At 44.9% G+C, this 72,089-nt stretch overlaps 2 protein-coding genes across 3 annotated transcripts; both read left to right on the plus strand.

The window, feature by feature from the left end:
• Nucleotides 1-830: 830 nt before the first annotated feature.
• On the plus strand, nt 831-57,782 carry LOC134943879 (olfactory receptor 1-like). Of its 2 annotated transcripts, none has more exons than XM_063932455.1 (3): nt 831-869; nt 53,806-53,913; nt 56,363-57,782. In XM_063932455.1, exon 3 carries the CDS (start codon nt 56,759-56,761, stop codon nt 57,692-57,694), a length of 936 nt encoding a protein of 311 aa, XP_063788525.1. In that variant the 5' UTR covers nt 831-869; nt 53,806-53,913; nt 56,363-56,758; the 3' UTR covers nt 57,695-57,782. The 2 variants fall into 2 exon arrangements, with proteins under 2 accessions (XP_063788525.1, XP_063788526.1); XM_063932456.1 differs by lacking the exon at nt 831-869 and adding an exon at nt 1,293-1,381.
• LOC134943878 (E3 ubiquitin-protein ligase Midline-1-like) lies at nt 15,090-17,193 on the plus strand. Its single transcript, XM_063932454.1, has one exon. The coding sequence runs from the start codon at nt 15,090-15,092 to the stop codon at nt 16,716-16,718; it is 1,629 nt and encodes a 542-aa protein (XP_063788524.1). The 3' UTR covers nt 16,719-17,193.
• Nucleotides 57,783-72,089: the final 14,307 nt, after the last annotated feature.

Consider the following 72,089-nt stretch of genomic DNA (forward strand, 5'->3'; position numbering starts at 1 on the left):
ACTTCAATGCAGCCGCGTGACGGGGGGAGTGAAGAAACTTCACTCCCTCCGTCACTGCCCCCCCGCCGCCGGGTCGCTCGTCGGCCGTATCCGCCGTCGGGCAGCTCGGCGGCGGGTCGGCCAGTGAGTAGGGCCCTTTAGCCACATAAAAGGGGTGTGGTCTCCCAAGGAAGGGGAGTGGCCACACAATAGTACCTCCAATTCAAATTACGCCACACAGTAGTTCAATCTTATTCATATTATATTGCACATAGTGCCCCTGATTCATATTACACCATAAAGTAGTGCCCGTTATTCACGTTATGACACACAATTGTGCCCCTTAGATATAATGCACACATTATATCTGAGTTAAAATCATATGAGAGAAAGAGACTACAAGAGAGCAACAAACACACAACCCGACCCCTGCACAGCGCTGGCTCAGTGGTCTCCTATGTGTGTGATCGGGAGGTAGGAGAATCCTCATTATAGTGATACCGGCACTAGCAGCACTCAGCTGCGCACTGCGTGATCTCTCTACACAATGGGGGTAATTCCAAGTTGATCGCAGCAGGATTTTTGCAACTGGGCAAAACCATGTGCACTGCAGGGGAGGCAGATATAACATGTGCAGAGAGAGTTAGATTTGGGTGGGGTGTGTTCAATCTGCAATCTAATTTGCAGTGTAAAAATAAAGCAGCCAGTATTTACCCTGCACAGAAACAAAATAACCCACCCAAATCTAACTCTCTCTGCACATGTTATATCTGCCTCCCTGCAGTGCACATGGTTTTGCCCAGTTGCTATCAAAAATCCTGCTGCGATCAACTTGGAATTACCCCCATTGTACTCAAACATCGGGAGCCTCCGGCAACTTCTGGGAGAGGGTCAGTATGGTGCACACTAGATGATATTCTGAATGATTTTCACGATTCTGAAGAACCAAAATGACAAATTGTACAAATCAGCCAGTGTGTACGTCCTATTTGTGCACCCACACAGTCGTCAGCGATGTCTTCTGGTTGGTAATTTATCACTCTCCAAGGCTTGATAAATCTGGGCTCTACAGGTGTCTCCCCAGCTGCATACACGCCAGAACAGAGCAACAACTGAATTCCTCTGTTGGGCGCCATCTAATGGCGGCCGGGGAGACTAACAATTGAATCTGCCCCCATGAGCCTGTTTATTTAGGATTACCATGCTATCCTTTTACACCGGGACACTCATGAATTACACAGGTTCTATTACTGCTTAACACCAGGTGAAATGCAGACTTGAATTAAGCCAGCCACAGCACCTGTGTAATGTGAGTGTCCCGGTGTAAAGGGAAAGTCTGGTCAGCCTATGGTTATTGCACTATTACCCCTGTATGTAGCAGTACGGGCGCAGCACAGAGCAGGTAAGTGCCCACCTTATTAGGGCTTATCACAGAAACATTTTTGGGGAGACATATCAGACCTTCAGAGAGATAAGGTGGAGAGAGATAAAGTATCAATCAGCTCCTAACCAGTGGCAGATGTATCCTTATTTGTCTTAACAACAGATACATGACCAGACAGATTGGACAGACGGTCTGCCAGTATACTGTATGTACGCCCAGCTCCAGATGCTGAAAGCTGATTGGTTGCTGATTGGTTATTGTTGTTTTGCACATAATTTGCACCCAAGTACATTTAGTAAATGAGCCCTGCTAAGCTGAAGAGAATGATTGAGCCCTTATACACGGATCATTACCCGTATTTATAGGGAGATACTGTATCTGAGAGCTCTGACTGGTAGAACATTGCAGAGTAAAGAATACCGTGGGATTAAACAAAAATATATATTTTCACTTATTGTAGCGGATAATAAACTATATAGCCTCATCTGTTCTTCTATGTCAGTCCAGCTCTGGTTGATCAAAGAGTTAATCGGGCATTGCTCACTGCATGCTGCCGAGTGCTGGCAGATTTCTGTAAAATTCCACCCAGCACCCTTAGTCACTTACTTCAATCAATAAGTCACAGTGTTTGCTCCAACATATATTTTTACCTCATTGCCCTCATTACTTTGGGATTTTGGTGCACACGCAGTAGTGAAGAATCACTATCTCCATGAACATTGGAGCTGAGTGCGGTTCTGAGTCACGTCTACAAGTGTTTTAAAATAGATGCACTGATTTATATGATTTAGTTCAGCTGCAAATATGTCACAATGTAACCAGTATACTCCCTGCTAAAGGATCTGATAAACAAGCATTGCGTTACTGATCTTACTCAGTTGTTTCATTGGTTCCCCGGATAGGCCATTGGCTGAGCTCCAGATGATATGGTGAATATGGCACAGTGTAAAGACGATGAGGATCTAGAGATAAGGCCAGAGCCGGCTGAGTTAGATGTCAGAAGAAGATGATCACAGAGAATAAAGATGGTGGATAACGTACCTTCATGGTAGTATAGCTGCTGTCTCCTGACGGGCAGAGAAAAAAAAAAAAAAAAAATATATATATATATATATATATATATATATATATATATATATATATATATATATATATATATAGAAATAGCAGAAATGGCGGCACTCCACAGACTTCAAGTAGATTAAAACAGCTTTTACTTTATTGCAATAAAGTAAAAGCTGTTTTAATCTACTTGAAGTCTGTGGAGTGCCGCCATTTCTGCTATTTCTACATTGGGTCTGCTCAAGGCTTATGGAAGGCACCGCAGCCCGCAATTGGAATTCCCCACAGTGAGTGCCGGGTTCTTTGGTATGCGTATATATATATATATATATATATATATATATATATATATATATATATATCCCCAGAGCATTAGGGAAAGAAACGTGATGGATGAGACATTTGGGGAAATCCAGGGTTGGGGCTTTTTACCCGAAGTGTTTGTCCATTGTAACCAAAAACTGCAAGTGTCAGGAAGAACCAGCAAATGTTACCGCTGATACTTGGTGACCAGGACAATAGGAATAATGATAAATATTACACCTGTGTTACTGTATTATTATGGGTATGTTACTACAGCGTCGGCCGCAGCTTACATGGCAGTTGGAATATGCTAACCCCGTGGAAGAAACTAGTGCCCTTACTTATCAATGAGTGATAAATTTCACTGTGAGTGACAGCTCCTAACTGTCATGTTACATACCGTGTTTGAAAAATGACAGGAGCGGATTGGCTAGTGAAATTTATCACTCATTGATAAAGAAGGGCATAGGGGTCTATTTACTAAGCTTTGGAGAGTGGTTGGGTACCGGATGACGGTGTAAGAATACCACTATATCCAGTTTCCTGCACTTTCCTATATGTAGTACTCAGCTATTATCATACTCATATATGCGGTTGTGTATCTCATACTAATTACTGCCACATGTTTATAGATGACGTTATTGGTTCTCAGGGATTAGTATTATTGATTAGCTAGGAAATGTTCCATTGCATATCCAGTGCACTATTATAGGATATCCAGTGCACTATTATAGGGGAAATACTCCCTCTAGTGGTGGGTAAATAGCCTCACACGCATTTAGAGGTTTGTAGTACACTGTATGTGCAGTGGGGGCTGCAGACGCTTCATTACCGGGGATTCTGCATGTCAGTCTTTTCCCTGCGATGGCTGAATGAGTGTCACTGGGTGGCAATGAAGCGTAGGATGTAGGAGAAAGTTCGGTGGGCATGTCGGGGGAGTGCGGCCACAGTTACTACTTATTCTGAGTCGCGCAAATGCATCGTGCATGCCATATTCAGTCGCATCTCCTGACAGTGCAGACACGCGGCTGTACACCAGGGACGGCTTGTAGCGGTATTTGCATAAAGTCTCAGAGATGGGTGGCACTGCTCCCGTCTCAGAATAAGCCCCATATAATGTGTGACTCTGCAGATGTAATGCTGACATAGTGAGTAAGATCATTGTAATTATAATGTGTGGCTCTGCAGATGTAATGCTGACATATTGAGTAAGATCACTGTAATTATAATATGTGGCTCTGTAGATGTAATGCTGACATATTGAGTAAGATCACTGTAATTATAATGTGTGGCTCTGCAGATGTAATGCTGACATAGTGAGTAAGATCATTGTAATTATAATATGTGGGCTCTGCAGATGTAATGCTGACATAGTGAGTAAGATCACTGTAATTATAATATGTGGCTCTGTAGATGTAATGCTGACATAGTGAGTAAGATCACTGTAATTATAATATGTGGCTCTGTAGATGTAATGCTGACATAGTGAGTAAGATCTCTGTAATTATAATATGTGGGCTCTGCAGATGTAATGCTGACATAGTGAGTAAGATCACTGTAATTATAATATGTGGCTCTGCCAGAGCCGGCCATAGGCATAGGCAAACTAGGCAATTGCCTAGGGCATTTGATATGCCTAGGGGCATCAGCAGCTTCTGCTGATTAAAATGATATGTGGCATGCCTATATTCTATGTGTAGCTTTTCATTTGGAGATACAGCCACAGTCTCACACAGTATATAGGCATGCTGCATATCAGTTTAATCAACAGAAGCTGCTTGTGCATCCTAGCCACATAGCAATGCAAATAAGATGCATTTTCATAAAAAAAGGTGCCCAACGTTAGCATTGAGACAAGATTTATGAGGACAAATCTGTATCCAAGCAGAGGCAGAGGTCACAGTGTTAGTGGAAGTGTGAGTGCTGTGTGCATGTGAGTGGGTTGGTTGTGCAGTAGTGTTCAGAATATGTGTAAGGAGCATTATGTGTGTCATGTAAAAATGCATTAATAATGTGCAACATATGTGTAAGGGGCCCTATGTGTGTCATTATGTGTATAAGGGCATTAATAATGTGTGGCATATGTGTAACAGGGTACTACTGTATGTGTGTCATTATGTGTATAGGGGCACTAATAATGTGCTGCAAATGTGTAGGGAGCACTATGTGTGTCATTATGTGTATAAGGGCATTAATAATGTGCGGCATATGTGTAAGGGACATTATGTATAAAAGGGCATTAATAAAGGTTATCCTAATGTGTAAGGTGCATTATGTTTATAAGGACATTAATAATGTGTCTCGTATGTGTAAAAGGCATTACTGGGTGGAATTATGTGTATAAATGCATTACTAATTTGTGGCATTATGTGTATAAGGTTCTCTACTATTTGGCGTTGCGTATAGAAAGGGCACAACTGTGTCTTCTAATGTGAGTAAAGAGCAATAGGGTGTGGTGTAATGTGATTAAGGAGCAATTCAGTCTGATATAATGTGAATAAGGGGCTCTACTGTGAGGAGTAATGTTTAAGGTAAAGTGATACTACTGTGGGATGTAATATGAATTATGGACACTATCGCATGATCAAATGTGAATAATGTTGCAGTACTGTGTGGTGTAATTGGAATTGGGGTTACAATTGTGTGGCCATACCCCTTGCCAGCAAAAACACCCCCCCTTTTGCACTGTGCCCAAATGTGCGATCTGATCCTATTTAAAATATAGGGGGTACAAACACCAAAATAAGGACTGCTATGGGTGAGGGGTGATGGCGCTGGGAAAGCAGTGCAAGGGGAGAGGCGGAACCAGCGGTGGTGCTACGGGGCACCAGCCAAAATCTTGCCTAGGGAATCATATTGGCTAGGGCCGGCTCTGGGCTCTGCAGATGTAATGCTGACATAATGAGTAAGATCACTGTAATTATAATGTGTTGCTCTGCAGATGTAATGCTGACATAGTGAGTAAGAGCTCTGTAATTATAATATGTGGGCTCTGCAGATGTAATGCTGACATAGTGAGTAAGATCACTGTAATTATAATATGTGGCTCTGTAGATGTAATGCTGACATAGTGAGTAAGATCACTGTAATTATAATGTGTGGCTCTGTAGATATAATGCTGACATAGTGAGTAAGATCTCTGTAATTATAATATGTTAGCTCAGCAGGTAACATGGCGCAGCCTGAAACATGACAGTTAGGAGCTGATTGGTTATAGCTGTGGGCCTAATTCAAACCTGATCGCGCTCTGCGTTTTTGCAGAGGTCTGCGATCACATGGCCACCCCCCCATAGATAGTGATAACCCGCCCCGTGCAAGTGTGTGAATGCGTGTGCACACCGTGCAAAAACTTCACCATACAGCGAACATCTGCCAATCCGTTCGCAATTCACTCACCATGGAATGAAGTCTGTGTATAGCCCAGGACTTACTCCTACAGTGCGATACAGACAGGCTGATCGGGGCTGGAAATGATGACACACACCCGCCCTAATAACGCTTGGGAACGCCTGTATTTCTTCTGACACTCTCAGAAAATGGACAATTACCATCACCAAACGTCCTCTTCCTGTCACTCAGTCTGCGTTCACCTAGCAATTAAAAAAAAAACCGCAGGATTTTTTCAGTTTGTCCTCGCACCTGCGCATTACGATCTGTACACATGCGCAGTCATTCAATAATCAGCCAATCAGGTCTGAATTAGGCCCTTTGTCTCTCTCTAAGCTTTCATACATCTCACTGATAGATTTATTTGTACTTTTAGCAATGTTTTAATTACAGAATATAACAAGATAAATAACTGTTATTTCAAGTGTAAATCCCTGTAAATGTACAGAAGTAATTTTCATCTTAATAAATGATCTTTATTGTTTTCTATATAAGTACATTTCTTGCATGATGTCCCTTTATGTATTATCTGTGTCCCTTAGTGTAACTGAGCCTGTAGCTATAATGTGATTGACAGCTCAGCCTCGCCCTGTGTGCAGAATGTGACCCCACTGTAGTGGTGCAAGTAGAAAAGATATCTAACTGCGCGCGCCTAAGGCGAGAGCGCCAAAAAATGGGTGTGGCCAAATGCTGCATGGGGCGTGACCAATGAAAATGGGGGCGTGGTACACATATGGGGGGGAGGGGCAGATACACATGACCCCAATAGTGCCAGATGTCACGAACCTCGGGCAGCGGCGACCGCGCTTGTCCCTGCGGGTGGCCTGGTCTGCCCGGCGCCTCTCTTCCCCTGTCAGTCTCCGGCTTCAGCGGCGGGTCGGCGCTGCTCTCCGGCGGCTTCCCGGAAGCAAGGGCGCCGCCATCACAAGCAAGGGCAAGGAGGCGGAGCAGGTCTGACGTCACCTGCCTGCTCCGCCAATCAGGCTAGGGCGGGGAATTTAAAATCAGATACCAGGCAGAGATCCGATGCCTGAGTATCTTCGTTTCTCCTGTGGAAGCTATGATCCAGAGCTCCCTCGTCCCTGCAAGCATCCTGTGCTTCCAAGCATCCTGTCCCTGCAAGCATCCTGTGCTTCCAAGCATCCTGTCCCTGCAAGCATCCTGTGCCTACAAGCAACCTGTGCTTCCAAGCATCCTGTGCCTACAAGCACCTCCGTGCCTCCAGTTACCTCCGTGTCTCCAAGCACCTCGTGCCTCCAAGCACCTCCGTGCCTCCAAGCACCTCCGTGCCTCCAAGCACCTCGTGCCTCCAAGCACCTCGTGCCTCCAAGCACCTCCGCGCCTCAAGCACCTCCGTGCCTCCAGTTACCTCCGTGCCTCCAGTTACCTCCGTGCCTCCAGTTACCTCCGTGCCTCCAAGCACCTCCGTGCCTCCAAGCACCTCGTGCCTCCAAGCACCTCGTGCCTCCAAGCACCTCCGCGCCTCAAGCACCTCCGTGCCTCCAGTTACCTCCGTGCCTCCAGTTACCTCCGTGCCTCCAGTTACCTCCGTGCCTCCAAGCACCTCCGTGCCTCCAAGCACCTCGTGCCTCCAAGCACCCCGTGCCTCCAAGCACCTCCGCGCCTCAAAGCACCTCCGTGCCTCCAGTTACCTCCGTGTCTCCAAGCACCTCGTGCCTCCAAGCACCTCGTCCCTCCAAACACCTCGGTGTCTCCAAACACCTCCGTGCCTCCAAGCACCTCCGTGCCTCCAAACACCTCCGTGCCTCCAAGGGTCTCCCAGCACTCCCTGTACTCCCAGTACCTCAGTGCCTTCAATACCACAGTGTCTCCAATATCTCAGTACCCCAGCCTTCATTATTTCTACAAGTCTTGTCTTACAGGAGACCTACAAGAATTCCTCTGGGCCTCCCGCCTGCCGTCTTAGTTCTGCATGAGGAAGACCTACATCCGGCCATCTCTACTACGACCCAGTGGCGGTTCCTCTTCCCGGTCATCGGAAGAAGCCCCGAGTCCACAACACTCCCAAACCAGGTCAGTGATAGTATACTCAGGCCACATGGACTCGGGGGATCGGAACACGGACTCTAGTGCCATCCAGAACCTGGCTTCTCGAGTGCAAAGTCAGGAAGCAGCACAAGGTCAGGTGATGCAGTACCTCCAGCAGTTGTCCGGGCGTCTGGATCAGATTCAGGCGTCTCTGGCCTCAGTAATTCCGGCTCCTGTTCCAGCAGTCGCACCAGTTGCCGTTGCCAGCAATGTTCAACCATCGGCCGGTGTCACTCCACGCCTTCAGTTGCCTACTCCGTCCCGCTATAATGGGAATCCCAAAAATTGTCGTGGTTTCTTGAACCAGTGCGAGGTACATTTCGAGCTACTTGCACACAACTTTCCTACAGACCGGTCCAAGGTAGCATATATTATTTCTCTGTTGGAAGGTTCTGCTTTGGATTGGGTGTCTCCATTATGGGAACGATCTGATCCCATGGTTTCCAACTACACCAACTTCATCTCGTCCTTTCGAAGGATTTTCGACGAGCCCGGCAGAATGACCACTGCTTCTTCCGATTTGCTCCGTGTTCGGCAGGGCGCCCGTTCCGTGGGCCAGTACGTGGTTCATTTCCAGACCATTGCTTCCGAACTACGCTGGAATAATGATGCCCTGAGAGCTGCCTTCTGGAACGGTCTTTCCGACCGGCTGAAAGACGAGCTGGTTACTAGAGATCTGCCGGATCCATTAGAAGATTTGATTTCCCTTTGCGTCAAGGTGGATCTTCGGATGCAGGAGCGTGGAAGAGAACGTAACCGTTCGGATCGTCCCAGGTTCCGGAATCCTACTCCTAGGCCGGTGGCCTCACCTAGCTCAGATGAGCCCATGCAAATTAACCGCTCCCGACTGTCTCCGGAAGAACGACAGCGTCGTCGTGAGGGTAAACTCTGCCTTTACTGTGGAGCCGCAGATCATTTTCTTAAATCTTGTAAAGTCCGTCCGGGAAACGGGCAGACCTAGCTTGTTCCGGAGGAGTCAAGCTGGGAGTTACGACAAAAGCTTCTCCAACTTCGGACTGCTTGCTTCCAGTAACTCTAGTCTCCAATTCAGTCTCCAGGTCTTGTGAAGCCCTATTGGATTCCGGAGCTGCAGGGAACTTCGTTTCTTCCTTCTGTGCCCAAAGTTTGGGTTTAAAGTTACGGCCTATCGAGCGGCCAATTTCACTGACGGCTATCAACGGGACTAGAATTTCCAAAGGTCTCATAATGTGGCGCACGGGGCCAGTTAAGCTGCGGGTCGGGGCTCTACATCAGGAAGATTTGGAACTCTTGGTAATCCCAGAAATGCCCCATGATCTGGTTCTTGGAATGCCTTGGCTGAAAAGTCATAACCCCCACATCGATTGGAAGTCGTCACAAATTCTGTCCTGGAGTTCCTTTTGTCACACTAATTGTCTTACTCCTGTTTGTCCGCTCCGTGTTACCTCCAAAACGGATGAAGAGCACATTCCGGAGGCATATCAAGGGTACAAGGACGTATTTTCGGAACAAGCTGCTGACCTGTTACCACCTCACAGGCCTTGGGACTGCCCTATTGACCTTGTCCCAGGGAAGACGCCACCTCGTGGTCGCACATATCCTCTGTCTCTTCCCGAGACTCAAGCCATGTCGGAGTATATTAAGTCCAATATGCTCAAGGGATTCATTCGCCCCTCTTCCTCCCCTGCTGGTGCAGGCTTCTTTTTCGTGAAGAAAAAGGACGGGGGGTTGAGACCATGCATCGACTACCGCGGCCTAAACGACATTACTATTAAGAATAAATACCCCTTGCCACTAATCACAGAGTTATTTGATAGGGTTCGTGGTGCCCGCATTTTTTCAAAACTCGACTTGAGAGGAGCTTATAATCTTATACGCATCCGAGAGGGGGATGAATGGAAGACTGCCTTTAATACCCGAGATGGGCATTACGAATACTTGGTGATGCCGTTTGGTCTTAGTAATGCTCCCGCGGTTTTCCAGGGATTCGTCAACGAAATCTTTCGTGATATGCTGTATCAGAGCGTTGTGGTATATCTGGACGACATACTGATTTTTTCCAAGAATCTTGTCGAACACAGGACTCAAGTCAAAGAGGTGCTACACCGTTTACAAGAGAATCATCTCTACGCCAAGCTTTCCAAATGTACCTTTGAAGTAACATCTATTCCGTTCCTCGGTTATGTCATCTCGGGGACGGAGCTTCGCATGGATCCGGAAAAGTTGTCGGCCATTCGTGATTGGACTCAGCCTCTTTCCCTGAAAGCAATACAAAGGTTCCTGGGCTTTGCGAACTACTACAGGAAATTCATTAAAGGTTTCTCCACCATTGTTGCACCCATTACTGCCCTGACGAGAAAGGGTTCTAATCCTAGTTTGTGGCCTCCGGAAGCCATTGTAGCTTTTTCTCGCTTAAAGTTAGCTTTCACGACGGCTCCAGTTCTCCAACAACCAAATTTCGAGGAACCCTTCTTCTTAGAAGTTGATGCATCTTCAGTCGGGGTGGGGGCTGTCCTCTCCCAGCATTCCTCTGATAAGAAATTACATCCGTGTGGCTTCCACTCTCGTAAATTCTCTCCAGCCGAACGAAATTACTCTATTGGAGACCAGGAACTCTTGGCAATCAAATCTGCCTTGGAAGAATGGAGATATCTTCTAGAAGGGGCTAAACATGTGTTTACCATCTACACGGATCACAAGAATTTACTGTACATCAAATCCGCACAATGTTTGAATCCTCGCCAGGCGAGATGGGCACTTTTCTTTTCCCGATTCTCGTTCATTATCAAGTACCGTGCCGGGACTCTCAATATTAAAGCAGATGCGCTTTCCCGTTCACAGGTTCCCACAGACGAGGATGAACCTCCGGAGCGGGGTTTAATTCTGAATCCAGTTTCTGTCTCTGCTGCTTTAACTACTCCAGCTCCTCCTCCTGGAAGAATGTCCGTACCAGCTAGATTCCGCCCAGGAATACTACGGTGGGTCCATAACTCCAAGTTTTCCGGTCATCCCGGCGCTCAGAAGATGTACAAGTTTCTGCAAAGGTCTTACTGGTGGAACACCATGAGGAAGGATGTACAAGATTGCGTTAATTCATGTCCCCAATGTACACAACATAAATCTCCTCGTCTGCCTCCTGCAGGGTTACTTCGTCCTCTGCCTATCCCTGTGAGACCCTGGACTCACATTTCCATGGACTTCATCACTGACTTGCCCTGTTCCAAGGGTTGCAACACCGTTTGGGTTATCGTTGACCGTTTTTCGAAGATGGCACACTTTGTGCCCTTGACTGGTCTTCCGACAGCACCGAAACTGGCTCTATTGTTTATCCGAGAACATTTTCGTTTGCATGGGTTGCCACAAGAGATTGTTTCTGACCGTGGAGTACAGTTCACCGCCAGGTTTTGGAAAGCCCTTTGTTCAACTCTACACATTAAACTTAAGTTTTCGTCGGCTTATCATCCCCAAACAAATGGACAAACGGAACGAGTCAATCAAGATCTAGAGACTTTTCTTCGGTTGTATCTCTCTCCTTCACAGGACAACTGGGTGGAGTTGTTGCCTTGGGCGGAGTTTGCCCATAACCATTTGTTTCATTCTTCCACTGGGGAATCACCATTTTTCGTCAACTACGGGTTCCATCCCCGTGTTCCGGAATTTCCAAGCCTTCCGATAATAGAGGTTCCTGCTGTAGCGTCCACTCTACGACACTTTGGACAAATTTGGAGAAAGGTTCATGCTAATCTTAAGCAGGTTTCTGTTCGGTACAAGTTCTTTGCAGATAAGAAACGGCAAGCCGCACCTCAATATAAAGTTGGGGACAGGGTATGGCTGTCCACACGGAATCTCCGGTTGAAGGTGCCCACCATGAAATTCGCTCCAAGGTTCATCGGTCCTTACCCTGTGCTACAAGTCTTAAATCCTGTGGTCTGTAAACTGGGTTTGCCTGCCCATCTTCGCATACCTAACGCCTTCCATGTTTCTCTACTCCGTCCCCTCATACTGAATCGATTCCACTCAGCACTCCCAAGGCCAACGTCCGTAGTGGCAGAAGCTGGAGCGGAGTTTGAAATCAAAGCTATTCTGGACTCTCGTTATCTTCATAAAAAATTACAGTACTTGGTGGACTGGAAGGGTTATGGACCTGAGGAGAGAAGTTGGATTGGGGCTACTGAAGTAACGGCTCCTCGTCTGATTCGGATCTTCCACTCCAGACATCCGACTAAGCCCGGGAAGTGTCCAGGGGCCACTCCTGGAGGAGGGGGTACTGTCACGAACCTCGGGCAGCGGCGACCGCGCTTGTCCCTGCGGGTGGCCTGGTCTGCCCGGCGCCTCTCTTCCCCTGTCAGTCTCCGGCTTCAGCGGCGGGTCGGCGCTGCTCTCCGGCGGCTTCCCGGAAGCAAGGGCGCCGCCATCACAAGCAAGGGCAAGGAGGCGGAGCAGGTCTGACGTCACCTGCCTGCTCCGCCAATCAGGCTAGGGCGGGGAATTTAAAATCAGATACCAGGCAGAGATCCGATGCCTGAGTATCTTCGTTTCTCCTGTGGAAGCTATGATCCAGAGCTCCCTCGTCCCTGCAAGCATCCTGTGCTTCCAAGCATCCTGTCCCTGCAAGCATCCTGTGCTTCCAAGCATCCTGTCCCTGCAAGCATCCTGTGCCTACAAGCAACCTGTGCTTCCAAGCATCCTGTGCCTACAAGCACCTCCGTGCCTCCAGTTACCTCCGTGTCTCCAAGCACCTCGTGCCTCCAAGCACCTCCGTGCCTCCAAGCACCTCCGTGCCTCCAAGCACCTCGTGCCTCCAAGCACCTCGTGCCTCCAAGCACCTCCGCGCCTCAAGCACCTCCGTGCCTCCAGTTACCTCCGTGCCTCCAGTTACCTCCGTGCCTCCAGTTACCTCCGTGCCTCCAAGCACCTCCGTGCCTCCAAGCACCTCGTGCCTCCAAGCACCTCGTGCCTCCAAGCACCTCCGCGCCTCAAGCACCTCCGTGCCTCCAGTTACCTCCGTGCCTCCAGTTACCTCCGTGCCTCCAGTTACCTCCGTGCCTCCAAGCACCTCCGTGCCTCCAAGCACCTCGTGCCTCCAAGCACCCCGTGCCTCCAAGCACCTCCGCGCCTCAAAGCACCTCCGTGCCTCCAGTTACCTCCGTGTCTCCAAGCACCTCGTGCCTCCAAGCACCTCGTCCCTCCAAACACCTCGGTGTCTCCAAACACCTCCGTGCCTCCAAGCACCTCCGTGCCTCCAAACACCTCCGTGCCTCCAAGGGTCTCCCAGCACTCCCTGTACTCCCAGTACCTCAGTGCCTTCAATACCACAGTGTCTCCAATATCTCAGTACCCCAGCCTTCATTATTTCTACAAGTCTTGTCTTACAGGAGACCTACAAGAATTCCTCTGGGCCTCCCGCCTGCCGTCTTAGTTCTGCATGAGGAAGACCTACATCCGGCCATCTCTACTACGACCCAGTGGCGGTTCCTCTTCCCGGTCATCGGAAGAAGCCCCGAGTCCACAACACTCCCAAACCAGGTCAGTGATACCAGATACACATTGCCCCAGAGTGCCAGATACACATTGCCCCCACTGTGTCAGATACACATTGCCCCCACTGTGTCAGATACACATTGCCCCCACTGTGTCAGATACACATTGCCCCCACTGTGTCAGATACACATTGCCCCCACTGTGTCAGATACACATTGCCCCCACTGTGTCAGATACACATTGCCCCCACTGTGTCAGATACACATTGCCCCCACTGTGTCAGATACACATTGCCCCCACTGTGTCAGATACACATGTCCCCCCAGTGCCAGATATGCCCCCAGTGCTAGATATACATGCCCCCCAGTGCCAGATACACATATTCCCGCAGTGCCACATATGCCCCCAGTGCCAGATACACATATTCCCGCAGTGCCACAAATGCCCCCAGTGCCAGATACACATGTCCCCGTAGTGCCACATGTCCCCAGTGACAGATACACATGTCCCCCCTTTGCCAGATATGCCCCCATTGCCAGATATGCCCCCAGTGCCAGGTATACATGCCCCCATTGCCAGATATGCCCCCAGTGCCAGATACACATGTCCCCCCTTTGCCAGATATGCCCTCAGTGCCAGGTAAACATGCCCCAATTGCCAGATATGCCCCCATTGCCAGATACACATGTCCCCCCAGTTCCAGATATGCCCTCAGTTCCAGATATGCCCCCATTGCCAGGTATACATGCCCCCATTGCCAGGTATACATGCCCCCATTGCCAGATATGCCCCCAGTGCCAGGTATACATGCCCCCAGTGCCAGATATGCCCCCAGTGCCAGATACACATGTCCCCCCTTTGCCAGATATGTCCCCAGTGCCGGGTATACATGCCCCTATTGCCAGGTATACATGCCCGCATTGCCAGATATGCCCCCAGTGCCAGGTATATATGCCCCCATTGCCAGATATACATGCCCCCATTGCCAGGTATGAGCTCCCCTGCTCACCGCTGCTGTCTTGTGTGTGAGGGGAGGAGAGCGCAGCCTGCGCCTCTCCTTCCCCTCAGTGTCCGGAGGGTGCGGGTGTGTCTGTTCAAATCAGCGCCGATCCGTGAGCTAATCAAAGCTTGCGGTCCGGCAGCCTTGGCTGCCAGTCCGCAAGCTCTGATTGGCTCACGGGCGGAGCGGAATTAAACGAAGACACTGAGGGGCAGGAGAGGCACAGGCTGCTCTCTCCTCCCCTCACATCAGCGGCGCTGCGGCTGTGAACGGCGGTGAGCAGCAGAGGGATGGAGGGACGGGGAGCGGCAAGGTGCGGCGGCCCATCGGTGTGGGTATGGCGTACCCACGGCTAAATTCTTAAGGGTACGCCGTACCCACCCGTACCCGCACACTTGCACCGCTGCCCCACTGATATCTGAGTGTCAGAGACTTTCACTTTCATTTCTCTCTCCTGCTGCAGCAATGGCGTCTGCTGATCTGAGACAGGAGCTGGACTGTTCCATCTGCCTGAGCATTTATAAAGATCCTGTAAACCTGAGATGTGGCCACAACTTCTGCCGAGTCTGTATTGATCGTGTGCTGGATACACAGGAGGGGTGTGGAGTTTATACCTGTCCTGACTGCAGAGCAGAGTGTCAGAAGCGTCCTGCACTGCAGAGGAACATAACGCTGTGTAACATAGTGGGGAGTTTCCTGTCTACTCGCCCAGATCAGGAGGAGACTGGGATCTTCTGCACTTACTGTGTGGACTCTCCTGTACCTGCAGCTAAATCCTGTCTGATGTGTGAGGCTTCTCTGTGTGATAAACACCTGAGAGTACACAGCAAGTCAGCAGAGCACGTCTTATGTGATCCCACCACTGCCCTGGGGAACAGGAAATGCTCTGTACATAAGGAGATATACAAGTATTACTGCGCTGAGGATGCTGCCTGTATCTGTGTGTCCTGCTGTCTGATCGGGGAACACAGAGGACATAAGATGGAGTCGCTGGATGAGGCCTCTGAGAAGAAGAAAGAGAAGCTGAGGAATGTTCTGCAGAAACTGACCACAAAGAGAGCGGAGGCTGAGAAAAGAGCCCAGAGTCTGCAGGAGCGCAGGAGAGAAGACCAGGGAAAAGCAGCTGGTGTAATAGAGACAGTCACTGCCCTGTTTAGAGACATCAGGAGACAGCTGGAAGACCTGGAGAAGAGAGTCCTGAGTGAGATCTCCTGGCAGGAACAGCGCGTTTCACTCTCAGTCTCTGATCTGATCCAGCAGCTGGAAATAAAGAAGGACGAGCTGTCCGGGAAGATGCGTCACATTGAGGAGCTGTGTAACATGTCTGATCCAGTGACTGTCTTACAGGAACCAGACACAGGGGACTTGTGTGACACTGAGGACACAGAGAGACATGATAACCAGGTCCGTGGTGCAGGAGATCTGGATGTGGGTCCCATCTCAGAGACATTACACACATTATCTGATATAATAACAGGGATAAATACAGGGATCTATGTGCAGGAGGCTACAGACCTATTACTGGATGTAACCACAGCTGCTAATAATATACAGATATCAGATGATGGGAAAACTGCATCCAGCTCACATATAAACCAGAATCACCCAGTAACACCAGAGAGATTTCAGTGTGATCAGGTAATAAGCACCAGGGCATTCTCCTCAGGGCGACATTACTGGGAGGTGGATGTCAGTAAGTCAGTGAGGTGGAGGGTGGGGATGTGTTACCCCAGTACAGACAGGAGAGGATATGAGTCATACATTGGATATAATAACAAGTCCTGGTGTGTGTGGAGGTATAATAATCAGTACTTAGTGATACATGACATTAAATGGATCCGGTTACCTGATAATATCCCCTGTGACAGAGTGAGGGTATACCTGGATTATGAGGCAGGACAGATGTCCTTTTATTCTCTGTGTGACCCCATCAGTCACTTACACACCTACACTGCCGCCCTCACTGAGCCCCTCCATGCTGCATTATGGGTAGTGGATGGGTGTATAACTATATGTGGGGGAGTCAGGAGCTGGGAGAAATTACCATTAAGAATCTGCCCAGAGACTGGTGACATCACAGGGAGGGGTGTATGATTGGGGGAACATTCAGCCAATAGAATGATGTATTGGGTGGAGCTACGGCTGAGCCTCTCCCCTGTGTAACCATGTTACCAGTGTGTGGATGTGTTCCCATGTTGGTGTGTTATGTTGGGTACATACTGACATATCACCCACCCAGCTGTGATGTCAACACCGACATATGTAACGGCCAATTGGTCAGTCAGTATATTGTAGCTTACCTTATTGGCTGCTCTGTCGGTGTGATAGTGTGTCGGCAGACATGTCGCTGAGGTGTGTACCCAGCCTTAGAGACTGTAATTATAAATATATACATATACATCTCTGTGGGATTTCTCCACCTCTGACTCAAGGGCCCTACACATTCAGCGATTTGCTGCTGAGCTGTCCAACGGCCGATACGGCCTACAGGCGACCCGGCGGCGGGGGTGAGGGTGTGACGGGGGAGTGAAGTTTCTTCACTCCCCCCCCCCTTCCCCCCCGTCTCCCGGCCCCATAGCCCTGCATGCAAATATGGACGAGATTGTCCATATTGGCCTGCAGGTATGAATGAACAACAATGAACGAGCGCGGGTCCGCACATTGTTCATCGTTGGTGCCTAAACAGTGAATGATATGAATGAGTTCTCATTAACGTTCATATAGTTCAGTGAAATCTTTACGTGTGTAGGGCCCATCACTGACAGCTGTGATTGGCTGCAATATCTGTCTGTCAGCCAGTCAGTGCTACGCCTGCTCCTATTGCCTGTATTGGGATGATGTCTCCTCCTACTGGTAATTGTAGTCCAAAGTTATGGGCCTGATCCATGTTTGTGTATGTAGCCCTAGGAAAGGGTTAATCCTAAAATGTATAAATATATGTGTAACTTCTGAGGTGAAGCCTAATTGTATTATAAATACATATGCATATATATAAATGGGACATGTAATATGCTTAGGGGGTCATTCCGAGTTTTTCGCTCTCTAGCGGTTTTTGCATTGCTGCGATCAGGGGCGAAATGCGCATGCATATACACCGCAATGCGTAATCGTGTCACACGGGTACAAAGCAGATCGGTGCGCAACGATGGTTTGTACGAAGAATCTTTTTGCACGGGCGATGGCAAGGAGACAGGAAGAGGCCGTTTATGGGTGTCAACTGACCGTTTTCTGGGAGTGGTTGGAAAAATGTAGGCGTGTCTAGGTGTTTGCAGGGAGTGTGTCTGAAATCAATGCCGGTCCCGGACAGGCTGAAATGATCGCTGCAGCTGAGTAAGTCCTGGGTTACTCAGAAACTGCACACATTTTTTTTTTTTAACCGCTCGGCTGCACATGCGTTTGCACACTTGCACAGCTAAAATACACTCCCCTGTGGGCGGTGACTATGCGCCCGCAGGACTGCTAAAAAACCTCTAGCGAGTGATCAACTCGGAATGACCCCCTAAGTTCTGTGCACAGACTAGTATATGAGTAGTAATAATAATTAGAGGTAATTGTATAGGATCTATACTTGTCCATAGTCAGAATTGGTAGTAACTGTGTCATAGTTATTGTAAGTAGAGATGAGCGCCTGAAATTTTTCGGGTTTTGGGTTCGGTTCCGCGGCCGTGTTTTGGGTTCGAACGCGTTTTGGCAAAACCTCACCGAATTATTTTTGTCGGATTCGGGTGTGTTTTGGATTCGGGTGTTTTTTTCCAAAAACACTAAAAAACAGCTTAAATCATAGAATTTGGGGGTCATTTTGATCCCAAAGTATTATTAACCTCAAAAACCATAATTTACACTCATTTTCAGTCTATATCTAAATACCTCACACCTCACAATATTATTTTTAGTCCTAAAATTTGCACCGAGGTCGCTGTGTGAGTAAGATAAGCGACCCTAGTGGCCGACACAAACACCGGGCCCATCTAGGAGTGGCACTGCAGTGTCACGCAGGATGTCCCTTCCAAAAAACCCTCCCCAAACAGCACATGACGCAAAGAAAAAAAGAGGCGCAATGAGGTAGCTGTGTGAGTAAGATTAGCGACCCTAGTGGCCGACACAAACACCGGGCCCATCTAGGAGTGGCACTGCAGTGTCACGCAGGATGGCCCTTCCAAAAAACCCTCCCCAAACAGCACATGACGCAAAGAAAAAAAGAGGCGCAATGAGGTAGCTGACTGTGTGAGTAAGATTAGCGACCCTAGTGGCCGACACAAACACCGGGCCCATCTAGGAGTGGCAATTATGGACGGACTGCCACGGTTAGGTGGTATAAAAAAACCACGGTTAGGTGGTATATAATACAATTATGGATGGACGGACTGCCTGCCGAGTGCCGACACAGAGGTAGCCACAGCCGTGAACTACCGCACTGTACACTGGTTGATAAAGAGATAGTAGTATACTCGTAACAACTAGTATGACGACGGTATAAAGAATGAAAAAAAAACCACGGTTAGGTGGTATATATTATAATACAATTATGGTTGGACGGACTGCCTGCCGAGTGCCGACACAGAGGTAGCCACAGCCGTGAACTACCGCACTGTACACTGGTTGATAAAGAGATAGTAGTATACTCGTAACAACTAGTATGACGACGGTATAAAGAATGAAAAAAAAACCACGGTTAGGTGGTATATATTATAATACAATTATGGTTGGACGGACTGCCTGCCGAGTGCCGACACAGAGGTAGCCACAGCCGTGAACTACCGCACTGTACACTGGTTGATAAAGAGATAGTAGTATACTCGTAACAACTAGTATGACGACGGTATAAAGAATGAAAAAAAAACCACGGTTAGGTGGTATATATTATAATACAATTATGGATGGACGGACTGCCTGCCGAGTGCCGACACAGAGGTAGCCACAGCCGTGAACTACCGCACTGTACACTGGTTGATAAAGAGATAGTAGTATACTCGTAACAACTAGTATGACGACGGTATAAAGAATGAAAAAAAAACCACGGTTAGGTGGTATATATTATAATACAATTATGGTTGGACGGACTGCCTGCCGAGTGCCGACACAGAGGTAGCCACAGCCGTGAACTACCGCACTGTACACTGGTTGATAAAGAGATAGTAGTATACTCGTAACAACTAGTATGACGACGGTATAAAGAATGAAAAAAAAACCACGGTTAGGTGGTATATATTATAATACAATTATGGATGGACGGACTGCCTGCCGAGTGCCGACACAGAGGTAGCCACAGCCGTGAACTACCGCACTGTACACTGGTTGATAAAGAGATAGTAGTATACTCGTAACAACTAGTATGACGACGGTATAAAGAATGAAAAAAAAACCACGGTTAGGTGGTATATATTATAATACAATTATGGTTGGACGGACTGCCTGCCGAGTGCCGACACAGAGGTAGCCACAGCCGTGAACTACCGCACTGTACACTGGTTGATAAAGAGATAGTAGTATACTCGTAACAACTAGTATGACGACGGTATAAAGAATGAAAAAAAAACCACGGTTAGGTGGTATATAATACAATTATGGTTGGACGGACTGCCTGCCGAGTGCCGACACAGAGGTAGCCACAGCCGTGAACTACCGCACTGTACACTGGTTGATAAAGAGATAGTAGTATACTCGTAACAACTAGTATGACGACGGTATAAAGAATGAAAAAAAAACCACGGTTAGGTGGTATATATTATAATACAATTATGGTTGGACGGACTGCCTGCCGAGTGCCGACACAGAGGTAGCCACAGCCGTGAACTACCGCACTGTACACTGGTTGATAAAGAGATAGTAGTATACTCGTAACAACTAGTATGACGACGGTATAAAGAATGAAAAAAAAACCACGGTTAGGTGGTATATATTATAATACAATTATGGATGGACGGACTGCCTGCCGAGTGCCGACACAGAGGTAGCCACAGCCGTGAACTACCGCACTGTACTGTGTCTGCTGCTAATATAGACTGGTTGATAAAGAGATAGTATACAATACTACTAATATACTGGTGGTCAGGCACTGGTCACCACTAGTCACACTGGCAGTGGCACTCCTGCAGCAAAAGTGTGCACTGTTTAATTTTAATATAATATTATTTATCATGTACTCCTGGCTCCTGCTATAACAACCTGCAGTGCTCCCCAGTCTCCACCACAATTATAAGCTTTATATACAATACATTGATGTGCAGCACACTGGGCTGAGCAGTGCACACAGACTGAGTCACTGTGTGACTGTGTATCGTTTTTTTCAGGCAGAGAACGGATATATTAAATAAAACAAACAACTGCACTGTCTCTGGTGGTCACTGGTCACTGTGGTCGTCAGTCACTAAACTCTGTCTGCACTCTCTTCTAATCTACAGTATCACAGCAATCTCTCTCTCTCTCTCTCTCTCTTCTAAATCTAATCTAAATGGAGAGGACGCCAGCCACGTCCTCTCCCTATCAATCTCAATGCACGTGTGAAAATGGCGGCGACGCGCGGCTCCTTATATAGAATCCGAGTCTCGCGATAGAATCCGAGCCTCACGAGAATCCGACAGCGTCATGATGACGTTCGGGCGCGCTCGGGTTAACCGAGCAAGGCGGGAAGATCCGAGTCGCTCGGACCCGTGAAAAAAAAAGTGAAGCTCGTGCGGGTTCGGATTCAAAGAAACCGAACCCGCTCATCTCTAATTGTAAGGTGATATTTGCCTATGTGAATGTGAAGACCCCAGGGGGCAATTAAAGGCTGGCTATCACTGATGCCCTAGACTAGAGGGGCAATGTGTATTATGAAGTAGTTCTAGTATGTTCTTTATAATGCATACTGTGACCTTTACATATTTTACCACCAAACTAATGTATTATTACATGAATGTTATTGTTACACTGTAACCACTGATGTTAGTGTGGAATATCCTTATGGAAGATAAATAAACTCACTTGTTGCTGAGCCGCATCCAGTGGGGTAAGTGGTGTCTACCTGGTGTAAGCGTTGTCTTTATATACATCAGTATGGTAAATCGGGTCACTGTCTATAGCGGAGGGGTTTTACCAAGTAGTGAAAATGTGGGTGTGTTACACTGCGCTTACCATATAGCTTTACAAGTGGCAAATTTTAGTGAAAAACTGTATTCCAATATATACAAAATCAAGAGGAAGCATGTAAATATAAAAAATGTTTATTAATAATAAGATAAAAGATTACAATAACCTAATACCGGTACTCTATACCGGTATTGTCCCTGGTATGTAGAAAAGTCCTGCGTCACTGGTGCTGAAAAGGGAAGAAATCCAAGAGTCTGCCTGAACCCAGGCTTCATCATCCTGATGGCGAATCCGGTCGATCTCCGCACAAGTGATTCAGTCTGCCGGCAGACTCTTGGATTTCTTCCCTTTTCAGCACCAGTGACGGAGAACTTTTCTACATAACAGGGACAATCTTTGCTCACTATGGACACCTGTCATTACTGTGAGTAAAACTGCTCTCGTATACAACATTGACTTTGATTTCTGGACATAAGAAACGGATTTACATCCCAGCAAAGGGTGTTTTATAGAAACATTCAGGCACTTATACTCGTGCCTTATTCTCCAGTTAATCCATTTGGACTTATATTATGGGGGACGAGTAAAACGCAATTCTGTGTATCTACCCCACAAAATACCATCCTTTCTTATGTTTTGTGTTTGTCTATATGTTTTGTCCTACCTGTATAGTATACCGGTATTAGGTTATTATAATCTTTTATCTTATTATTAATAAACATTTTTTTAATATTTACATGCTTCTTCTTGATTTTGAATATATTGGAATACAGTTTTTCACTAAAATTTGCCCCTTGTAAAGCTAAATGGTAAGCGCAGTGTAACCATACTTACCTACTTTCTGGCTGCTCTCTGCGGGAGAGAGCAGCCAGGTCGTCTCAGGGGGCGGGCGGGGAGGCTGTGACGTCGTGGAGGGGGTGGGGCGGGGGCGGAGAAAGGACGGGATGGGGGCGGAGCTAGGGCGTGACCACAATGAGGCCTATTCTAAGCCACGCCCCCCGTTCTTTAATGCCGCGATTGCGGCATTACACTGCAGGGGGCGTGGCTATGATGACGCGATTCATCAAGAATCGCGTCATCAACTGCCCGGACCGCCCACTTTAAACACTAAGTGGGCGGACGGGCAGGGGGGGGACCCCACGAATCGGGAGACTTGCCTGCTCTTCCGGGGGGCCGGGAGGGTCACCCGATTTTCGGGAGCCTCCCGGCCATTCCGGGAGAGTAGGCAAGTATGAGTGTAACACACCCACATTTTCATTGTCTATATCGGAAGGGAGTGTGGATCCCCTCCATTTGCTTGCACAGCTGCTGCCTAAATATAGCTGGTGATTAAGCGCAGGCCTCACCTCTACCCATTCCAAGTTTTCCCAAGTAGGCCCAAAATAATTTATATATTTGGGTGGATGCACTTATGTTAAAATAGTAGCCCACAACCCTAGGGTGGTACAGGGTGGGTGACATAAGTAAAGTAAAAAAGCAAGCAACTGGGCAAAACCATGCTGCACTGCAGGTGGGGCAGGTGTAACATGTGCAGAGAGATTGAGATTTGGTTGTGTGTTATTTTTTATCTGTGAAAGGTAAATACTGGCTGTTTTTGCATGTAGCCCACAGATGTTAGACAGCTGTATTTTTACACTGCAATTTAGATTTCAGTTTGAACACACCCCACCCAAATCTAACTCACTCTGCACATGTTACATCTGCTCCCCTTGCATTGCAACATGGTATTGTCCACGCTTTTCTTGCAAACATGAATCTCTTTGCAGAGAGGCAGATTATAGGAGCACATTATTCATTTATGGAATCATATTTATGAATGATATTAATATTCAATATGATTATTAATATATGGATATATTTTAATTAATATGAGTTTATCATATATATCTGCAAATATATTATGTCAGGCTTACAAACTAAGTGGCTGATAAGTATATGCAGTCCTTATACATATGACTTATGAAATTATGAAGTTATGATTCCTTCAAGAGAGTTCAAACTTGAGATTAACGCTCTAATCATATGATTATTCATTTACAGGCAAAGTCAAATCATACAGAATAGGATATTCACAGTGGTGACATATATACTAATAATATTTATGCTTCCTTAACTATTGTACATACATAACAAAACACAGTTTCACAAACTGACAATTACTAAAGGTCCATACACACTTAACGATAAAATGAGCGACGTCGCTCATTTTATCGTCAAGTGTGTATGCCGCCAGCGACGACCGATGCGGGGCCCCGCGGGTCGGCAACGATCGTCGCTGTCGGTAGGGCATGCATGAAGGATTTGGACTGTCGTCCACGACCTTCATGCAGGACCGGCGGAGGCGTGACGTCACTGAGCGATATGAACGGTCATATCGCTCAGTGTGTACAGTCGGCCGCCGACCTGCCGGCCCAGGAGGGGGAAGCATTAGACGATGTCGCTCACACCTTTACACAGTTTATACTTGCAAGTTACCAATCTTTTCTCTTACGTCCTAGAGGATGCTGGGGTCCATATTAGTACCATGGGGTATAGACGGGTCCTCCAGGAGCCATTGGCACTTTAAGAGTTTAACAGTGTGCTCCTACCAGACTCAGTTTAGAAAATGTGCCCGGAGGAGGCGATCACAGCTAGGGGAGCTCCATAGAAGTTCTTTTAGTTTTGTTACTTTTATTAGAGTTAGCACAGGGAGGCTGCTGGCAACAGCCTTCCTGCTTCATGGGACTAAGGGGGGAGTAGTGTCCGCCCTGCGGGGTCTGAGCCACTATCTCCGCTGACAGGACACTGAGCTCCTGAGGGGATCGAATGTACGCCTCCACAGGGGAACGCTCACCCCAGCAGCATGCCGCAGCCCCCTTACAGAGCCAGAAGATAGGTGGCGAGTTAGTCACCGCCCCCCTGGCAAGCGGGGAGCCGGTGCGAAGATGGCGGCAACAGGGTAGGGAGTGCGGTATTAACCATGCTCCGGAGCTCAGAGGCACACTGTGCAGCGCTGTAAGGGGCGCCCTGAGCCAGTGCCTACACCCTGAACTGGTCAGCAAGCCTGTCGGGGTCCTCAGATATCTGTCAGCATATACCTCAGGCCAGTATAATCCATGTGAAGAGCGGGAAGACGCGCCATCTTCAGGGGGCGGAGCTTCTCCTCAGAGTGGATCAAACAGCGTTCAGAGCCATTTTCTCTATCTGCAGTCTTCAGCGCTGTCCCTCCACACCAACTCCAGCTATCTGTATGGTACCAGGGGGTTGTAGAAGGGGGGGTGGCTGTGTATACTGTGTCTACCTATTAAGGTGCACAGTCAGCATGGGGTGGGGATTCCCTATACCTCATAAGTGCTGTGTGGGTTGGCTCCAATCTCTGTGTCTCTCTGCCATTCTTGTGGGAAAACTCTGCCCTGTACCCTGTGTTTATGTGGGGTGTGTGGGGATTGCAAGCAACCATGTCTATAGACTCTGTATCATATGCTGCAGAGAATATATCTTCTCAGGAAGATCCCATTCCATGTAATCAGGATTGCACTGTTGTAGCGCAGATCCCGGCTAGGGAACCAGAGTGGTTTGCCTCTATTAAAGAGGTTATTTCTCAGATTTCGGAGAGGGTTGCACAGACTGAGAATGCTACTCAGGTATTGCAGTCCTCTATGGCAGTATGGTCCAGTTCTGTTACCTCGGGCCCCCCTGCGGTACACTCTCAAAAACGTGCTCTTGCCCAAATTACGCAGGATGACACGGATACCGATTCTGTCACAGCATCACTTGCTAAGGGGGTGCAGTTGATGATTGAGGCCATGAGAAATGTGTTAAATATTGCTGACGCAACTCCTGAGCAGATTGAGGAGGCTTACTTCACTGATAATAAGAAAGCCTCGCTAACCTTCCCTGCATCTAAAGAATTAAATGCTATTTTTGAAAAATCCTGGGAGAAAAAATTCCAGATCACAAAAAGGGTTCTGGTTGCTTTTCCCTTCCCTGAGGAAGATAGGATAAAATGGGAGACCCCGCCTATAGTTGACGCATCTGTCTCCAGGCTGTCAAAAAAGGTGGTCTTACCTGTCCCAGGATCTACCGCTTTGAAAGAACCGGCAGATCGCAAGGTTGACACTACGCTCAAGTCCATATACACGGCTTCAGGGGCGATACTGCGGCCTACTATTGCCTGTGCATGAACTTCTAAAGCTATAGCAAAGTTTTCAGGCACACTACTGGAAGACTTGGCTACGATGGATAAAGGTGATGTTGAATTGTTTTTACATAACATACAGGATTCTGCCGGATTTATGGTACAAGCCATGAAGGACCTGGGTTTCATGGCTGCGGGGATCTCCTCCATGTCCATCTCAGCTCGCAGGGGTCTCTGGCTGTGCCAATGGTCTGCGGACGTGGAATCCAGGAGAAGTGTGAAGAACCTACCCTACACAGGTCAGGCTCTTTTTGGGAAAGTGCTGGATGCGTGGATTTCTATGGCAACCGTGGGTAAGTTTGCTTTTCTTCCCTCAGCTGCACCGGCTTCAAAGTAACCTTTTTCTCCCAAGTCATAAGTCCTTTCGGCCCGCTAGGACTAGAAAGAACAAGCCCTCTAACACCTTCTTTAGAACGAGGTTGTGCTAAATCCAAAAAACCTGCACCTGCAGGTTCCCAGAATCAGAAGTCTGAATCTGGTGCCTCAAAATCCTCAGCATGTCGGTGGACCACGCAGCCTGGAGGTCGGTCAGGTGGAAGCAAGACTCCGGCATTTCATCCACGTCTGGGTGTCATCCGGCCTGGATCCCTGAGTGCAGGATATTGTGTCCCAGGGGTACAGGCTGGAGTTTCAAACTCTTCCACCTCACCGATTCTTCAAATCAGGCTTGCCAGCTTTGCTGGCAGAGCTATCCTATAGGAAGCTATCCGAATATTGGAAATGCCAGAAGTCATTGTTCCATTTCCACCTCATCAGCAAAACAAGGATTACTATTCGAACCTTTTCGCGGAACTGAAGCCGGATGGTCCAGTCAGGCCAATTTTTTACTTGAAATCGTTAAACCCTTATCTATGGGAGTTTAAATTTAGAATGGAGTCTCTGAGCTTGGTGATCTCAGGTTTGGCAGAGGGGGAGTTTATGGTGTCCCTGGACATCAAGGATGGGTACCTCCACATTCCCATTTGGTCACCGCAACAGGCTTATCTCAGGTTTGCACTGTTAGACGATCACTATCAGTTTCAAGTACTGCCATTCAGTCTCTCCACAGCACCAAGGGTCTTCACCAAGGTGATGGCAGAGATGATGGTTCTCCTATGCAAGCAGGGGTGAACATAATTCCATATCTGGATGACCTGCTGATCAAGGCATCGTCCAGGGAGAAGTTGTTAAGGTCCATTGCTCTCACGACGCATCTGCTCAGGGAGCACGGTTGGATCCTGAACCTTCCAAAGTCTCATCTGGAGCCGACAAGGAGGCTGTCTTTCCTGGAGATGATCCTTGACACGGAGAGGCAGAGGGTGTTTATCCCGGTGGAGAAAGCATTGGTGATACAGTCAATGGTCCGGAACGTCTTGAAGCCTGCCTGGGTATCGGTTCATCAGTGCATCCACCTTTTTGGGGAAGATGGTTGCCTCCTACGAGGCTCTGCAGTATGGAAGGTTTCATGCTCGGTCCTTTCAGCTGGATCTCCTGGACCAGTGGTCGGGATCTCACCTACACATGCACCAGCGGATACGTCCGTCGCCGAAAGCATGGATTTCACTCCTCTGGTGGCTGCAACTGCCGCACCTTCTGGAGGGCCGCAGGTTTGGGGTTCAGGACTGGATCCTTCTAACCACGGATGCAAGTCTTAGAGGTTGGGGAGCAGTCACTCAAGGGGAACCTTCCAAGGATGGTGGTCAAATCAGAGTCCCTTCTTCCTATAAACATCCTAGAGCCGTGTACAACGGCCTTCTTCAAGCAGCACTACTTCTGCAGGATCAGGCTGTTCAGGTGCAGCCGAACAACGTGACCACTGTGGCCTACATAAACCAACAAGGCGAAACGGAGAGTAGAGCTGCAATGTCAGAGGTGACAAGAATCCTCCTCAGGGCAGAAAGGCACGCAGTGGCATTGTCAGCAATCTTCCTTCCGGGAGTAGACCATTGGGAAGCGGACTTCCTCAGCAGACACAATCTCCATCCAGGAGAGTGGAGCCTCCACCCGGAGGTGTTCGAGGAAGTAACCGGTTGGTGGGGTGTACCTCACATAGACATGATGGCCTCCCGCCTCAACATGAAGATGCAGAGGTACTGTTCCAGGTCGAGAGACCCACAAGCAGTGGTGGTGGATGCACTGGTGACACCGTGGGTGTTCAAGTCAGTGTATGTGTTCCCTCCACTTCCTCTCATTCCAAGAGTTCTACAGCTTGTAAATAGAACAAGGGTTCAGGTAATCCACATTGCTCCGGACAGGCCAGGGAGGGCTTGGTATGCGGATCTACTACTGGAAGATCCACGGCCTCTACATCTTCGAGAGGATCTTCTACAACAGGAGCAGTTCACTTATCAAGACTTACCATGGCTACGTTTGACGACATAGCGGTTGAGCGTCAGATCTTACCTCGGAAGGGTATTCTGAGTGTGGTTATTCCTACCCTGATACAGGCTCGGATAGGAGTAACGTCTAAACATTACCATCGAATTTGGAGAAAATGGGTCTTGGTGTGAATCCAAGAAATTTCCTGCGGTGGAGTTTCAACTTGGACGGTTTCTCCTGTACCTGCAAGCAGGAGTGGATATGGGCCTAAATGTCCAGATTTCGGCTTTATCCATATTCTTCCAGAAACAACTGGCTGCCCTACCTTAGGTTCAGACCTTTTTGAAAGGGTTTCTGCACATCCTGCCTCCCTTTGTGGTGCCAACGGCTCCCTGGGTCCTTGATGTGGTGTTGCATTTCCTGCAATCAGATTGGTTTGAGCCTTTACAGGAGGCTGAGGTCAAGTTTCTCACATGGAAGGCTGTCACTTGTTGTCCTTAGCTTCCAAATGACGTGTGTCGGAATTGGGGGCTTTGTCCTATAAAAGTCCCTATCTGATCTTCCATGAAGATAGGGCGGATCTCAGGATGCGTCAACAGTTCCTTCCAAAGGTTGTGTCGGCTTTTCATATCATCCGACCTATTGTGGTGCCAGTGACTACTGACTCCTCAATTGTTTCAAAGGCCTTGGATGTTGTGAGGGCTTTGAAGAGCTATGTGAAGAGGACTGCTCGTCACAGAATATCGTACTCTCTGTTTGTCCTGTATGATCCCAAGAAAATTGGGTGTCCTGCTTCTAAGTAGACGATTTCTCACTGGAGCCGGTTCACTATCCAGCATGCATAGTCTATGGCAAGATTGTCATGTCCAAAATCTGTTAAGGCCCACTCTACTCGTATGGTGGGTTCTTCCTGGGTGGCTGCCCGGGGTGTCTCGGCTTTACAGCTTTACCGAGCGGCTATTTGGTCTTGGTCGAACACGTTTGCTTAGTTTTACAAGTTCGATACTTTGACCAAACTTGAGATCCTCAGAGGCCAATCAGTTCTACAGGAGCCTGCGCGCTCTGCCTCCCGTTCTGGGAGCTTTGGTACATCCCCATGGTACTAATATGGACCCCAGCATCCTCTAGGACATAAGAGAAAATAGGATTTTAGTTACCTACCGGTAAATCCTTTTCTCGTAGTCCGTAGAGGATGCTGGGCGCCCGCCCAGCGCTTCGTTTTCCTGCAATGGTTCTTTGGTTCAGTACTGCCTGGTTCCTAGGTAGGTTCTGCATTTTCTTTACTGTTTCAGCTGTTGGTGAGTTTTCCAGCTTGTTTGCCGGGATTTCCTTTTATGTGTGAGCTGGTGTGAATCTCGCCACTATCTGTGTAAAATCCTTCTCTCGAAGTATGTTGTCTCCTCGGGCACAGTTTCTAGACTGAGTCTGGTAAGAGGAACATAGAGGGAGGAGCCAGCCCACACTGTTATACTCTTGAAGTGCCAATGGCTCCTGGTGGACCCGTCTATACCCCCATGGTACTAATATGGACCCCAGCATCCTCTACGGACTACGAGAAAAGGATTTACCAGTAGGTAATTAAAATCCTATTTTCCTCTCTCATGCACCAAGCTTCCTTCTTAACTCTGCATCTTCTCTCCTTCTGACCTCCAACTCCTTCTCCTCCTCTAACTTCTCTCTCACTGAACTCACGTATATATACCTATAACTTAACCATCTGCTGGTATGTTCTCATAGTGTTTTCAATGCAAAAGATAATTACAGGTTTGCCATTTACATTCCAAGGTGTCATAAAACAAACATTGAACTGAGCTGGCTTGTCCTGCTCCAAAAGGCATGGTGTCATAAAACATATCCAATTGTTCTGCCTCATGGTGGCTAACAGGACATGTAGCCTGGGGTCATAAAGTGTGTTACTTCCTTCATCATCAAAGATCTTGTGTTGTCCTTATCTCTGGCCTGCAATATAACTAGACAATACAATAGGCCAGCTAGTTTATAATTGCCAAATCTTCATTCTGATCTAAATGTACACCTGTGGATTCCAGTGTCCACTGAATTGTAAATGCATTCTTTGTTATACTGCGACTTCTATAGCCCTGTTCCCTACACAATGTCTTCCACAAATACACATCTTACAGTTAAACACAAATATATCTCTCTATACACACAATGTAGTTTTGTAAATTACTTAAACATTTAACTTATAAATATACAAACCTAATTTCTTAAATCAGCTAAACCTTACCTCATACATTCAAACTTATTTCATATCTATTCCTTACTATGTAGGTACTATTCACTATGGTTAAATCACCTTTTATAATGAATTATGGGGGTAATTCCAAGTTGATCGCAGCAGGATTTTTGATAGCAACTGGGAAAACCATGTGCACTGCAGGGGGGGGCAGATATAACATTTGTAGAGAGAGTTAGATTTGGGTGGGGTGTGTTCAATCTGCAATCTAATTTGCAGTGTAAAAATAAAGCAGCCAGTATTTACCCTGCACAGAAACAATATAACCCACCCAAATCTAACTCTTTATGCACATGTTATATCTGCCACACCTGCAGTGCACATGGTTTTGCCCAACTGCTAACAAAAATCCTGCTGCGATCAACTTGGAATGACCCCCTATATTTTAAGTCAGACAATATTCATTGCCCTAATATTATATTAAGTGCAAACAATTACCTATATGGCAACAACATAAGGGAGGATCAATGGGGGTCATTCCGAGTTGACCGCTCGCTGACGTTTTTTAGCAGCACAGCGATCAGGGCACTACTGCGCATGCGTATGCACCATAATGTGCAGACACGTTGTACGGGTACAAAGCAGATCATTGCTGAGCGATGGATTTTACTGAGAATCCATTCGCACAGCCGATCGCAAGAAGATTGACAGGAAGAGGGCGTTTGTGGGTGGCAACTGACCGTTTTCTGGGAGTGTTTGGAAAAATGCAGGCGTGTCCAAGCGTTTGCAGGGAGGGTGTCTGACGTCAATTCCGGGACCAAAAAGACTGAAGTGATCGCAAGGGCTGAGTAAGTCCAGAGCTACTCAGAAACTGCACAAAATGTTTTTGCAGAGCTTGGCTGCACAGGCGTTTGCACACTTGCAAAGTGAAAATACACTCCCCTGTGGGTGGCGACTATGCGTTTTCATGGCTGCAAAAAGTAGCTAGCGAGCGATCAACTCGGAATGAGCCCCAATGCTCTTGTGTAGGGTATGTACTCTATTAAAGCTGAGATGAGATCTTCATGAGGTATGTGTGAAGCTGTGGAACTACAACCACCAGCAAGTGAAGGGCCAGGTGGACCTGCATGTATAAAGTGTAACTGAGCTACTTTTGGTGGAGGATGGAGTATAATGTAACCATATCTATAAGATCGATCATCATATACCATGTGACCTGCCAAGTGTCTGAGCAGCATCATATACCATGTGACCTGCCAAGTGTCTGAGCTGCATCATATACCATGTGACCTGCCAAGTGTCTGAGCTGGAGGGAGAGGATACGCTGCTGTAACCATATTCGTGTCCTGTAAAGCAAAGGCTGGCTTGTAAGGGGGGCACGGTGCCATCTGCCCCCTGGGCCAGTAAAATGTTAGTGATCCAGGGCCGCCTGGCTGCGGGAGGGAAGCAGAGGTCCTCCTGCTTCCGACTGCTCTGAGTTATAACGTTTAACCTCTCTGCCTGGCTGCTGAACAGCAGCGGCTGACAGAAAATGGCTGCCCCCATGGCAGGCTTTAAGAAAATGTCCACTGCTGACCAATGGGGAGCCAGGTGGCCTTTCCCAGGACCCTAGGGGCAGGAGAGTGGATACAGAGCATACTTGCCCTCTTCTAAAAAGGAATTTCAGGGTGATTCCAGTTGATGGAATCATGCACCACGCCGCCAAGGCGGCGTGTCCTGTTCCCCCCACCAAAGGTGAGCACCTAGTGGCAGTGCGGGTGTTAGCAAGTGAGTACATAGGAAGGTAGGGGCAGGTGAGTACCCAGTAGCAGGGAGGGGGAGGAAGGTGAGTACCCAGTAGCAGGGAGGCGGAGGAAGGTGAGTACCTTTATAGCAGGGAGGAAGAGAGGGAGGTGAGCACCCAGTAGCTGACAGGAAGGAGGGGTGGGGGGCATGGCAAGTGAGCACCCAGTGATGGGGAAGTGGGGGAAGGTGAGCACCCAGAGGAAAGTGGGGGTTAGCAGGTGACAGGGGCAGGAAGGGATGGGTGAGTACCCAGTATCTGGCAGGCAGTGAGTTAAGGGGGGAGGTAAGCACCTATTAGAAGGTGGTAGTGGGGATGGGGGCGTGAGCACCTAATGGCAGGGGAGAGTTATCAGGTGAGTAGAGAGGAAGGTGGGAGCAAGTGAATACCCAGTGGCAAGAGGGGGTGGAGACAGATGAGAGGAAAAGGGAGGGGTGGGTGAGCACCCAGTAGCAAGGGGGGTGTTAGCAGGTGACATGGAAAAGTAGTGGCGGGTGAGTACCCAGTGGCCGACAGGCAGCGAGTTAAAGGGGGAAGTAAGCATAGTTACATAGTTACATAGTCAGTGAGGTTGAAAAGAGGCAAAATGCCCATCGGGTTCAACCTGTATTCTGCATTAATCTGTTCATTTTATAATGTGCATGCTGAAGTAATGGTTTAGTACCGAACAGCAATGATTCCTACCACTCCTAGATAATGTTAATGTCTTTATTCTAAATGCTAAAGCCCTTGATACATTTTCCTGTTAGAAATTAGTCCAATCCATTTTTAAATGCATTTACAGAGTCTACCATTACTACCTTCTCCGGCAGTGAGTTCCAAATCTTTATTCCCCTTACGGAGAAGAACCCTTTCCTACGTTGTGTACGGAATTTTCTCTCCTCTAGCCTCAGCGAGTGCCGACGTCCTATACTGAGTTCTTTTAATAAACAAATTCCTTGCTAACTCCTTGTAATGACCCTTTACATATTTGAAGATATTAATAACGTCTCCTCTTAGTCTCCTCTTTTCTAGTGAATACATATTTAATTTAGTAAGCCTCTCCTCATATTCCAGTGTCTCTAACCCTTTAATCAATTTAGTAATTAGTCTTTGAACTCTTTCTGTTTCCCCGATATCCTTTTTGTAATATGGGGCCCATAACTGAACGCAATATTCCAGGTGTGGGCGTACCAATGATTTGTACAACGGCAGGATTACATCCTCGTCCTTGGTCTCAATGCCCCGTTTAATGCACACAAGCACTTTACTTGTCTTCTTTGCTGCAGTTTGGCATTGTGTACTGTTACTTGGCCTATTATCTATGAGCACCCCCAAATCTTTTTCCACCATAGTTACCCCTAGATTTTCTCCATATAGAGTGTAGTATGCAAGTGTGTTTTTCTGCCCCATAATGCATAACTTTGCATTTTTCTATGTTGAACCTCATTTTCCATTTAGACGCCCAGAATTCGAGTTTAACTAAGTCATTCTGTAGAGACTCAACATCAGTTTCTGAGTTAATTACCTTACACAGTTTAGTGTCGTCTGCCAAGATTGACACTATGCTTTCCAGGCCTATTCCTAGATCATTGATAAATATAATGAACAGCAGTGGGCCAAGAACGGACCCTTGTGGTATTCCGCTGACTACTGGTGCCCAGCTGGAGAACATCCCATTTACCACTACTCATTGTTCCCTGTTATCCAACCAATTACCTATCCAAGTACAAATAGTATTTCCTAGGCCAAGTTCCCTTAATTTGTGTACCAGTCTCCTATGAGGCACTGTATCGAAGGCTTTTGCAAAATCTAAGTAAACCACATCCACTGCTTTTCCATGGTCAAGATTCTTGCTCACTTCCTCGTAGAAGCTAATTAAGTTGGTTTGACATGATCTGTTCCTTACAAACCCATATTGACTTTTAGTAATAAACTTAGTTGCATGTAGGTGCTCCTCTATGCTATCCCTCAAAATGCCTTCTAATATTTTTCCCACTATAGAGGTTAAACTAACTGGTCTATAGTTTCAAGGATTATTTTTAGTTCCCTTTTTAAATAAAGGCACTACCTCAGCTATGCACCAATCCTTTGGTACCATGCCTGATCTAATCGAACTATTGAAAATCAGGTATAGGGGTTTTGCTAGCTGTGTTCTAAGCTCCATAATAACCCTCGGATGAAAACCGTCTGGGCCTGGTGATTTATTAATCTTTATTTTGCTTAGTCTCTACAGGACTACTTCCTCACTTAAACAAGCATCAAGCCAAGAGTCATTACATTCACTGTCGTTAAGCACTAGTGTCACCTGTGCATCCTCCCTGGTGAATACTGACAAAAAAAAATTGTTAAATATTTCCGCTTTTAATTTGTCATCGTTTGTCAATGATCCCAATTCATCCTCTAATGGGCCCATGTTCTCCTTCTTCAGCCTTTTGCTGTTTATATATTTATATCCTTTTTAGGATTGGTTTTACTCTCTATAGCGATTTGCTTTTCGTTTGCAATTTTAGCTGCTCTTATTATTTTTTTGCTTCTTTTATTGCATTCCTTGTAGAACCAGAATGACTCCTCCCCTCCATTAGATTTAAATGTTTTAAAAGCACGCCTCTTATTAGCCATTGCTTCTTTGACCTCCTTATTAAGCCACATTGGTTTGTGCTTAATATTCCTGCGTTTACTGCTCATTGAAATGAATTTGTGAATATTGCTTTTAAGCAACCCTTTTAAAGCATCCCACATTTCCGGAGTGTCCTTGCCATGAAACAACTCATCCCAGTCAATGCCGTTTAATGCCCGTCTCAGCATACTGAAGTTAGCTTTTCTAAAGTTTAATGTTTTGGTTGATCCCTTATAGCTATTTTTTTTTTTTAAACTGATGTCAAAAGTGATCATATAATGATCGTTGTTTCCCAAGGTCTCCCCAACTTTAATGTTTGATATAATGTCCACGTTATTGGTAATAACTAGGTCCAGAATAGTTTTACCTCTAGTTGGGTCTGCGACTAATTGAGTCAGGAATTGATCCTGAAATGTATTTCAGAAACTGCTGCTCCTAGTTTTTAAACACGAATCGTTTCTCCAATTTATATCAGGATAGTTAAAGTCTCCTAATACTATGATGGCCCCCTTTTCCTGCTGCTTTTTCTATTTGCTGTAAGAGTTGTTCCTCCTCATGTATTCTGATATCCGGTTGCTTGTAACACGTGCCAATGACTAGTTTCTTTGCTTCAGTGCCCTCACTTGTGATCTCAACCCATAGCGACTCCACGTTATCTCCAATCCCCTTGCAGATAGTACCTATTACGCATGGTTTAAGAGATGGTTTAACGAAGAGACATATCCCTCCTCCCCTTTTGGTAGCCCTATCCCTCCTAAAAAGAGAATAACCCTCCAAAAACGCAACCCAGTCGTGGGAGTCGTCCCACCATGTTTCCGTAATACCTATAATATTGTATTGGAATTTTGATACAAGACATTCCAATTCTCTCATTTTACCCGATAGTCTTCTTGCATTCGCAAGCATACATTTTAGCTTAGTGTTTCCTTTGATGGTTTGTTTTAATGGTATCTTATATGTATTTACAAGTGTCTTTCTGGAATTACTCTTACCTATTGTTAATCTCCTCCCTCCATTACCACCCCCCATCATATTTAATACCTACTTCCTCACTACTAGCACTATTTGACGTAATGAGAATTTCTATGTCCTGCCCCCTGATGCTAGTTTCTTCCCTTATGCTTTGGACATCCTTTTCTATATTCCGTATTGTTGTGGAATACTCATCCGTAGGTAATAATTTTGGAATATTTCGGACAATACCAGTATCCGTAAATCCGGTGTCAATACCCATGCAGATACCCTTGCCTGCTGATCTTTCGCTCCCCCCTTCTCCTCCCCCAAATTGTTCCTTACCCTGATCTGTACTGTTCTCCCTGTTTGTCCCGTAGATTCGAGCTAAACCCTCCCCCCAAGCTCCTAATTTAAAGTCTCCTCCAACCTTCTAACCATCCTTCCCCCAAGCACTGCAGCCCCCTCCTCATTCAGGTGCAATCCATCACGGCAAAAATTAGCATCACCACCTTCCTATTGGAAAGTGGTGATGTTAATGTGGTGAGCACCCAATGGCAGGGGCAGTGGTGCAAGTAGAAATATTTTCTTAGTGGTACTGAGTGCCGAAAAATGGGCGTGCCCATGTGTTGTGAGGGGGCGTGGCCACATGCTGCTAGTGGGGTGGCTACATGACACTAGCAGCGTGGCAACACGACAGCCACCCCCCCTTTTTTTTTTATCTGGAGGGAAGGCTAAAAATATATAGAAATGCTTCCAGTATAATAGAAATATATAGTAATACCTCCAGTATAATAGAAATATATAGTAATGCCTCCAGTATAATAGAAATATATAGTGATACCTCCAGTATAATAGAAATTTATAGAAATACCTCCAGTGTAATAGAATATATAGTAATACCTCCAGTATAATAGAAATATATAGTGATACCTCCAGTGTAATAGAAATATATAGTAATACCTCCAGTGTAATAGAAATATATACAGTAGTAATACCTCCAGTATAATAGAAATATATAGTAATGCCTCTAGTATAATAGAAATATATAGTAATGCCTCCAGTATAATAGAAATATATAGTGATACCTCCAGTATAATAGAAATATATAGTAATGCCCCCAATTTAATAACAATACATAGTCATGCCTCCATTATGACAGGAAAATACAGCCACTGCCACACTCCCAGTAACTCTGACACAGTGGGAGGAGCCGTCATGCTGCCAAGCACCATGGTCTTGTTACTTAGTGGCACATTATAATTGTGGTAGTGTGTGGCAGGTGGTACTGAGTACCCGCTGCCAAATTCTTATGGGTACTCCGTACACGAACGTACCCGCATACTTGCACCGCTGGGCAGGGGGGTGTTATCAGTAGAGAGGAAGGTGGGAGCAGGTGAGTACCCAGTGGCTGGCAGGCAGGGAGTTAGGTGGGGGGAGCAGGTGAGTACAGAGGAAGGTGGGAGCAGGTGAGTACCCAGTGGCTGGCAGGCAGGGAGTTAGGTGGGGGGGAGCAGGTGAGTAGAGAGGAAGGTGGGAGCAGGTGAGTACCCAGTGGCTGGCAGGCAGGGAGTTAGGTGGGGGGAGCAGGTGAGTACAGAGGAAAGTGGGAGCAGGTGAGTACCCAGTGGCTGGCAGGCAGGGAGTTAGGTGGGGGGGAGCAGGTGAGTACAGAGGAAGGTGGGAGCAGGTGAGTACCCAGTGGCTGGCAGGCAGGGAGTTAGGTGAGGGGGTGAGCAGGTGAGTACAGAGGAAGGTGGGGGGAGGTGAGTACCCGGTGTCTGGCAGGCAGGAAATTATGTAGGGGGGGGAGCGGGTGAGTACAGAGGAAGGTGGGAGCAGGTGAGTACTTAGTGATAGAGGAGGGAGTGAAGATAACTGAGTACCCAGTAGCAGGTAGGGAAGGAAGAGGGGTGGTGAGGTGATTACCCAGTAGCTGGCAGGGAGGGAGGTGAACACTCAGTGGAAAGGGGTGTTGGGAAAGGAGAGCACCCTGTGGCAGATGGGGTGATTGCAGGTGAGTACAGGGGAAGGTGGGGGCAGGTGAGTACCTAGTGGCAGAGGTAGTAGGGACAGGTGATTACCCAGTAGTAGGGAAGGTGAGCACCCAGTAGCTGGCAGGGAGGGAGTGGGAAGGTGAGGACCAAGGTAGTAAAATAAATAAATATATATATATATATATATATATATATATATATATATATAGACTCCTTGAAAAATCACGGCACTGGAGACTAGTTACACAAAGAAGTAAGACTTGTATTGTCGTTAGACGCGACACACGTTTCGGAGCTTCTGCTCCGTCCTCAATACCATACAAGATTAGTAGCTCCGAAACGAGTGTCGCGTCTACCGACAATACAAGTCTTACTTCTTTGTGTAACTAGTCTCCAGTGCCGTGATTTTTCAAGGAGTGTATGCTGTGTTCACACTGATGCACGGAGACCTGCTGGGTTGTTGAGTTGGAGTGCCGGCTGCTATGGATTGTGTGTGTGTATATATGTGTGTATATATGTGTGTATATATATATAGAGAGAGAGAGAGCGCGAGCGATTATTTTTTTTATAACACACTTACAAACATAGGGCCTAATTCAGATCTGGTCGCTGGGCTGCGTTTGTTGCTCCCCTGCGATCAGATAGTCGCCACCTACAGGGGGGGGGGGGTGTTTTAGCTGTGCAGGTGTGTGATCCCATGTGTAGCTGAGCTGCATGTGCAGGTGAGGTGGGGAGCAGGTGTGCAGGTGTGTGATCACATGTGTAGCTGAGCTGCGTGTGCAGGTGAGGTGGGGAGCAGGTGTGTGATCACATGTGTACCTGAGCTGCTTGTGCAGTCTCTGCGCAGCACAGTCTTACTTTTCCAGTGTGATAGAATCCTGCTGATCGGGGCCGGAGCTGACGTCAGACACCCTACCTCAAAATGCTTAAGACCGCCTGCGTTTTTCTGGATACTCCCTGAAAACGGTCAGTTACCACCAGGGGCATATCTACCCTTTGGCCAGGATGGCACTTGCCAGGAGCGCCTGCCGAGCCGGGGGCGCCACCCGCCGGTGCCACCCTCGGTCAATGGGTGGAATCCCTTAAGCCGTAGTATCTGGCAATACCTGCTGTGCCAAGCTGCCTGTGCATTGCCTGGGATGGAGGATCGCTCAGCAGGCAGGAGCTGGCGCTGGTGTCCGGCACTACAGGGAAGAAACTGAAAATAAACTACAAGGAGCTCTCGAAGGGGTGGTCTTCTGTATACCGGCGGTCGGGCTCCCGGCGCTCAGTATACCGGCGCCGGAAGCCCGACCGCCGGCATACCGACACTTATTTTCCCTCGTGGGGGTCCACGACCCCCATAGAGGGAGAATAAAATAGGGTGTAGCGCGCCACCGTGCCCGTAGCGTGGCGAGCGCAGCGAGCCCGCAAGGGGCTCACTTGCGCTCGCCACACTGTCGGTCAGCCGGCGGTCGGGCTCCCGGCGCCGGTATGCTGGGCGCCGGGAGCCCGACCACCGGCCAGCCGTAGTGAACCCTCTCGAAGGCAAGGGCTGCTGGGATCTGTAGTTTATTTTCAGTTTCTTCATGTAGTTTGGTGTGGTGCCGGACACCAGCGCCAGCTCCTGCCTGCAGAGAGATCCTCCGCCCTCCACCCCAGGCAGCTTGCCACAGCAGGTATTGTCAGACACTACGGCTATCTGCTGGGATGTTGTGGGGTGGGGACTAGGGCTATGTGTGTGCTGGGAGTGGGGTGGGGCTACTACTATGTGCTACGTGCAGACTACAGCTATGTGCTGGGAGGGGGTGGGGACTAGGGCTATGTGCTGTGTGGGGAGGCTATGTATGTGCTGGGAGTGGGGTGGGGCTACTACTATGTGCTACGTGCAGACTACAGCTATGTGCTGGGAGGGGGGTGGGGACTAGGGCTATGTGCTGTGTGGGGAGGCTATGTATGTGCTGGGAGTGGGGGAGACTACTACTATGTGCTAAGGGTGGACTACATCTATGTGCTGGGGGGATGGGGACTAGGGCTATATGCTGTGTGGGGAGGCTATGTATGTGCTGGGAGAGGGGGAGACTACTACTGTGTGCTAAGGGTGGACTATAGCTATGTGCTGGGATGGGGACTACGGCTATGTGCTGGGAGGGGGATGGGGACTACGGCTATGTGCTGGGAGGGGGATGGGGACTACGGCTATGTGCTGGGAGGGGGACTACAGCTATGTGCTGGTTGTGGGATGGGGACTATAGCTATGTGCTGGAAGAGGGACGGGGACTATGGCTATGTTCAGGATGTCACGATCCGGGTACTGAGACGCCATTTTCTGCCCGTTAGGTGCCTCCTGAGGTTGGCTCAGCGGGCCAGGGCCAGGCTTTAACCTTGGTTGTGGCCTGCAGCGCTGGTCTTAGCATCCACCCCGGTATGTGTACTCACGGAAGTGCGGTGCTCTCAGCCCCGCCGCGGCCGTCACCGCCGCATCCGAGGACCTCTCCTGGATACACGTCCTCCATGTGTTTCTGCCATTCCTGTGGCTGCTGTGTGCGTCTGGGCGCGTGAAGCTCTGCTGTTGCCGCCTCCGCAGCCATTGTTACATGGCTAAAGTACTTTGTTCCCCTTCTGTGTGTGTGTTCATGGGCACAGCCATGTTGTACTTCATCACATGACATTGTTCCTCCTATCCGCAGTGCTGACAGTGCTGGAGCCTAATTGCCCACCAATCCCTGCTAAGCTGTGGGTATAAATATCCTGGATCCACTCCCAGAAGATTGTCAGTGCTTCTGTTTCCTTCAGCTACTCCAGTGTGCAGTTCCCTGTGGACTCTCTCTGCAGCTCAGCCTGACTCTACAGTGGTTTCCTCCTGCGGTGCATTCCAGCACTCCTGTATCCAGCTCGTGGAGCAGCCTGCTTCTTTGTGTTCCCGCATCCAGTGCTAAGTAGTGTGTATACTTTGGCTTCCCAGCAGCCACTCTTCATTTACATTTCTTATTTACCAGCAAACCCCAGCCTCATTTCTTATTTACCAGTGAACCCCAGCCTCATTTCTTATTTACTAGTGAACCCCAGCCTCATTTCTTATTTACCAGCGAACCCCAGCTGCATTTCTTATTTATCAACGAACCCCAGCTTCATTTCCCATTTACCTGCAAACCTCAGCTTCATCTTCTGTTTACTCATGAACACTCACATTATTTACAGCTTCACGAATCATCCTCATCATCATGTTAGTCCTCACCTGAGTCCTCAAGCTTTATACAGAACTTTTTATTCATTTTGGATTACTAGTCTCAACCAGCGGTATGCTCTTTATCCCTTGTGACAGTATTATTTCAATGCACCTTATTTGACTTTTTATTTAATAAAAAACCTTCAAAGTTATTTCAGTTGTCGTGGTCACGCCTTCGGGCTTCTATTACTACTACTGTGCGCATGTCTAGGAGTCCACTCTCTCCTCCTAAATTCTGGTACCAGTCAGCCCCTACAACTGAGGCTTCCAGTCACCGTCATCAGCCCTCAGTTGTGACAGTAAGCACTGACCTAATGGATCCGGTTAGAGATCAGGTCCAAGGGACCAGGCCTATGCAAGAACTGGCAGCCCGTCTTGAACATCAGGAGGCTGCACAGGGCCACGACTGGATGAGATTCAAGCTACCCTCCGTTGGTCAGGGGCGTCCAGTGTGCCGACAGTAGTAGTTCCGGTGGTGTCCCCACCCACCATGCCCATTTCTTCTCCACGTCTCCACTTGCCGACACCAGCCAAATATGATGGGTCCCCAAAAGCCTGCAGGGGTTTCCTGAACCAGTGTGAGATCCACTTTAAGCTACAGCCCAGCAGTTTTCCCACGGACCGCACTAAAGTGGCATACGTCATCTCACTACTCAGTGGTTCTGCCCTTGACTGGGTCTCACCCCTATGGGAAAGATCCGATACCCTGCTATCGTCCTACTCTGACTTCGTGGCAATATTCAGACGCATTTTTGATGAGCCAGGTCGAGTGTCGTCTGCCTCTTCTGAGATCCTTCGACTGCGTCAGGGGACGCGAACTGTTGGCCAGTATTTAGTACAATTCCAGACGTTGGCATCTGAAGTTTCCTGGAATGAGGAAGCCCTCTACGTCGCCTTTTGGCAAGGTCTGTCAGAACGCATCAAAGATGAGCTCGCTACCAGAGACTTACCCTCGAAGCTGAATGAGCTTATCTCGCTCTGCACCAAGGTAGACCTACGCTTCCGCGAGAGGGCTATGGAACGAGGCAGGTCAACAGCTCATAAGATTCCTTCTACTCCACCTCCTCGTCAGCTATCTCCATCTAAAGACGAACCTATGCAGATAGGTCATTCACGACTGTCTCCAGCAGAGCGTAGAAGACGCTTATCTAACCGCCTTTGCCTATACTGTGCTGCACCTTCCCACCTCATTAACACTTGTCCCGAGCGTCCGGGAAACTCCAAATCCTAGCCCACCAAGGAGAGGGTCGGCTAGGAGTAATGTATGCCTCTCCTCCTCTAAGTGACTGCAATCTCTCCGTGCCCCTTCTGGTGGCTCAGCGTACCAAGAATCTTATTGGATTCTGGAGCAGCCGGAAACTTCATTACAGAGGGACTTGTCAAGCAGTGGTCCCTACCCACTGAGAGACTGTTAAGACCAATCTCTTTAACTGCCGTGGACGGCAGTAGGATTCCTGATGCTGTTATTACCTCCAAGACCCTACGTATCTGTCTGAAGGTAGGGGTCTTACACACGAGATGATTTCTTTCCTGGTAATCCCAAGGGCCACTCATCCTGTGGTTCTAGGCCTCCCATGGCTTCGTCTGCATAATCCCCAAGTTGATTGGAGGACGACCCATATCCTGTCATGGGGTCCTTCTTGTTCCAAGACATGTCTGCAAAAAGGTCCTTCCAGTATGCAAATCCTCTGCTAAGTCTTCTGATGTTCCACCTTCTCCATATCTGGACTTCACCGATGTATTCAGCAATTCTTCAGCCGATATTCTTCCTCCTCATAGAGAATGGGACTGTCCTATTGATCTTATCCTAGGGAAAACTCCTCCTCGTGGACGCACGTATCCATTGTCACTACCTGAGACCCACTCTATTAAGGAAAATCTAGCAAAAGGATTCATCCGGCCTTCGTCTTCACCAGCCGGCGCTGGCTTCTTCTTCGTAAAGAAGAAAGACTGTGGCCTGCGGCCTTGTATTGACTACCAGGGTCTGAATGACATCACAGTGAAGAATCGGTACCCTCTGCCGCTTATCACCGAGCTGTTTGACCGCGTCAGTGGAGCGACTATCTTCACCAAGTTAGATCTGAGGGGTGCGTATAATCTCATCCGAATCCGAAGGGGTGACGAGTGGAAGACTGCTTTTAATACCCGTGACGGACATTACGAGTACCTCGTCATGCCCTTCGGACTCAGCAATGCTCCAGCGGTCTTCCAACACTTTGTAAACGAAATTTTCAGAGACATCTTGTATCGTCACGTTGTGGTATATCTCGATGACATTCTCATCTTCTCGAATGATTTGGAGGAACATCGATTCTGGGTGAAAGAGGTTTTGTCCCATCTCCCAGCCAATCATTTGTATTGTAAACTGGAAAAGTGCGTCTTTGAAGTCAAATCCATCCCGTTTCTGGGGTATATTGTATCCGGTTCCGGTCTGGAGATGGACCCCGAGAAACTTCAAGCGATCCATTAATGGCCGATTCCTGTAACCCTCAAAGGTGTCCAGAGGTTCCTAGGGTTTGCCAACTACTACAGGAAATTTATTCGAGACTTTTCCACTGTTGTAGCGCCTATTACAGCTCTTACCAGAAATAGTGGCAACTCTTCGAAATGGCCAGGGGGAGCTACTCAAGCTTTCCATTTTGTTGAAACAAAGATTCATCACTGCTCTGGTTTTGAAACAGCCTGATACAAGCTTGCCGTTCATCCTTGAGGTGGACGCCTCGTCTGTTGGAGTGGGCGCAGTACTGTCTCAAAGAGCTAAAGATGGACATCTACATCCTTGTGGCTTCTTCTCCCGAAAGTTCTCTCCTGCTGAGCGCAACTACGCCATTTGCGATCAAGAACTTTTGGCGATTAAGCTCGCTTTGGAAGAATGGAGGTACTTGTTGGAAGGTGCTTCCCAAACCATCACCGTTATGACGGATCACAAGAACCTCCTGAACCTAAAAGGCGCCCAATGTCTTAACCCTCGCCAAGCCAGGTGGCCCTGCTACTTTATGATGTCAATTTAAATAAAAGAGATAAAAATGTAGTTCATTCAGAAATCATTTTCATTCATTTCTTTTTTCTTTAAAAAGTTTTCTGTTTCAATGCAATATTAATTGAATCCAGGGCCGTAAGGACGACAGTGCTGCCAGTGCCATTGCACGAAAAGCCTTTTCCTGATTTGGAAGTAAAGCAAAAAAAAAAGCAAGTAACTCTGTATCTGTAACATACCATGTTGCAATGCAGGGGGAGCAAATGCATTCGATTTTTTTCATGTAGGGTAAATACCTTCTGTTTTTGCATGTTATACTAATTACTGCCACATGCTTATAGATGACGTTATTGGTCACGATAACATTTTGAGCCCATTCTCCTAAACCTGGGAACCAATTGCGTGGGTTCAACCATGAAACCCAGCCGGTCAGTTCATTACCCACAGCAGCAAGGGTAAGGTTGTGTCTCCTTTGGAAATCCCACTTCAATTGAAAGATATCGTCCATCTTTTGATCTATGACCTCGGTTGGGTCCTCAGTGCTGTTCATGATATATTTGATTTCAAGTTACAGTTTTGTTTGTTTTTACACAATTTAGATGTCAGTTTTGATGCACCTCACCCAAATCTAAATATCTCTGCACATGTTACATCTGCCCCACCAGCTGTCCAATATGGTTTTGCCCAGTTGCTTGCTTTTTTGATTTGCTTCCACGTCTGAATAACCCCCAATGTTCACATTCACAGCTTACGCATGCAAATTCTACACTTGGTGTCAAATCCCCCACCCCACTCCCCGGCACGGATGTGAAAGCATTGCACGGCGACAATGCTTTTGCACCCGCCAACTAGCTCCCTGCCTGCGCAGCCTAGCTGCGCTGGCAGGCAGCTACCCACCACATCCCGGGTCAAAGCAACAGTGTGTCATGTCATGCAGCTGCCGCGGCCCACCCCACCCTCGAAATGGATCAGACCATGCCCCACCAATGGCGTTCTAACGCCGTTGTCATGCCCCTCCCTGCCCCGCGACCGGCTCTGCCTGTCAATCAGGCAGAGGCGATCGCAGCCATGAGATGCTTTTAGTATCTCACTGGGCCTGCTGAGGTGCGCGTGCGCACTCCCCAAAGGGCTTCAGACTGCGAACACTGCTGCAGCAATCCAGTGTTGAGCTTCGCTCGCCATGGGTTCTATTCTCCCTCTATGGGTGTCATGGACATCCACAGAGAGGAATTCATCTACCTTGCTGGTATTCCGGCAGTGTTATGGTGCCCCTGGTGGGATCCTGGCATCGGTATTGTGACAGCTGGGATCCTGTCTATCGGTATGCTGACCGCATACCAAAAACAATTATGTTGTCATGTTACTTATCGCACATTTTCTACATATATCAAGACCGTGATAAAGTGTCTGAAGTGACAAGAAACATGTTTGAAGTGACCAGGGGGTATATTTACTAAAATTCAATTTTGGGAAGGACTTTATTAATATTCCAAATCGATTGAAATTGATTTCTTTTGGTGTTTCTACAATTTTTTTAATTTGCCTTATTTACTAAAAATAGATTTCACATTCAATTTTCAAATGGAATTTGATGGTGATTCATGTTTGGAAGGGATTTAGAATTGAATGTATGAAATCCCTTCCTACAGATGAAGCCATGCTATATGTGGCACCGTCTCTGTGACTAGGAGTGCCAGCCTGGGCACGCCTGGATGCTGTGAGCGAATATTTTTTTATTTAAAAAAATGCATCCCGTCATGGATTGGGTGGCAATATGTGCCTCTTTATTAGATACCATCCCTCTGGCATTTGTCCAACAAGATTTTTGACAGACAGGGATGAATTGCTGAGGATGTAGACATCATGGGCTGAATCAGGATCGACAGTTACTTGACTCATGTTTTTGGTAAATTTCAATGTATTTTTCAGCAAAATTGCCCAATATTGTGCTCTGGTGCAATCTATTGCCTAATAAAAAGAATATTTTTATGTCTATAAGTAAAAGTCCAGTCAAAGAACGGCACTCAGAGACAGCAGCAGGTCAATGCATATATAATGGTCAACGATCGTTTCGGAGCTCAAAGCTCCGTCATCAGGACAAATACAGTGGCAGTGTAACAACCAACATACAAACATTTACCCCCCTAAATACCTTAGAAACACCCGGTGCCTCTGCCCACCGCGTCCACGCCCGCGTCTCACTCCCGGGTATACTTCCGCCACCTCACTTCCGCTCCTATGTCTATAAGTATAAATATGTGCTCTATTTAACTCATGAAGATGCCTTCATTAAATTATACAGAGATAAGTCAACTGTATTATGTTAACTTTGACTCGTATAAATCACACAGTTTATATACTGTACTGTATATATTATGCCCTAAAGGCGAATTTGTTTGTAGTACTTACTTGTATTTGCTCTATAATCAATAAGCCAGTTTGTATTTTTGTAATTTATTGCAGTTTTTTAATACTGTATTTTTTTATACAGTTTTATTAAGCCTCTCTGGCCTAAGATTTACCTGCAACAAGTAAGCTGCATCACAGGCTTTTTGCAAGCTGGAGTTTTTGTTTAGTGTTACAGTGGACCTGAGTGACAAGGGCCTGTCACACCGGGGGTGCAAGGGTCAAATTACTTGCTGCTAAAACAGAGAAGTTCCTTTCTGACTCTTCCTAAAAGTTAATTAAACTGTATTACATCATCAACTCACTGTGTAGTTCAGTTAAATCACAGATTAGCTAAATTTTATGTCCGACCACCTTAAGGTTTATGTGTAGTTTAAGCAAATTCTCTATGATCAATAAGAAGTCAGTTTGTAATTGTATTTTTTTAACACTGTTGTGTCTTTTATGCAATACAGTTTTATCATTATGTATGTACTAGTATGTACACTACTTTTTACAGTATGCGTTATAGATATTTGCAGAAAATAAATATGACTTGCTGTCAAGGAAATATGATTGTGTATTGCACTTATTTGTTCTAACATACTTAAGGAATTGATTTGTATATGATATACAGAAGCACTGTGGTAAGTCAGACTCAGGGGTTTATTTACTAACATTCGTAATTCTCCCGAACTTTTAGCGGTTGACCGAGTGTAACCTCACCGCTGAGCTAAAAGTTCCCACCATTGGTTACAATGGAGCGCATAGGCGCTACATTGTAACACTGCCGTGTGCCGCCTGTCATACAGTACAGGAACACACAGCCAATCAGGAGGGTGCCAAACGTGGCGCTTCCTGATTCGCTGATGGAACCTTCTTGGACTTAAGTCAGAGGGGATTCCAGGCATTTGGGGAAAGGGGTCCCATGTGAAAACATGGGGCCCCTTTCAGTGCGAGGTCGGGTATCCGTTTTCTTATTTTTACAAGTACGTGGATTACAAAAGGATTTACCGAGGAGCCTTCTACACTGGATTTGGTGAGTATAATTTTTTCAACAAGTACACCATGGATTTTACTGGAGAAGAGGACCGACCTGCGTGGGTACATAGGTAAGTATGTGTATATGGTGGTGTGGATGGATATATTAAAGTTATACTTTCAAGGTGTGTGTGTGTTGTCTTTATTGGGGTATTTTTTTAGTAGTAGTACTACAGGTACCAGCAGGCCCGTTTTTCCGCAGCATGCTGGTACTTGTGGTTCTCCAAGTACCAGCTTGCGGGGGAGGCTTGCTGGGCCTTGTAGTACTGCTACTAAAAACAATATCAAACACTTTTTTCTCCATGGCTATCAGCCCCCCTTCCACAGCCCTTGGATGGGGGGGACAGCCTTGGGCTTCACACCTGGCCCTTTGGGTGGCTGGGGGGGACCCCTTGATTGAAGCGGTCCCCACTCCCCCAGGGTACCTTGGCCTGGGGTGACTAGTTGGGTATTTAATGCCACGGCCGCAGGGCACTGTATAAAAGTGACCCCCGGCTGTGGCATTATCTATCCAGCTAATGGAGCCCGGTGCTGGTTTCAAAAATACGGGGGACCCCTACGCTTTTTGTCCCACGTATTTTTGGAAACAGGCGCAGAGCCCGGTGCTGGTTGCTTAAATATGGGGGAACCCCTGTCAATTTTTTCCACATATTCCTGCAGCCAGGACCGGCTCAAAGAGCCCGAGGCTGGTTATGCTTAGGAGGGGGGACCCCACGCAGTTTTTTTTGTAAAATATAAAACTTTCCCACCCCTTCCCACTGATATACATGCACAGATCTCAGGGATTCGTACATGCCTATCCAATCACGGTAAAAAAAAGCAGGTCTGTTTTTTTTTTTAGCACTTTATTACGAATTGTATTTTTTCACGGCAGTGTTTGGTTTTTTTTTTGCTTTGCACTTTTTAGTAAATGACCGAGATTCATACCTAAACAACCGCGTTTTGATCGATGGTGTATTCATTCATAATTTTACACATGAACTTCCAAAAAAATACGAATGCCCTCATCACTGCCGTGATTTGAGTTTAGTAAATTCCCGAGATGACACTTTGAAGAAAAAACGGCATCTCGGTCAAAATCGGGAGCTTAGTAAATATACCCCTCAGTATGTAACACATTCTCAGCCTACTGAGCCTAGATTATTAAACACTTAAAGGTATATTGTTTAGCTAAATCTATAAGTATCATTAAACTCAAAAAGTTATGACTAAAACATTGACTAGAATTAGAATAAAATGTAAACTAAAACTAAGCAATGAAAGACCAAAATATGACTTTAAATCAAGTCCAATTTTAATTAAGGGACTAAGACTAAAGCTAAATTGAAAATTGTTGTCAAAATTAACACTGCTATCTGTTCACTTTAGGGTTACAGATTTTAGATTTAGTTGTTTTATTTAGCCAATCTCCCAATGCACCTCAAAATAGCTTAACAAATTAAGGGAAGAGGGAATGGCAGAATTATAGTATAATTACACTTATGTGCAAAGGGGCCAATGGTGTCCTCACCTCCTATTCTGCAGTGGTATAGATTATGTTATATATTACCACCTTCATTGTCTCAGTGTAACGCGGGCTGGAACTAGGTTTTTTCCTGTCTGTAATTTCAATGGTATGTTCTGCTCTTCATAATTCTATATCACTGAGTATTGTGGTATAACATGTAATACATGTCAGGAAGTAACTAATTACTTTGGGGCTGATTCTGTGTTGGGAATAATGCAGAAACAAAAGTAACTTGCACCTGAACAGACCATGCTGCAATGCAAGGGGGGCAAATACATGTATTCTATTTGCATGCAGGGTACGTACCAACTGCTATTGTATGTAGCCCAAGAATACTGGAGAGCTTTATTTTAGCACTGTTATTTATGTTTGAGTTTGGAGGCTCCTCTCTCAAATCTAAATCTTTGCACATTTTATATCTGCTCCACCTATATATAATGGCAGCCAGAACACAATGCAGTATGTAATTTATCAGTATGGGTCAATCTCAGAAGAGAGCTTGCTTTCAATAATGATAATGATCTGCAGCCCTGATACACTGCGCTCATGTATCTTACACCAGTCCATCCTCAGTACATCTCAGGTGTTACACAGCATTCTTACACACTGTAGCACAGGCACTTGCTGCCATAGAGGAGATACACAGCACTGTAGCAGATTCTTACTATTCCTCACTACCAGCTCCTGGTATTGTTTCCCAGACCAGACGTCATCCACAGTAATGAGCAACAGGATCCAGGCAATAAGGCAGCAGAGTGCAGCTCTATAGGAAAGATATAAATCACTCTCTGGTCCTGTGTGTGTGGGTGTGAGAAGGGACAATGGTAGTAGTGTGTAACAAACATAACTAATATACACAATGTCATGCAGAAAGCAGATCTCATGTAAGCACACATAGTGTTATAATGGTGATGTTACTGTACCATAAGGGATATATGTTTCATATTATTATGTCTTAGTATAGTTTATTACGTACAGTACTACTTCCATTGTCATTTTTCATGCACCCATACCAGGACTAGAGCGTTTTTCTATCTTTCCTATTACCTACCTAGGTCGGGCTGCCTTGTTGATCAGCTGCTCAGTTCTTCCCAAAAGCCTCCATTTCCAATTTACAAATGTATCTATCTATAGTGTAGCATTATATCCAATGGATAATACTGGCAGCTGCAACTGATGCGTTTCACCACTCACAGGCTTGCACATACATGAATGGAGAGAAAATAATAATTAGTCTCCTTTTAGGTCCCTTCTTTCCAATAAAGAATTTTCATTAATTATTTGTGCACATTATAAGAATTTCCTCTATGCATTTAAATGTGTGAGTGTTTTAGTAGCATCATCTCAGTACTAAATGCAGTTTACTCAACCTTAGTAAATATGTCTTTAGGGATGGAAATGTAAACTTGAGCAGCACAAACTCTGGAAACACACTATGTAGTCAGTGTATAATATCCTTGTCCAATCAGTACATCTAAAACTCTGTGAGTCTCTGGTTCTTCCTTAGAATATTGTTTTGTGTATGTCTTTGTCTTATTTAATAATGTTATATTTTTCTCTGTTTGGTTCTCTCTGTATTACTGACGTGAGCCGGCTTGGCTCTATAACATCTGCCACATTCTGGCTTCTCTGACCTGTTTTATGTAACTGGAAACATGAGATCAGTGTGCTGCAGTATATTCCATTGTCCCATTCCCACCTTATTGTGCATGATTCACTAAATGCCATCTATACAAGGACACTGTATGCAGCTTTACAGAAGAGACAATATTTTGTTTCTGTTTAGAACCTAATTCACATAAAACCTGAATGGGCGCAACATGCAATATAATACTGGCTCTGCCCACTCACATACAGTACAACGCTTATGTGTGTCAGGTACTAACACCGATATGGATTAACTCATTCAGAAGAGACTTTAGCACATAAACTGATGCTGGTGTAATTCTGGTTTTTGGTAATACATTTATTTAATATTATTATTTCTTATATTTAATATAGCCATATTACTTTAGTACTTCAGTGCTACCTGCTGATTCAGAAAGTAAATGGAAACCAATGGCATATAAGCAGGAATCAGTTAAAGTCTAGGGTCACTCATTTCCCAATCACATTATATAATGTGTAATTATTGAATTAAAATATGCTCCTTTATTTTTGTATCATTTTAAAACATTGTGGAATACCAATATCCATGTGGAATTTGTTCCTTTTACTCACTGTCCCACATGTTCGATCATTATGGCCTAAAATTTAGGTCATACAAAGCGAAATACAGTATATAAAATTAATACAGAATGAAAAATGTGATGAGAAAAAACATGACAAAGATTTGTCTTTGTGAAAAAATAATAAAAAGATGTTTAAAAACCATACTGTGTGTTGTTTTTATTTCTGCAATATCACTATTTATCTTGTTAAAGAGTGATTGTCCTTGTAAAACATGTGATGGAATTGATGTTATAAATCACTTTTATTCATTATTCAATCATTTTATATTCTATACTGTTGTCTGATATGCTTCTGTACAGTATTATTTATTTTATTTTGAAAGCCTGTTATGATCTTTTGCTCACATGGTTATATTCCCCCACAGCAACTAATGAATTTGTTATTAAACATTATTGTTTGAATTATCTTGTGTAAATTCTATACTTTAAATCAGTTGTGTTAGAGAAATAGTCCCATACTCAGGTTTTCTATTGTAGTTTAATAATGTGTATATTTATAAATGTTGGGCTCTATACGCAGTATTCAAATTTGTGATACACTTGTTTTGTATTCTTAATACATTTGTTTCCTTTTGTGCATTCCACATTAAATTCCTGAAACTGTTACATTTGTATCACTTTATACCTGGGCGTATTGTTACTTTCTCCAACAGGTTAACAATATATAACATGCTTTGGTCAGAGACAATATTACTTATACCACAGACATGCATCATATATTGTAACCTTGTAATAAAATTTTAAAAATAATTGGTGGGTAATATTCCATCCTATGTTATAACTAATATTGTCCCTGAACAACGCAAGTTATAACTCCAGGTTCAGAAACTGTGCTACCAGCATAGAGCAAAAATACAACAATAATAAAGAAGGATTGAAAGCTTGATTACATTGTTAACCTGTTGTAGAAAGTAACATTACTCCCAGGTGTAAAGTGATATCAATGTAAGTAGCAGGAATTTAACGTGGAATGCACAAAAGGAAACAAATGTTCTGTATTAAGAACACAAAACTAATGTATCACAAACTGGAATTCTGCCTATAGAGCCCAACATTTATAAATATGCACATTATTAAACTGCAACAAAAAAAAATGAATATGGGAATATTTCAATTACACAACTGATTTAAAGTATAGAATTGACGCAAGACGATTACATTTATTTTTTCTACTCCTTAAGAATCTCTTCAAGTTTATATTTTAGATTGAAATTATGTAATAATCTTCTTCAATCTTGGTACGAAGATCATGCTGCCACCATTTTGTTTATTCTTACAGAAACTAATATAAAAACCACCATTATGTATAAAAATTAAAGCGATAGTCTTTCACATTGATATGTATTGGTCTGTGAATTTTTAATGCCAAAAGATTTTTCCCTCAAATGAAGAGAAAAAAATGTATTAATAAACCAGCATAATGTGGACAACACTAGAACAGGGTAAAAAGAATATATTATTAATTAAAGCAGATCAAAGGAACCATTTTATTTTGAAATCTTGATTTAATCCATTTTGTGCAAGGGTATGGAGATTATATATGGTTTTCATCTCCGTTTTTGCAAGGGTTTTCTCCGTATTTCGGTACTGCCAAGTCGGTTTAATATGAATCAGACCCGCAAAATATTTGATGGAATCTATTATTATATTTCTCAAATGCTTGGAAAGTCTAGTTTTTAGCGCTCTAGATGTCCTACCTACATAGTTTTTGTTGAAGGTGCAAACAATTATATAAATTATGCTAGTAGTATTGCTGGTTATAAAGTCCTTAATTTCCATTGAGGTACCATTGATCTTGATTTTCTGTATACTTTGAAATATTGCTTTTTACTTGTCTTCATGCTATACACATGCCAAAATGATGGAAAAAAAAACCTTTGTGCGGATAGGATTAATAGGGTGAGATGGTAGAGTACTTTTAACTAGATGTGATTTGAGGTTTTTGGCTTTTTTGTAAATGCATGTAGGTTTGTCCGGAATGATTTCTTTAAGAACAGCATCCATTTGTAGAACATGCCAGTGATTCTTTATAGCAGTTTCTATTTGTTTATGACTTGAGTCATACCCTGTCAAAAAGGACCATTGTGACTTAGAGTTGTTTTTGGAGACTTTTATTCTTTTCTTCAAGTAATGTTGATATTTCCATCTGCATGACTTTTACAACTATTGATTTGAGGGAATTTTTGTCACAGCCCTTTTCAATAAAAGCTTTCTTCTTTTCTTGAATTTGATTGTAAAATACAGAATTTTCTGTGCAATTCCTCCTTTCTCTTATAAATTGACTTTTGGGTATTCCGGTCAGCCATTTTTGGTGATGTTCACTATTAAATGGGATATAGTTATTGCAGTCTGTTGGTTTGAGATATATCCTAGTCTGTATGCAATTATTTTGTATGTAGATTGCTAAATCCAGAAAATTAACTTCTTCCTTACTAATTTGGAAGGATAAATTAATATTCATGTTTTTTGAATTAAGATGGTGACAAAAAGTATCAAGGTCTTCTCTTTCTCCTTTCCAGATGAATAATAATATATAGTCGATATATCGTCCCCATTTTTGTAATTCTGTAATCTCAGAGTTGTTCTGAAAAGATATGATGATGTTCCCAAAAAGGCCATAAAAAGATTTTCATAAGCAGGGGCAAAACAAGTGCCCATTGCAGTCCCTTTTTGCTACGTATAATAGTCGCTATCAAAATAGAATGAAATGAAATGTGAAATGAATTGATTCAATAATGAACATCTTTCTCTCCTCTGTGTAGTTACTTTGATTCAAGAACCAAATTGTTGCCCCTATGCCTTTCTTGTGCTCTATTATGGTGAAGACAGAGAAGACATCAGATGTAACTAAATGCATATAAGCTTCTCAGGTAATCTCGAAAAAAAAATTAAAGTGTCTCCAGTATCCTTGAGATAAGCGTGGAGTGGTGATGACTAATGGATGTAGAAGATGATCAATTAATGTGGATAAGTTTGAAGCAAGGTTGCCTGTTCCGGCAATGATGGGGTGGCCCAGTGGTGAGGTAGTGCTCTTGTGTATTTTTGGCAGGATGTAAATGGTCGGTGTCACTGGATCATCAGTATAAATAAAACCTAGTTCTTCTTCAGTGATTCCACCTGAGTTAAGATGTTTTGAAAGTAATTTTTGAAAATAAGTTCTAATTCTGCCTGATGGGTCAGTTTTAAACTTCTGATAGGTGGATATATCTAGAAGCTGTCTTATCACTTCTTTTTTGTAATCATCCATGTTCAGAATGTTCTGCCTTTCCTTCTTTTTATCTTCTTGATGTCTTCAATATCTAGTTGTTGAAAAGTGATGATATAGTTACCCTGTATGTGTGCAGGGTAAAAGTTAAATGGTTTCCTAAAGTTGTTGCTTGCATCCTCTGTTTGTTTTATTGTTGTGGTTGAGATTTGGGACTCTTTGTCTTTCATCTGAAAAAATGTTTTCAAATAATCTTCTGGATAAATTTATGCACATCAACAAATTTTTCAAAATCTTCAGCATATGCAATGGGAGCAAACTTGAGTCCCTTTTTTACTTCGACATTGGTAAGTACCCTTGAACTTAAATTAAATATTAATCTATTTTCTGTTTCTATCTCAATTTCAGAATATGTGCTAATTGGCTTCTTTTTCTTTTTCCTTGGTTTGCCTCCTCTAGTGCCTCTCCTTTTTTATTTTCTTTCTTTTTTATATATATATATATATATATATATATATATATATATATATTTTCTTTAATTTTTGTGTTACATGTACCTCTTTCTGTCCTTCCTCTGTACACAAGAAGGGGTTTCAGCAGCTTTTTCTACTGTATTTGGCTGTCTGTCAATATTGAATAGCCCAGCAATCTCTTTAATATCCCTGTTTGTGATTTTATTTGACGGAGATGGCCATCTATCTATGGTCTATTCTTTCCTCCTTTGATCTGTTGGGGCACCATCCCTGTTCCATTTATGATGTTGTATATTGTTGTCTCTGTATGAGTTTCATCTGTTATTTGAAGGTATTCATTGTAGATGTGATCTTCTATATTTTTTATTCTGATCTAGAAGGAGATCTTAAATATTGGTCGTTATGGTTCATTCTAGTGGAAAAATTATGTCTGGCAACTTTTGACCTTTGCCGGGATCGTCGCCTATGTTGAGTTTTACAAAAATAATTCATGTCTCGATCCCTCCATCTCTTTTTGGAAAATCTTTCAATTCTTCTGTCACCTTTTGTCGTAGTGTCTTAGCGTCCATCATTAACACAACTGTTACTGTAGTGTTCTTTGCTTACCTGTTGCCTCTAAGGAAAAAGGTTGGTTTAGTGGATTATATCTATTTTCCATAATCGGTTGTTTCATCTGTCTTGTTTTGATAATACCAAATTTATAATAGTCAAAATCTCTCTGGAGCTTCTTCTTTTTCTTTTTGATAAGGTCTTTGGTGTTCCATTCTATTTTCTCTTTCATTTCTTCCTCCAGATCATTATAAGATAATTGGTTCCTATATGGTTCAATAAATACCTGTAGTGCATCAATCCTGTCTTTAGTTTCCATTAGTGTAGTTTTCCGTTCTTTTATTATTAAGTACATCAGTGAAAAAGAACAAGTTCCAGAGCAACAGACCACTCTTTTGAAAAGTCCTCTGAAGAGTCTGAGAAAGATGGCTGTTTATCGTTACGTAATCCTTTTGTAATTACCTGTTCAGATACATATTTTTCTATGGTGACTACGTCCCACCATAGGCAGTTCTCTTTTAATAGCCACTCCCCCATTTTATGCATTGCAGTGGTCAGGTTTCCTGAAGTCATTTCAATTTCCTCTTTTTTTTTAAATCAATACTAAAAGCTTATTTTGCGTCTTCTGATCTTCTTGTTATATGATGTAGCCATATGCTGCCTGAGTGTATGTCTTAGGGACAAAGAAGATTGTATATAATGAGATAATCACTTAAAGTCTAGGTGCACTCATTTCCCAATCACATTAGATAATGTGTAATTATTGAATTAAAATTAATACTTATGTATTTTAAAACATTGTGGAATACCAAAACCCTTGTGGAATTTATGGCCTAAAATTTAGGTCATACCAAGAAAAACATATAAAATTAATAGAGGTAGAAAAATGTGATGGGAAAAAAACATAACAAAGATTTGTCTCTGTGAAGAAAAAAAAAAGCAAGCCGTGTATTGTATTTATTTCTGTGGTGTCACTACAGTTTTATATAGAGGGTGTTAGAAGTTTTAAATAGTGATAAATGTTCTGAATAATAAAGGGAAACCAAAACGTACACTAAGTGCAAAGCATAAAAACATCTGCTTTCCGTGCAGGTGCCAAATCTAGAAAGAAGGACATGAGGACTGAAGGAGAATAGAGGACAAATCTCACCAAGACCTCACTAGGATCCCACTGCTTGTTATGTGTCTATAAAGCCTTGGATGGTCCGGTACAGTACTCTGCCCACTTTCCTACTGACTGATTGCTAGTTCTCAGGAGCCATGACCTGGACACTGTAACCTTTTCCTGTATTGTGTGTAATGTACAGTAGGTGTTATTTTTACATTTGTTTCTTACAGGAGTATCTCATATACTACCTGGAGTGAATAGATGCACAATATATTTTTATATAGCTCTTCAGTGGATAAATGGTTTGATAATTTCATTTATTTTATTGCCAATGTCTATGGAAAAAATATATTTATGGCAGATAAATTATTGAGCGACGGATGGAAAATTGCACATCACTTCCACAATTCCATATTGTGGCTTTTTCTTCTTCATCAGCATTTGATTTATTTTTTTTCTCTGTGTTTCTTCTATTATATCTGATGGGTCTGATAGCAAATTCTGTTATAATTACAGTCATATATTTGGATCAGCAGTTACACACCCCGATGTATCTGTTTCTCTGTAATCTGTCCCTAATAGATCTTTGTTACACAACAGTCACAGTCCCTAAGCTGCTGGACATGTTACTGTCTGGGAATTACACAGTGTCCTTCATACAGTGCTTAACCCAGATGTATTTTTTTGATGTATTTGGCAGCACCGAAATTTTCCTATTATCCGCAATGGCCTATGACCGGTATGTTGCTATCTGTAATCCCTTACACTATCACCGTATATTCAGCAGGATACTTTGTGTGCAACTCATGGCTGCTGTGTGGATATCTGCATGTTTAAATTCTATTTTAGTTACATTATCAGCCACATATATGTCTTTCTGTTATTCATTTATAATCCACCGATTCTTCTGTGATTCCAAATCTCTCATGGAAATTGCAAGCGCCAATCAGGAAATGTTTATTGTAGTGGTATATTTTGAAATACTGGTATTTGGATGTTGCCCATTCTTCTGCAGTTTATTGTCTTATATAGAAATAATCAGCGCCATCCTGAAGATTAAATCCAGAGATGGGCGGAGAAAAGCCTTCTCTACCTGCTCATCCCACCTCACGGTCCTCACCTTATTTTATGGGGCAAGTACCTCTGTCTTTCTGATGCCACAATCAGACCAATACAGAGTCCTAGAACAGATCTTCACTGTACTGTACACTGTGGTTACCCCCATGCTAAACCCTCTGATATACAGTCTACAGAATAAGGATGTAAAAAATTCACTAAAGAGGTGCATTGGTTTAAAAAATAAAATAATTAATTAAAGTAATTGAAAATGTTTAAATATCATATCCCAATAGTAATTATAACACACATTGTGTTAAAATGACTCCTTGTAGCTGTCTTCCAATATAGGACTATCTGAGCATTAAACAAGTTCATGTCATTATTGGTTGGAGGTTTGGCTGAATAAAAAATATAATGCAATCTCTGTTGGGAGGTTTGCTAAGGGTCAGTAACACCAATTACATGATGTTTGTTACATTGATGAACAGTTTTGCAAACCTTTATATTAAAGGGATCAGTACTAAATCCCGGTGGACGGGATCCCGGCGGTCGAAATACCGACGCCGGAATCCCAACCACGCAGTCCCGACAGGGGTGGCAAGCGGAATGTGCCCCCTTGCGGGCTCGTTTTGCTTGCCACGCTGCGGGCACGGTGCCTCGCTGCGCTCGGCACACTATTATATTCTCCCTCTATGGGTGTCGTGGACACCCACGGAGGGAGAATATGTCGGGATTGTGCTGGTCGGGATTATGGCGTCGGTATTTCGACCGCCGGGATCCCATCCAGCGGGATCTTGACCACCTCCCATATTAAATCTCAGTAGAAGCACAATGCTGATTTCATACAACGATCAGTTATAACAATAAAACCACTGACAGGTGAAGTGAATAATTATTATATTGTTACAATGACACAAAGTGATGGGATATATTAGGCAGAAAGTAAACAAGTTCATGTGTTAATAATAATAATAATAATAATAATAATTAAATTTATATAGCGCTCTTTCTCCAAACAGGACTCAAGGCGCTTTACATCAAAACAAGCATAATACAGAAGATTAATACAGCAATACACATGCCACACAAGCATAAAAATGAAAACCTAAAATGCAAAGAGTAATCATAATGCGGGTTTGGTGTAGGCATTTTGGGTAATAACTTCCATGTGCTGTGTTGGAAGAAAGAATATAGGCAAGTGTAAGGATCTGAGTGACTTTGACAAGGGCCAATTTGTGATGGATAGATGGTTGGGTCAGATACTGGGTTCTTTTACATCTTTTACTACTCTCTCTAACCTCCTCTCTTGGCCTCTCCCAATGGACTGACTCCTCTACTCATCAGCCGGGCCACTGCCTTGATCTAGTTTTCACCAGACTATGCTCCATCTCTGAACTCACTAACACTCCTTTCCCCCTCTCAGATCACAACCTTATCACCTGCATGCTCTCCTCTGTTAATTCAAACCCTGTGTTGCGGAAGTTCTCCAATCTTCCTCAAACTCACAGAAATATTAACACAATTAATCTTCAAGAACTTTTCACTTCACTCCAACAACTGCTTTCACCTATTTCTGCATTCACCTCTCCTGAGATGGCTGTATCCCACCTTAATTAAACTCTAGAACTAGCCCTTGATGAAGTGGCTCCAGCTACCCATCACACTCCACGTAGGCCTAGATGTCAACCATGGCACTCCAAATTAACAAGACAACTACAAAAACTCACACGAAAACTTGAACGTCAGTGGAGTAAATCTCGTATTTCAAGTGACTTCCTCACATATAAGACAGTCTACCATTCTTAAAAAAATGCCCTGGACACTGCCAAACAAACATATTTCCAAACTCTTATCTCTGCTCAAGCCTCTAACCCCAAACGACTCTTTAATACATTTAAATCACTTCTGAATCCTCCCGCACCTACCCCACCAGCCACTATCAAGGCACAGGATCTTGCTTCCTACTTCAAGGAGAAGATTGATAAGATCCGAGATGAAATGGTATGCTCTTCGGCAGCCAGTGACCTGCTCCGTTCTTTACCTGAACCCTCTGGCACTCTTTCTTCATTTGATCCCACAAATGAAGATGAAGTATCATCACTCTTCTCATCCTGCTTCTCTACTACCTCTCCTCTTGATCCTTTACCCTCACAAATAAGTAAAGCTCTGTCTCTGGTGCTCAGTCCTACCTTAACTAACATCTGTAATCTCTCTCTCTCTACTGGTATTTTTCCTTCATTCTTCAAGCATGCAGTGATTACTCCCATTTAAAAAAAACTAATTTCTGACCCTAATGCTCTCTCAAACTACCGCCCTATCTCTCAGCTCCCTTGTCTCTCTAAGCTACTTGAGAGACTTGCCTACACTCGACTCACACACTTTCTTAACTCATACACTTTGTTGGACCCACTTCAGTCAGGCTTCCGTTCCCAACATTCCACAGAGACAGCACTGACTAAAGTGGTTAATGATTTGGTCAGTACAAAGTCTAAAGGCCACTACTCACTACTTATTCTTCTAGATCTATCTGCTGCATTTGACACTGTAGACCACTCTCTTCTCATACAGACACTACAATCCCTAGGTCTTAAAGACACAGTCCTTTCTTGGTTCCTATCGTACCTATCTAATCGCTCCTTCAGTGTTAGCTTCTCTGAATCTACCACCTTTTCGCTACCTCTTTCAGTTGGAGTACCGCAAGGCTCAGTCTTGGGTCCTCTGCTTTTCTCTATCTATACCTCATCTCTTGGTAAACTTATCAGCTCTTTTGGTTTTCAGTATCATCTGTACGGAAATGATACTCAAATCTACATATCCTCCCCTGACTTGTCCCTATCTGTACTGGACAGTGTCACTGAATGCCTTTCTGCCATCTCATCCTGGATGACATCTCGCCACCTCAAACTTAATATTTCAAAGACAGAGTTAATTATATTTCCACCGGCCAATAGTAGGTACCAACCTGATATCTCTATCACTGTTGAAAACTCGACTATCTACCCTACCCCACAAGCTCGCTGCCTAGGTGTCATCCTTGACTCTGATCTGTCCTTTGTTCCCCACATTCAATCTGTCTCAAGATCATGTTACATGCATCTAAAAAACATATCCAAAATACGACCATACCTTACACAAGACACTGCTAAAACTCTAATCCACGCTCTCATTATCTCCCGCATTGATTATTGCAATAGTCTCCTAACGGGTCTTCCCAAAACGAGACTCTCACCACTACAATCCATTCTGAATGCAGCGGCGAGACTTATCTTCCTCGCTAGACGTTCATAGTCTGCAGATCCACTCTGTCAGTCCCTCCATTGGTTACCTGTACTCTACCGCATTCAATATAATATACTTTTACTCACACACAAGGCCATTAACCAAACTACACCAACGTACATCACTTCGCTTATCACAAAATATCTCCCAACCCGACCTCTTCGCTCTTCACAAGACCTGCGTCTCTCATCCACACTCAATACTCGCTCCCATTCACGTGCTGCACCCACTCTGTGGAATGCCCTACCACGCACAATAAGACTCTCCTCTAGTCTCCAAACCTTCAAGCGTTCCCTCAAAACTCACCTCTTTAGGCAAGCGTATCAAATTCCTGAACCGCCCACATAACTTTCATAAACCTTCCTATCAAATTACATCCACTCTGTACAGTCCACACATATCCTCACATGTCTTCTCATTCTATGCAATAGATAGCACCTTTCCTGGTGTACATATGCCTATTTCCCTATAGATTGTAAGCTTGCGAGCAGGGCCTTCCTACCTCTATGATTGTTATCACCCAGTTTGTTATTGTTATTTCAAATTGTAAAGCGCAACGGAATTTGCTGCGCTATATAAGAAACTGTTAATAATAATAATAATAATCATGTTGATGCTGGTTGCATGTGTCATTTACCTGGTGAAGAAATGGCACTAGGATGCTCTTTGGAAAGAAAACAAGCTGGTGGTGTGATACTCTATGCAATGTTCTGCTGGAAATCCTTGGGTCCAGCCATTCCTGTGGATGTTACTGTGACACGTACCACCTACCTAACATTGCTGCAGACCGAGTACCCCATTCATGGCAATGATAAAGCAGATACTGCACCCTGCCATACTGCAAACAGTGTTCAGTAATATAACAATAGCATCAATTGTTTTCTGCGCAGATCTCGCTTATGGTGGGCGAGTGGATAGGAGAGAGTAGAGAAATATATATAATATAAAATATATATATATATATATATATATATATATATATATATATAGCAAGAAGTAAAATAGCCGGCACTCTCAGTATGATCAACCACCGGGGTGCCTTCCAATGCAGGAAATAACGTTGGTATAGTCCCCTGGGTGTAGTTATGCACACTCGACCACCCTCCAGGGACCAGGCGGCACTCCACGGATTTTTTGAAAAATAACTTTTATAAATTAATCACAAATTCAATACATAGTGCAAAAAACAAACCGACGTTTCAACGCCTCACAGGCGTTTTTTTCAAGGTGCACAGTGCTAGAAGAATAAAGAAAAAAACCAAAGAACAGAAACCACAAGTGTACTCACCTAAATAGGCACCTCGTGTACGGTCTCATCTCATCCTGCTTCCGGACGCCAGTGGCGAGCCACACACGCGCGCTCCGGGGCTGAGTCAGCGGCGCCCGTCAGTGACGTCATACCGTTGCCAAGCAACCCGACGCGATGCGTACTCAAGCCGCAGCTCCAGGAAGCTAAACGGAGAGGGGAGACAATTACATTCATATTAGATAGAAAGTGCATAAGTGCTTCAACTAAATAAAAACAATTAAAATCAGGAGACACAGGAGAATGAATGATTAAGGCATGCAGCAATGGAGATAGACACCATAAAAACCCATTAAAGACAATTAAGAGTTTATATTCCGCATCACCACAGAATAGAACCGGACACTATCGCCCTAAGAGATACGCACACACAACAAAGCTAGATTGTTCACAGTGCATACTATAGATGAAAAAATCATAGTACATATTATAGATGAAAAAATTTGCATCCAATTAAAGATAGCAAAGAGCCATGTAAAGAAATAAATACAAAATAAGATTCATATAAAGACATTCCATGGCATTTGCTCATTAAGGCCGTGTGGGGTGAGTGAATTCAAGATGAAGATCCATCTGGCTTCTTTTTGTGCCAGTACTTTTGCTCTATCACCCCCACGTGTCATTGTCGGTACATGATCCAGAATTTTATATTTCAAATCAGATCATTTGTGGTTCACCATTTTAAAATGGCGAGCGACAGGTTGGTCGCTTTTCTTCCCCTCAAGAGCCCCCCTAATCGCAGAACGATGTAGGGCCATACGCTCCCTAAATGTCCTTATAGTCTGGCCTACATAAACAAGTCCACATGGGCAAAAAATAACGTAAATTACAAACTGAGTCGTACAGGTCACATAGTGTTGTATCCGATGGGATCTCAGTGTAATAGGATGTACAAAAATGGGCCCTGGTTCCATGTAGCAACATGTCTCACACGATAGGCATTTAAAACACCCTTTGGTATTAATGGATGTTCGTTTAGGGGTCACATCGGTCTTTACCAGCAAATCCCGAAGGTTTCTTCCCCTTTTATAGCTAGGCATGATAGTCTTGTTCTTAAAGCATGGTAAATCCCTATCAGAGGTGACAATAGGCCATAAGGCCTTAGTTGCTCTAGGGAGCACCCCGCTGGCAGTGGTGTATTCAGTCACAAACGGAATCTTATTGGACATTTGTTTGATACATGGATTAAGAAGTTGTTCCCTAGGGATCCCCATCACCTCATTTTTGAGCCTATTCAGATTCTTTCTATCATATCCTCGTACCAGGAATTTCTGTACTACCTCATCTAAGGCCGACTCCAATTTGGATCTATCGTTGGTAATATGTGCTGCTCTTATAAGTTGTGATTTAGGGAGGCCCCTTTTTTTAAAGAGGGTGGATGAAAGCTGTTATGTATCAACAGAGTATTTCGGTCTGTTGGTTTATAGAACACTCCCGTAGTGATACCGTTATATCCATTCTCAAATATCACATCCAAGAAATTGATGCTCTTGGAGCTGAAACAAGCTGTTAATTTAACTGGTGTATCACTCTCATTAATGGACTCAATTAAAGACTCTAGTGTAGCTTGTGTACCTCCCCAAAACAGGATCAAATCATCGATATAGCGTTGATATAAGATAATATTAGACGTTATCACAGGGGATGAAAAAAAGAAAGCTTGTTCACAAGAACATGCTTTGTTTTTTTCATCCCCTGTGATAACGTCTAATATTATCTTATATCAACGCTATATCGATGATTTGATCCTGTTTTGGGGAGGTACACAAGCTACACTAGAGTCTTTAATTGAGTCCATTAATGAGAGTGATACACCAGTTAAATTAACAGCTTGTTTCAGCTCCAAGAGCATCAATTTCTTGGATGTGATATTTGAGAATGGATATAACGGTATCACTACGGGAGTGTTCTATAAACCAACAGACCGAAATACTCTGTTGATACATAACAGCTTTCATCCACCCTCTTTAAAAAAAGGGGCCTCCCTAAATCACAACTTATAAGAGCAGCACATATTACCAACGATAGATCCAAATTGGAGTCGGCCTTAGATGAGGTAGTACAGAAATTCCTGGTACGAGGATATGATAGAAAGAATCTGAATAGGCTCAAAAATGAGGTGATGGGGATCCCTAGGGAACAACTTCTTAATCCATGTATCAAACAAATGTCCAATAAGATTCCGTTTGTGACTGAATACACCACTGCCAGCGGGGTGCTCCCTAGAGCAACTAAGGCCTTATGGCCTATTGTCACCTCTGATAGGGATTTACCATGCTTTAAGAACAAGACTATCATGCCTAGCTATAAAAGGGGAAGAAACCTTCGGGATTTGCTGGTAAAGACCGATGTGACCCCTAAACGAACATCCATTAATACCAAAGGGTGTTTTAAATGCCTATCGTGTGAGACATGTTGCTACATGGAACCAGGGCCCATTTTTGTACATCCTATTACACTGAGATCCCATCGGATACAACACTATGTGACCTGTACGACTCAGTTTGTAATTTACGTTATTTTTTGCCCATGTGGACTTGTTTATGTAGGCCAGACTATAAGGACATTTAGGGAGCGTATGGCCCTACATCGTTCTGCGATTAGGGGGGCTCTTGAGGGGAAGAAAAGCGACCAACCTGTCGCTCGCCATTTTAAAATGGTGAACCACAAATGATCTGATTTGAAATATAAAATTCTTTATCATGTACCGACAATGACACGTGGGGGTGATAGAGCAAAAGTACTGGCACAAAAAGAAGCCAGATGGATCTTCATCTTGAATTCACTCACCCCACACGGCCTTAATGAGCAAATGCCATGGAATGTCTTTATATGAATCTTATTTTGTATTTATTTCTTTACATGGCTCTTTGCTATCTTTAATTGGATGCAAATTTTTTCATCTATAATATGTACTATGATTTTTTCATCTACAGTATGCACTGTGAACAATCTAGCTTTGTTGTGTGTGCGTATCTCTTAGGGCGATAGTGTCCTGTTCTATTCTGTGGTGATGAGGAGTATAAACTCTTCATTGTCTTTAATGGGTTTTTATGGTGTCTATCTCCATTGCTGCATGCCTTAATCATTCATTCTCCTGTGTCTCCTGATTTTAATTGTTTTTATTTAGTTTGAAGCACTTATGCACTTTCTATCTAATATGAATGTAATTGTCTCCCCTCTCCGTTTACCTTCCTGGAGCTGCGGCTTGAGTACGCATCGCGTCAGGTTGCTTGGCAACGGTATGACGTCACTGACGGGCGCCGCTGACTCAGCCCCGGAGCGCGCGTGTGTGGCTCGCCACTGGCGTCCGGAAGCAGGATGAGATGAGACCGTACACGAGGTGCCTATTTAGGTGAGTACACTTGTGGTTTCTGTTCTTTGGTTTTTTTCTTTATTCTTCTAGCACTGTGCACCTTGAAAAAAATGCCTGTGAGGCGTTGAAACGTCGGTTTGTTTTTTGCACTATGTATTGAATTTGTGATTAATTTATAAAAGTTATTTTTCAAAAAATCCGTGGAGTGCCGCCTGGTCCCTGGAGGGTGGTCGAGTGTGCATAGCTACACCCAGGGGACTATACCAACATTATATATATATATATATATATACATACCACAACAACCACCGAAATGTAAGGTGCACTCTAGCCAAAATCAGTCTCTGGAATCATCGGTTATGTCAACTTTGTTTAATCAGGTTCAAGGGTGATGCTGATAACATTTGATGTTTCGGTCTATATGTGGACCTTTATCAAGATAGGCACTTCACAACATCTAAATAATAATCAATTAAAAACAATTAACATCAAGGTCACATAATTAACCGAAACACCTATACCAACACCACCAGTGCCTCCCAGGCACTACTGACAGACGGTAATGGCTAAAGAATACAGAAATTAAATGCTATAACATTGATTATACATAGGGTCCACCTGTTAGTGTAATCAGGGAAATATAATTATTCCAATAATAACAGTAAGCCTAATTACCTGAATACAACACTGCATCAAAAAAGTGGCCCAGTTAGATACTCCAAAAAAACAGGAACCACTAGACTAGAAATAAGGCAGAAAACCTATCAAAGAAAAATGCCATAAGGGATGTGACAAATAACCAACAAAGCTACTCAATCACAATCATACCTGCTCCGGTTTTGTAACAGCCCGATATCAACTCACCTTTCATCCTTGAGGTGGATGCCTCTTCCGTTGCTGGCAATCAAACTCGCTCTGGAGGAGTGGAGATACCTGCTGGAGGAAGCTTCTCATTCTGTTACCATACTTACCGATCACAAGAATCTTTTGTATTTGAAAGGCGCACAATGTCTTAATCCTTGTCAGGCCAGATGGGCACTTTTCTTTTCTAGGTTCGACTTTAAACTCCAGTTTTGTCCGGACTCTCAGAATCGCAAGGCAGATGCTCTTTCCTGCTCTTGGGATGAGTCGGAGTCTTCTGACAAGCATCCTATTATCAGTCCATTGGCATTCTCCACGGTAAGGATGGACTCTACGCCCCCACCAGGGAAAAGTTTTGTGAAGTCGGTGTTAAGGAAGAAGCTCATGCATTGGGCACATGCTTCCCATTTTGCCAGACATACAGGCATTCAGAAAACCCTTGAGTTCATCTCTAGGTCTTATTGGTGGCCAACTGTGAAGAAGGACGTCATGGAGTTTATTGCTTCTTGCCCAAAGTGTGCCCAACACAAAGTATCCCGCCAGTCGCCTGCGGGGCAACTGGTTCCATTATCTGTTCCCCGTCGACCGTGGACCCATTTGTCGATGGACTTCATCACAGACCTGCCTATGTGCAACAAGTTTAATACCATCTGGGTAGTGGTTGACCGGTTTACCAAGATGGCACATTTCATTCCCCTCACCGGTCTTCCGTCAGCTTCCAAGTTGGCTCAAGTATTAATTCAGGAAATCTTCCAACTACACAGTCTTCCCGAGGAGATCATCTCTGATAGAGGAGTACAATTCGTAGCCAAATTCTGGCGAAGTTTGAGTCAAGCTCTCCAAGTCAAATTAAAGTTCTCTACAGCTTACCATCCTCAGACCAATGGTCAAACTGAGAGGGTGAATAAGGACTTGGAGGCCTTCCTCCGCATCTATGTGTCTTCCTCTTAAGATGACTGGGTTCAACTTCTTCCCTGGTCCGAGTTCAGCCATAATAACCAAAATCATTCCTCATCTTCTTCAACACCATTCTAAATCAACTACGGATTCCACCCTACAGTTCCAGAATTCCAGCCGCTATCAGCGACTTCTGTACCAGCAGTTGATATCACCTTGCGCCAGTTTTCAAACAACTGGAAAAATGTTCGAACGGCCCTGCTCAAAGCATCATTTAGATACAAGAAGTTTGCAGATAAGAAGCGTAGGGCAGTTCCTGCCCTCAAAGTGGGTGGTCGTGTGTGGTTGTCTACAAAGAATTTGAGATTGAGAGTTCTAAGCATGAAGTTTGCGCCCCGTTACATTGGTCCTTTTCAAATTGAACACGTTATCAATCCTGTTGCTTACAAACTCCAGTTACCTCCATTCTTGAAAATTCCTAGGACATTCCATGTTTCCCTTCTGAAACCGCTGATCCTGAATCGATTCCATTCTGCACTACCTTCGGCTCCTAAAGTCCAGACTCAACGGGGAGTTGAGTATGAAGTTGCCAAGATTCTGGATTCACGTTTCCGTTATGGTCAGTTACAATATCTTATTGATTGGAAGGGCTATGGCCCTGAGGAACGCTCTTGGACCAATGCTTCAGATGTCCATGCTCCTACCTTGGTCCGGAATTTCCACTCCAGATTTCCTCAGAAGCCTAAGAAGTGTCCTGGGGCCACTCCTAAAGGATGGGGGGGGGGGGGTGCTGTCACGATCCGGGTATCTGGACACCATTATGTACCTTTCAGGTGTCTCCTAAGGCTGGCTCAGCATCCTAGGCTCGGTTCCCAGCTATGTTGCTAGCATTCATATGTCATGTCTCATCTTTGCTGATCCGTGGATATTGTCCCTTCAATGCCCGGGCGACTGGCATGGCGTCACCTGCCGGCGGGGCCTTGGGCATTGTCTCCTATTCTCAATGCACTACAGGGTATGTGGCACTCCTCACGTACTGCGGCCGCGGCCATCCATGCTGGAGGTTTGAGACGCAAGTCGGTGTTCTCTGTGTTCACCGCCGCCATTACAGCGGAATCTCCATGTGGTGTTACAAACAAGGTTTCCCTCCACTGGCCGGTATGGGCGCAGCCATCTTAGTTCTAGTCACATGATCCTGACCTCCAATCCATAGCTCTCCCAGAGGAAGACCCTAACAGGTCGAAACGCGTTGGAGCTACCCATCTATACTACATTGGACTGAGGATGAATGTTCACTGCAAAGAAGGACAGTACTGCTAATCCTTTCCGCAAACCATCCGGTCACGTGATCCGGAGTTCCGGAAGCAACCGGTTGCCAGGCGACGGAAGAAGGGAGAAGGTAAGTCCCTGTAGGAGGAGGAGAGGCGCGGCCAGCCGCTCGGAGAGCTCCGGCCGGGTCCACTTTGCCTCTGTGACAGGCGCACACCCCAGGTCAGCGGCCCCGCAGAGCGGGCCTGATTCGGGCGCTCTACTGTGGGACGTGCTGCAGGAGGAATAGCGCCAGTCCAGGGTCCTTATTCTCCACTCTAACCAAAGCATACACTACCGCTGTCAACTGTTCATCACTTCACAAGTGAATCCTTCACTTCAGAGCACAGATTAGCGGGACGCCGCAGTCTGTATAGACTTGTAAACCGTTTGGACTTTAGTACATATTATCAATATTAATTTTTTGTCTCATTTTTCTTTTTCTTTTTTCGACTTTACAAAGATTACAGCATTTGTTCTTTCAATTGAACCTTGCACTTCAGAATTTAAGCTCAAACCAGGAGCGTGCTCCAATCACTGATTGACTTTTAAACTGAATTTATACCTTTTGGGAAAGAAAGTATCTCAGCATCTTAGAACAAACAACCTTAAGTATATTACCTGCTTTTTTCATTATTGATTTTAGTTTCACTTTATAACCGCATCATTCACCACTACAAATAGGGTTTGAGCGCTGGCTCCCTGTGGATTTATCCACATCTGTATACTTACCATTTAAGGGGGGGTGGGATACCCCTCATTACCAGCAGCACACCCCGCCTCAGATTAACACCTCAGTGCGCTGAGAACCCATTTCTGCATAGCTCCGCTGAAGTCTGCCTAATTGCTCATCCAATCCCTGCATACCTAAGGGTATAAAAGGATTGAGCATGCACCAGGAAATCGTCAGTGCTTTGGTTGTCAAACCTTGTTTCCAGTCTCTCTCTCCTGTGGTTGTTTTCTTTCCAGGTTTCCAGCTCCTGTTTCCAGTTACCACTAAGAGACCCGCACCAGCTTACCACCTTGCGGTGCAGCCTGACTCTGCAGTCTTCTGTGTTTGCTACAGCTTCCAGCTACAGTTTCATCTGTTTCCAGCGATCAGCTTCCAGCAGTGATCAGCTTCCTTAAAGAGCGGGTGCTTCTCCAGCGTTTACCTGCATACCATCGGTACCCGCAAACCATCAGTGCCCACACACCATCGGTTCCTATATCCTCGCTCCCTAGCTTCATTCTACTATTTGGCTGGTTCCATCCAGCCTCCACTCCATGTTCTAACACCTGGCTGGTTCCATCCAGCGTCCACAGCAGCTACCACAACTACTGTGTTACCGGCTTCCAGTGATACATCTGCTGGTGTGTTCTTTGGCTACATTTAATACTACGGACGGGTCTGGTAAGGACATTCCATCTCTGGGACATTAAGAACTGTACCTACTGCTACCAGTACCCTGTGGCCATTGCCAAACCCATAGTTATCCAGGAACTGTTTTATCATATCTGCTGTATGTCTTCATTAATTTATCACTGCTGTGAATACATGGAGTTCTGTTAATAAACTTTTATTGACTTTTAAACCTGGTTGTCGTGGTCACGCCTTCGGGCAACCTTTCTACAGCTTACTCATATGTCCAGGGGTCTGATTAAACCTCTGAAGTTTAGCTTCACCTCAGCCCCTACAACTGAGGCTTCCTCCTGTCAGCTCAGGCCCTCAGTTGTGACAACCCTATCCCTACCCCGCAGACTAACCCTCCCCAGCATCCTAAACCTAGCACACACACCCTTCTCCCCTGTGACTTACCTTTCTGGATGCTCATCAAATCATCATTTGGGATCCCGCTGCCGTTAATAGTGATCAATGTAGGGATGCCATCATTCTGAGAAGTGTTGGGATTCAAGCATTGGTATTTCAACTGCCAGAATCCCAACTGCCAGAATCCTGACTGGATCCTGGCCAAAAGGTTGCACCAAGCTAGTTGGATGACTAAGCAAAGTGACAGCAGTGGGTGGCACAGAAATGTGTCACTTAAACTTCCAACATGGCACATCTAGGAAACAGATTGTCACTGCAGTGGCCAACAGGGCGGCAGTTTAATAAACTATGAAAATGTTTGTCATCTACTCAAGAAGACAGTCAGTAGTGCTCCAAACAGCGCATAATGCAAAAAAAAAGGTGCAAGATGGAATTGTCCTTGGTGCCCTCCTACCCACCCTTACGTTGTATATATTAAACAGGACATGCATAGTTTGCTGGCAATGATCTCTATGTATACAAACTGGCTCTTTATAGGCAAGATGTCATCATCGTCATCCAAATCCTCACCCACATCTGTGTCTAGATTATCTTCTTCACACAATATTAATTTGTCCCTGCTGGAATCACCCATTACAGACTAAATTGTATTTTTTTAAATGTAATTTCTGGTAAAGGTCTTCCTTGTGGAATTTGTAATTTGTTTTGAAGAAAGTCATCTTTTTCACGTTTTGGGGTAGTAACCTTCTACACCAATCACTGACAAGGTTCCCGGCTGCACTGAAAGCTTTATCTGAGTACACACTGGAGGGTGGGAAACTTAAGTAAAGCAAAGCCAGTTTGTGCAAGGGTCTCCAATTTGTCTTATTTCCCTGCCATAAGTGAAACAAACTGTCTGACATGCCTATTTGGATGCTATAACTAAAATAATCATCAACCATTAATATTACACTGCGTTATGACCTGCAGCATCAAATTGTATTGGTTATTCCTAATACATTACTAATTTGTAACAAAAAATGTAAACAGAAATAACTGCCGTGTGTTTGTGCCGCTGCTCTGTTGCTTAGTTTAGCCAGCCAGGCTTTGGCCTATGTTGGTGAACAGTATTGTGAGGTGTGAGGTGGTCAAAATTGACTGGAAATGAGTGGAGATAATTGTTATTGAGGTTAATAATACTGTAGGATCAAAACTACCTCCAAATTCTGTGATTTTAGCTGTTTTTATGTTTTTTTCAAAAATCACCCAGATCCAAAACCAAAACCAAAACACGCAAGGGTGGTTTTGGCAAAACCAACCCAAAACCAAAACATGAGCTGGGACTTAGAACCAAAACACAAAACATGAAAAGTGCCCGCCGCACATCTCTACTAGAGATGAGTGGGTTCGATTCTCAGAGAATCAAACCCTACCGAACTTCACGTCTCAAGCCTGGATCCGAGCCCAGCTCGGGTTTTCCTGCCTTACTTGGAAACCCGAACGCGGCAAAACGTCATCTTCCCTCTGTCGGATTCTCATGCGATTTAGATTCCAAATAAGGAGCCGTGCGTCACGGCCATTTTCACTCCAGTCTTGGAGAGTGTATAAAGAGGACGTGTCCTCAGTGTTCAGTGTCTGCATGTTGGGGTGGGAAAGTGGGGTGGCAAGTGTTGTGCTGCTCAGTCCAGTATAGTCACTCAGTGTATTGTGCTGCATCAGTCCAGGCAGTCGCAGTGTTGGTGTTCTCTGCTGCCATATATCCAGTGTAGCTGTAAAGTGGTGCTGTGTTGTGCAGACCAGTGGTAGTGTCCTGTCTCATCAGTAATTCCAGTGACGATATACGCTGCTGCTATATGTCCACTGTTGCAGTATAACAATTATAACAACCTGTTGGGATGCATCAGACCAGTGGTAGTGTCCTGTGTCATCATTAATTCCAGTGACGATATACGCTGC

Source organism: Pseudophryne corroboree, chromosome 7 (assembly GCF_028390025.1).
Source record: "Pseudophryne corroboree isolate aPseCor3 chromosome 7, aPseCor3.hap2, whole genome shotgun sequence".
In the NCBI taxonomy this organism is placed as follows: domain Eukaryota; kingdom Metazoa; phylum Chordata; class Amphibia; order Anura; family Myobatrachidae; genus Pseudophryne; species Pseudophryne corroboree.

Coding starts and splice junctions, on each gene's coding strand:
- LOC134943878 (XM_063932454.1), top strand. CDS start 15,090: ATGGCGTCTGCTGATCTGAGACAGGAGCTGGACTGTTCCATCTGCCTG.
- LOC134943879 (XM_063932455.1), top strand. CDS start 56,759: ATGGAAAATTGCACATCACTTCCACAATTCCATATTGTGGCTTTTTCT.